At 42.4% G+C, this 65,755-nt stretch overlaps 2 protein-coding genes across 3 annotated transcripts in view; one reads left to right on the forward strand and one right to left on the reverse strand.

The window, feature by feature from the left end:
• Positions 1-21,550, reverse strand: part of LOC132881761 (DNA-binding protein RFX7) — a 52,572-nt gene extending 31,022 nt beyond the window's left edge. The window contains exons 1-2 of the mRNA XM_060914605.1: positions 21,102-21,550; positions 8,697-8,730 (exon numbers count right to left, since the gene is read on the reverse strand). Coding sequence (XP_060770588.1) covers positions 8,697-8,730; positions 21,102-21,334 — 267 coding nt within the window. The 5' untranslated portion in view covers positions 21,335-21,550. The remainder of the gene's footprint in view (positions 1-8,696; positions 8,731-21,101) is intronic.
• A 9,631-nt stretch (positions 21,551-31,181) lies between these two features.
• Positions 31,182-58,484, forward strand: LOC132873320 (transcription factor 12-like). Of its 2 annotated transcripts, none has more exons than XM_060908746.1 (12): positions 31,182-31,380; positions 35,155-35,254; positions 36,099-36,238; positions 36,554-36,692; positions 36,780-36,844; positions 38,150-38,243; positions 38,999-39,072; positions 39,303-39,488; positions 50,612-50,711; positions 50,976-51,204; positions 52,723-52,952; positions 57,768-58,484. In XM_060908746.1, exons 1-12 carry the CDS (start codon positions 31,309-31,311, stop codon positions 57,902-57,904), a joined length of 1,566 nt encoding a protein of 521 aa, XP_060764729.1. In that variant the 5' UTR covers positions 31,182-31,308; the 3' UTR covers positions 57,905-58,484. The 2 variants fall into 2 exon arrangements, with proteins under 2 accessions (XP_060764729.1, XP_060764738.1); XM_060908755.1 differs by having other exon boundaries at positions 50,612-50,630.
• The last annotated feature ends 7,271 nt before the right edge of the window (positions 58,485-65,755 follow it).

The raw sequence follows: 65,755 nt of genomic DNA on the forward strand, positions 1-65,755 counted from the left end.
TTCAGCTTAAGCTTGCACCCTTTATACACCAAAATTCCACCAAATTCCTTGAATCATTTCATGATATTATGCACCATAAAGGGTGAAATATGCAAATCCCTTCCTCTTTTTCTTTGAGAAACTATGTTTTTAAACATTTCAATAATTTTCCTCACATATCTGTTGACAAACTGGAGATCCTCAGCCCATTTTTGCTCCTCAAAAGACCACGCCTTTCCTGGATACTTAATTTTTAATTTTATTAGCTTTGCCACAGCAAGATATATATGTACATACATTATTGGCTTGCGCCAATTACAGTGGCCCCATTGTACTTAATCTGCATGCCTTCTAAACTGTGGGGGAAACCAGAGCACCCGGAGGAAACCCATACAAACACAGGGAGAACATGCAAACTCCACACAGAAAGGCCCCCGTCAGCTGCTGGGCTTGAACCCAGAACCTTCTTGCTGTGAGGCGACAGTGCTAACCACTACACCACCTAACTTGCCCCATCCCAACTTTTTTTTTTTTAATGTATTGTAGGCCTGAAATGCAGGAATGGATGTATATTAACAAATGAAATTAAGATGACCAGACAAAACATAAAATATCTTATGTTTATCCTGTCTGCAATGAAATACAAGTCAAAGTAAATTTGTCAAAAGGCCAATTCACAACAAACATGCTTCTTCTTCTTCAAGGATTTTTAAAAGTCCTCTCAAAATGCTCGAGAGCTGCATCACATGGCAGTAATGCTTCTATTTTAGGAAGTGTTTCAATCCATATTGTGTCAGAGGAACAACTTTTTTTTTTGCCATCCTTATTTATATAATCAATCTCCATTTTTCTCTCTGCACACGCAGAATTGAACTGTAAACTCCAGAGATATCCACTGAAATCACACTTTATACACTAAAATTTATTTAAAATTGCATTCTATGGATAATCTGAAAAAAAAACCCAGCTGTTTATGTACCGGCCCTGTCTCACGTTACGTCTAATGATAACACGATTACATGTTTGGGTGTTAGTTTTCTTAATAAAAATGAAATGCACTGCTGTGCAGGTTGTGCGAGCACCAAGCATGCACTGTGGATTGTACAGAACGCTTGCGTGGCAAGTCCAATGTGGCATAGCAGTACAAGATCATGGCAAGTTACAGTAAGTAACAGATAGTGAGGAGAGCATCGGTGTTTATTACAGCTTGAATTTGCCTGCTTAACCAAGTTTGAAGGTTGTACAGGATTACGATGGCGTCCTTTACAATCATAAGGAGGCTGTACAGTCAGCACCAGAATTATCGCCACCTTTCAATCGACTGTATAAAAGAAACACACAATGGCCCTCACTCACTGACACTGAGTAAGGTCAAATCTGATCATAATGCTCATACAAGTCTGAGCCTGACATTTTAGCAACCTGAAAAATGCTTGATTTGCTGTAAAGGAAGTGGGAGGATTCTTGACATAAAAATCAATAAATTATCAGTTTAAACAAAGAAATAATGTTTCAAGATGCTCGTCTTGCAATCCTTTGTTTTTATTAATGGTATCACGTAGGCGTATATAGGCATAGTAGAACTGTATGCTGTCAAAGTCCATGATCAGGTAGAGAACTGAACGGGTTTCCAACCTCACCTGCAGGCAGTTCTGTGAACTCTATTTATAGCTAGGTTTTTATTCATTTTAATACTCAAAGGTCAGATTTAACCAAAGTCAGATTTAATTAAAGGGTTTTTTTCTTTTATAAGTAGACACAATGTTCCATTCTGAACTCCCAGCTGGTGCAGCTCTGAGGTGCTGCATAAAGAATATAATGAGCTCTTACCCAACTATGGATGAGGACTAATGAGTTGATACAGATTTACATCCATGCTTCCTAATTCACATTTACAAATTACATGCCGACACTAAACTTCACTACCTATAGTACATTTTAATATGAGGTTTCAGCATGTGCAGGTCTGGTTATTAAATGTTTTCCATGTTGCATCCGTGTCTCAAACACTAACAGTGTAGTACAATAAAGTCAAACACAATTTTGATTTCTGGGGCACTTAAAGTGCATATCACGGGTAAATTCAGGAGCAAGATCAATCTAAGGCCCTGTCCACACGGCAACGGATTCAGGTGAATCCAATAAAATTTATCATTGTTTCGGCCTGGCGTCCACACGGCACCGGCGTTTTGGGTGCCCCAAAATGATATTTTTTGAGAACGGTTTCCCGAGTGGAAAAATCTGGCAACGGCGCCATTGCGAAGTCGTCTGGATGAGTAGAACAGATTTGTTTACGATGACGTCACAACCACAAGACTAGAAGAAGGGGTTTATGTGCATGCGTCCTACTTCTTCTATTGTTCTGGTGTCTCCGATGGGACCGTCTTACAGCGCACGTAGAGGTGTGGCATGTGTATTGCATCGTTTTCAGCAAGTGTTGTCATATGTACCTGATATTTTACTGATCCGTTGCCCATGTGGACGCGATTTTTTTTTTACCCGCTTAAAAAAAAAAAAAAAAAAAATCTCATTGCCGTTGTCGTGTGGATGTAGCCTAATTCTATTTTATATTAAACTTTGGTCAAATATCTGTAACATTCTGCATTCTCTGCGATTTTTTTAACTTGCGCAATAACAGAAAAATTCAGTTGAAATCAAGCCATTTGAGGCGAACTGGTCCGCCTCTGAAAAAACTTGGCATTTGAATTTCCCGGCAAACATTGATTTTTGTGACGTCATCTGTGGGACGCCTCCTTCGGAACCCTACGTCAGCGCTGGTTTGTTTATGAGAAAACGACCTGGTGATTTTCTGCAAATTTCTTCAACGTTATCACGTAATTATTAAAATGGTTAACAGATGTATCGTAGGACGGTGTAGCAACACCAATCTTGATGGGATTAGTACTCATCGTTTCCCAAAAGACCGGGCAATGAGAGAGAAATGGGAGCGCTTGGTCTACACAGGCTGTGCACTGAAACCGTGCAAAGCTCTCGCAGCCTGCTGGCGCTTCTGCAGGTAACATCACGAATCTGGCTCCAGACTCCCTTGGGATTTTTCCAGACGCGTTTTGTTTTATTTTTTTTTTGCTGTAGACAGATGGCCTTGTGCAAAATTACCCTTCTGGATGAGTGTGTAAAGGGACATACTTTCATATTTAAAAAAAAAAAAAAAAAAACGAAATTGGTCCAGAATATGCACTTTAAGTTAAAAATAGCCACAGCCACCAAGACAATGTGATGAGATTTAGAAAATGATACAACAGATAACTGAAAGTCATTTATTTTTCATGACAGTGACAATAATTATGGACCTGACTGTATTATACCATTACAATTGACATTTCACATTTGCCCGGAAGTTATAGATTTGAGACCTGTGCAGGTCTGAGCTCAGCCTTTGTCTGATTGGGAGATAGAAGCTATGGTACATAAATTTTATTTTATATATATATATATATATATATATATATATATATATATATATATAAAAAGGCCCGCTCAGAAATACGTCAACCCCAGGATTCGAACCCACATTGCAAAATCTGTTCCTTTCCTGGACAGCACTCGGCCACAGAGGATTACATTGTAAACTAAGGTTATATAACATGACATGGTCAATACGCAGTTTCGCCACACCATGACTGAAATTGCTACCTGAGGTTGGCACGCTAATTGCATTCTTAAACATGTTTGAACTCGGTTAAACATACACATACAGACAGGTGCCTCTGTAAGCTTCAGCCAAAGGCTGAGGCAAAAATTATTTAAAAAAAAAAAAAAAAAAAAAAAGTGTTCATCACACCATTTTAGATACAATAAAAATACACCTATTTTTTATGATGAATTCTTTTAACAATTTAAGCTTTAGAATCTCTCAAACATTAAAATTTCATACAAAATATATACACAACATTTATCACAAATGTATGGGTTTGTGATCAATTTCCCAGCAATTCAGTTGGGTTGCATAAAAAAAAAAAAAAAAAGAACCCATTCAGTAATATTTTATTAAAGGTAGACTGCCTTTCAGATTTTTCAAGTTTAGGTCATAAAAAGAATTTTCCCTGACACCCAATTATTTTTGTTTAGTGGACCGAAAGCTACCGAATTCAAAATCACAGACTTCCAATTTTATTACGTTGTTTTTTTAAAAAAAAATAAGAACCATTAATGAATTTAGAGCTACATGGCCTGAAATTCTCCGCTATTTTTAACTTGCTTCACTATGACCCAATTCAAGATACTACATCATGCATCAAGTGGTGGGCTTTCCCCATTCGCAAGGCATTGTGGGATACAAATTTGAAACAGGAGAGAAAAATGGAGGACGCGAATGAAAAGTGAAAGACCAACTACAGTAACGGAAAGCAAGAAGAAAAGACGTTATGTTGCAAAGGAAAGGAAACGCAGGACCAAACTAATAAATATCGGCGGTCAGCGAGCACCTCGGTGTGATCAGCTGTTCGTTTAGCGACAGAATGACGTAATGGTCAGTGCACAGTCAAAGTAAACCTATAGATGGCAGTAATGCAACACTGGATGCCAGCTGCCGTAAAACCCAAAAGAAGGTGGTGGTGAACCTGCGCATGTGCACACGGACTTCCTCTGCCTGCTCAACTGTGTGAAGTGAGCGATTTCATGCACATTATTTGCTCAGGAATCCCCTCAAATTAAATAACTTCCCAGCCACAGAATGGCCTGATATATTTTTTAGGTATTACAGAAATAAACATATCACAATGACCAAATTTCAAAGGGAACTAAATTTCACCGATTTTATGAAATCGAAAGGCCGTCTAGCTTTAAATGCATGCAAAAGTTAATTTATTGATATTTTAAAAATAATTTAACACCAAAAGGAGAAAATATCTAAAAACTATTTAAAATCTAAAAAAACCCCACCATATTTTACAAGTTTAAAGAGTACAAATTTAACAATATCAGCTGCTTCCAGTCACTTTGTAGTTTTTTTTTTAATTAAAATAAAATCATGATGTCCATGTCAGTAATGTGTATTGTGAAACAATTCATCACAATATCTATCATATCATCCAGACCTAGCTGTCATAGCAAACAAAAATGTAGGATTAATTTATTTAAGAAGGTTCATTGCTCTGTGGTGATTAGAATTGCTCTTCTGAACGATTTATTGGACACTCATGAAAATGTTCTTTTTCAAACTCTGGTAATACATTACAACTAAATATGGCTGCATGTATTTATAATTCTTGCTTTAAATTGAAACCAAGTCATGAAATCATTCAAAGCTATATGCATATGATACATGGTTCTAACTAGGCCTTTTCAGTGTATCGGGCCGAAACGCAATGTTTCTCTATCGCTACATCCACAATATTGCTGACATGCCTATAAAAGTTGTCGCTACACTAATAATAATAATAATAATAATAATAATAATAATAATCGCATATCAGACGCTCGCTGGCCGTGCTGTGAAAATTGTGCATGCAGATGATCATCTAAGTTTCCAAATCTGCCATTGCTTAACTCTTGAATATTTTCTATCATTAAAAAGCTTATAATCTCTGCTTTCCAAAGAAACGTATCTCGTTAAGATCTGTTGAGTACTTTGGGAGTAACGGCAGGTTGAAGTTGGTACAACAGAGAGTGCACTCTCTGCTCGCGGGACGTCGGGAAACTGCCGGTGCTGTTTGAGTCACGGGAAAGCGGTCAGGCTCTCTCTCTTCTGATCAGTTTCCAACTAGATTACTTGTGAATATCAATCAGATAACATTCATAGGGGTGCTCTGTAGCCCTCACTGTTTCTGATGAAGTATCAGCAAAAATTTCCATGTGCTAGTTTTGATGTTATGATTCACGGGAGACTTTGAAGTGAGTTTTCATAGCTTTACCGACTTATTTTTTCAAATCAAACTGATTCATGTAAATAAATAACTATTTTAGAAAATAACTGGAGTTGTTATAATGAAAAATATTGAGATCTTAGTGGTCAGAATGATATTTTAAAAACTGGAAGTCAGAAATGCAAGTGTCAATTTCAATTAAATTAAATGGAATTGTTTATTGGATGTGAATCACACAGTATTTTCAAGGTCTGCCTTGAAAGCTGTGAATATTAATTGAAATAAGAATAATTTATATTCTTTAATATAAACACTAGTCGGCCCTACTTAGAAATACAAAGGCCTACAGAGCACAAAGAGGGTATTAGAAATAAGCTTATTACTTTTTTATTGAGTTTACCAATTTAACTTTTTTTAATCCAATGAGCATAATTAATGCTTATTGAATACTACTTTGCAAAATTGTTTTTTTTTAATTAATTTTTCAACTTTTGTATTCAGTATACAACTATGTGCCTGCCAATTTCCATGCAAATATCTTGAAAAATAGAAAAATTAAGGAAAAAACATTCGACCTCATTCATTATCCATTCTTGACATGTCACAAATCAAAGACTGAAGAAACGGCTTAATTTTTAGAAACCTGCTGTAATATGAATAAGGATAACATGGCCCATTTTGGACCATGTTATCCTCATGCATAATATTACAGCAGGTTTCTAAAAATTAATCCGTTTCTTCAATCTTTGATTTGTGACATGTCAAGAATGGATAAACAGTTTAATTCTGCAAAAAGTATGTTGTTTAGCATTCAATTCTGAATTTCACAGAGACCAATTTCAAGCGATTTGAACTGAATTTTTCACCTGATATGCCTAATAAAAAGACTCGTCAATCTTGAAAACGTGGTCTTTTGTTCAATTTTCTCTTGTTACCGCTACACGGCGGTGACGACACACCGCCATGAGTATGTTCTACATTCGGACGTACTCCACTCCCTGTTCACGTAAGCACCCACTGCATAGGTGCCTGAGCAGTTCTTTGTGGAGATCATCACTGATCATGCTAGTCCGGTTTACCTCCTTCCTTATGCCATGTTCGCAGTAAAGTGCCATCCGTGTTAAAAGGCTCTCACGTGCCATGCATGTAATACGTGCCGGTCCCCAAGTTAGAGCTGGATAGTCATGTATTGTAATTGAATGGCTGAAGCTGAAAACAAATCAGACACTTGGTGAACAACTGGTTGTTTTATTCTTATTCCAGAAATATGCCACCTATATAGTTGAATTTTGGAAAAAAAAAAACCTCATTAATATTACCAAATAAATAAATAAATAAATAAATAAATAAGACTTCCAGGGAGCCCTGCAAGTGCCAGGAAATGCACAAGAATTCATCTTTTGGGGGCCTAAGGCAGCCCCCCCAACGCCCAGTTGTTATGACTGGGGCCACTACATAGTTTGGTCTAGTCCCAACCCTACCTCGGATGAATACACCTAAAACGCAGAGCCTTAGTCCACTGTAAAAACTTGAATATAGGACATTCAGACCGGGCACCTGTGATTCATAAAATATGGTCTTCAAAAGAACAAAGTGAGTTTACATTCATCTTCAGTCCACATAAAGCCAGAATTCAAATTAGGCCAGAGTCTACATTAGGTCTCAGTGTATGTCTTGAAAATACTATCCTGCTTCACACTCTGCAAGGAAGACATGCTGCCTCATTGCTGGTCCAAGTGAGGCTTTGGTTCATTCTCCGGCTAGCTGCTACCACTGCTACACAAGCTGCTACAGTTTGCATGCTCTGCTGCATCCCTGCAGTTGTTTTGGTCGGCACCAGCGCACGATTACTATGTTCACACCTGCCCAAACGAATCGAACCAAGAAAAGGGAAAACGAGCCAGCGTTCTTAAAAAGCGAAACATCCTGAGTCCACATTTAAAAATAAATAAATAAATAAAAAATAATAATATATATATTTTTTTCCAAATTTAGTACCAGTTTCAACTGCATGTAGTTGGGTTTAATTGTACTTAAATCAGTCTCTGTACTTATTTGCCACATTTCTACGTGGTCTAAAAGAATGTGTAAAGTTATCCAAAGCATCAGAATTACTCATTAAACAGCAGCCTACATCTAAATTCAAAATGGAAAAGAACGTCTATAGCCTTGGTCACAACCAGCCGTACATGCTCCTACGGCCGGTCTACGTGCAAAAAACGCAAGAAACGGCGGGTGCGCGTGAAACGCACGGAGGGCGCGCGTGTGATGTGCTGATTTTCGAGCCGTAGACTGGCCGCAGACGTTCTTTGTCATGTCAAACAAACTCTACGGGCGCTTACGTTTTTTTTCAGGTTGCAAGACAAACTTACAGCCAATGTGCGTCTTTCTCCATGAACAAAAAAAACGCAGCGATTTGGGAAATGCGAAAAATCGCACGGCCAAAAAAATCGTACGTCCAGTTGTGACCTAGGCTTATGAGACACCTTTTGTGACCATTTGAAACTGCAATAATAATATCCTGAAACACAGATGAGATTCTTTTGTGTATTCCAATGTAGTTTCTTAGAAAACCCACTGCCATGGAGTATTAAAAAGGTCCTGATGGCAAAACGCAATTATTCTTGAAGCGCCATCACTCATTAAAACGTCACGAAATCTCTCTGGAGGTAAATGACTCCAGATCAGAAGGTATCTGTCTATATGTGAAGTAACATTCGGACCACGCTTTCTGTACACAGCTTATACTAGTACATTATCAGCAAGATCAACTTTTTTTTTATATAGAATGTGTATTTCCTATGTAGTCATCTTGAACGATCTATCAATTGATAGGTGCATGGCAAGACATATCAGCTGGCTAATGTCAAAGAAATTATAGCAGTGACTTACCAAAATGCTGTCCACTTTTGATTGTACAGATTTGCTGAAAAACAAAATGACAAAAAAAAAATGGTAATTAAGAATGAATAAGAAAAAGTTGTTCAGTGGTTATGGAGTTAGGTTATTGATCAGAAATCCCTAAAACTGTGAAGTGTAATTTGCTTTAGATAAAAGTCTCAAATGAGCAAAATGTCAACGAATTTCTGCCCAGTTAAAGTGCAGAAGATCAGTGTGCTGTGCTATATACGAGATGAAATAATCTTATGTCCCCTGATTTATGACTATTAATTACATAGCAACAAACAGAGACAGGTGGATATACTGTAGGACTTGTATACAGTATCGTCTTAGGTGCATGTACAGAAATGCTGCAAAGCAAGGACGCCTTCAAAAATAACACACTTTACACGTACAGACATTTTACTATAAAGAGCAGTAAACGGCAATAAATTAAACAAAGTGTGGTTTTTTTTTCTCCCCCTGATAACCACTTGCCTTTAAAAACGCATTAGTAGTCTTGGGTACAGTTCTTACAGTTTTATAAGAATGATGGCTGATCTGTTATTTTAAGTATCATGGCGAACTTCTAGACACTGACTGTCACACTCACTTCTGATCTTGCAGGTAATCCCCGACAGCCTAAAGGCCTCTGCATGCTCTTGCGACAAGGCTTTCGCGGATAGCTTTTCGCAGACAGTTGTAATTTATCGTTGAGCGGGGAGTAATAGGCGTGCGCGATGTTATTTCACCGGCACAACACAAGGGGGCGCGAAGTCGCTAGGAGTAGTTGGTGGGTGTGGTTAGTGGAGTGTTTATCCTCCGGTTACTTATAATGACTAGAACTTTTTTTTTTTTTTATAATGACTAGAACTGGAGTCGTATAGATGTACGTACTTCCTCAATCAACCGCTCTTCATGCTGCTCCATCTTCGCTCGTGTTTTTAAAAATGCCGGTCATGAAAACAAAACAAACCGGGAAAGTAGGGAAGTGGAAGTGTGTGTACAGCGGATGTAGAGTGGACCAATCAGAGCCCTCTTATCTGCGACGCTGTCTGCGAGACTTCTGTGGTGGTCGCAATTTTTGGGAGGTGCGCGCAGAGCGTCTGCGAAGGTGGGGGGGCTACACAGACGCTATCTGCGACACCGTCTGCGAGGACTGGGTTGTCAGCATAAATTGGCCTTTAGGCCAGCCTTAAAAAAAAAAAAAAAATCCGTTTCCTGTCCACCGGGTGAGCAAAAAAAAATTCAGTCGGGAGGGAGGGATATTTTTTTTTTTTTTTAAATATATGGATGGATAAGAAATCGCAATGCTGTGTTTGCTTTTTCTTTCAGTACTTTATTACAAAAGCAGACACATTTAATAAAATATGACAGTTTAATCAACTGAAACTTGTACAAAAACTTTAAGTTAGCATTTTAAATGCTGACTGCAACATTTGCAAAACTTTTACAAAGGTACTTAAAATGTCCGACACACGGACTTTTTGTAGTTTTAAATCGGCCGTTAGGCCTAGTTCGGATGAAATTACACTATTAAAATGATCACTGAATGATTTGCTTTTCTGAATCTTTACTATTTTGTCGTTCGCTAGAATACCATTTTGCGATTTCACACTTAAGCAAATGTTTGAAAACTCCGGATCTCCTTTCTTCATGGTGGCTGCCATTTTTTTGTGCTGCACAGCGCATGCGCAGAGCTGATTCAGTTCAGAGTGCGCGCGCACTCGGCGGAGGCAGTAGTGTGTCGGGGCTGTCGGAGAGAACAGAAGCAGAGATGACGCTTATTTTGTCTCCGGTAAACCAGTCTTCTCTCGTTCAATTACGTGCTGGCATCAAAAGACACCGTTGGTTGTAAATGAAACCAAACTGAGTCGTTGGAGTGTATTTTCATACACAAATGGAGAAATGTTCGCTGAAGGCCAATTTATGCTGACAACCCAGTCCTCGCAGACAGCGCCGCGGATGGCGTCTGCGTAGCCCCCCCCCACCTTCGCAGACGCTCTGCGCGCACCTCCCAAAAATTGTGACCACCGCAGAAGCCTCGCAAACAGCGTCGCAGACAAGAGGGCTCTGATTGGTCCACTCTACATCCGCTGTACACGAACTTCCACTTTCCTGGTTTGTTTTGTTTTCACGACCGCCATTTTTAAAAACACGAGTGAAGATGGAGCAGCACGAAGAGCGGTTGATCGAGGAAGTGAGGAAGTACGTACATCTATATGACTCCAGTTCTAGTCATTATAAGTAACCGGAGGATAAACACTCCACTAACCACACCCACCAACTACTCCTAGCGATTTCGCGCCCCCTTGCGTTGTGGCGGTGAATAATATCGCGCACACCTATTACTCCCCGCTCAACGATAAATTACAACTGTCTGCGAAAAGCTATCTGTGAAAGCCTTGTCGCAAGAGCATGCAGAGGCCCTGAGTGTTTAACGGTGTAGCCGCCACTGCAGACCGTTGTCGTTGTTAATTCATAGCATGCTCAGCTGCGTGAATGTGTCATGCACCGAAAATAAGAGATTTACAAGCCAGGAACGCCTCATGATGCAATACGCAAGAAAAGAAAGATTTACTGCCATTTTACTTTGTATTTGAGTAAAGTGAATAAATAAATGGTCTGTGGAAAATACATTTAATCCTGGGAACTGCGTGCACAGGAGTTTTTGTGTTTACTCCGCCCCGGCTGGCTACTTATTTGTCATGGCTGGCTAGTATGAGCCTTAGTGGAAAGCCCTGGGAATGCGGAAATGTCAAGTTCGATTTTAGATTTACGAACCCCCCCCCCCCCAAAAAAAGTCGAAAAACCGGCGTTAAAAAAAAAAAAATTCAACCGCACAAACAGCACTCACCCGGCCAGTGGACCGGAAACAGAACATTTTTTAATAATGGCCTTAACTAGTTTTTTTTTTTGGTCTGAAAGCAGTCTGTATGGCCAAAATTTTGTAGATACCTGATCATCAAACTCATATGTGCTTGCTGAACATCTGATTTCACTCCCCCTTTGCTGTGATAATAACCTCCACTCTTCTGGGAAGGCTTTCCACTAGATTTTGGAGTGTGGCAGTGGGGATTTGTGATCATTCAGCCACAAGAGCAGTAGTGAAGTCAGGTGCTGATGTTGGGTGAGGAGGTCTGGGGTGAAGTCAGTGTTCCAGTTCATCCCAAAGGTGTTCAGTGGGATTGTCGTCAGGGATCTGTGCAGGATACTCGAGTTTTTCACTCCAACCTTGGCAAACCATGTCTTCATGGACCTTGCCATTGCGCACAGTGGCATTGTCATGCTGGAACAGGTTTGAGCTGCTTAATTCGAGTGAAGGGAAATTTGAATGCTACAGCATGCAGAGACTGAGACAATTCTGTGCTTCCAAATTTGTGACAATGCGTGGAATTGGTGAAATTACTGGAACTGTGTTAAGAACTGTCCAATGCATTATTAAAACCTGGAAGGATAGTGGTGAACCGTTAACTTCACAGAAGAAATGTGGTCGGAAAAAAATTGACTGACCATGATCAGAAATCACTTAAAACGCTTGAAGTCAAATGTGTTTTTTTTAAAAAAAACCACCAACAGTCGAACTCATGACTGTTTCATGGTGAAAGTGAAAGCATTTCCACACTTGCAACGTGATGAGAACTCACAGGATCGGTACTAAACAACCCTGTGGCCATAAAGACAGACTAATCAGAAGAAAAGGCTTCAATTTGTTAGGGAGCATAAAGACCAGACTCTGTAGCAATGGAAAAAGATTACGTGGTCTGAGAAGTCCAGATTTACTCTATTCCAGAAGAATGGGCGTGTCAGGGTAAGAAGAAAAATGTCAGGGATCCCAGCAGTAATTGAAAAAAAAAAAATAGAGGAATGTAAGAAACTATCACCGGGCGGCACGGTGGTGTAGGCTAGTGGTTAGCGCTGTCGCCTCACAGCAAGAAGGTCCTGGGTTCGAGCCCCGTGGCCGGCGAGGGCCTTTCTGTGCGGAGTTTGCATGTTCTCCCCGTGTCCGCGTGGGTTTCCTCCGGGTGCTCCGGTTTCCCCCACAGTCCAAAGACATGCAGGTTAGGCTAACTGGTGACTCTAAATTGAGCGTAGGTGTGAGTGTGAGTGGTTGTCTGTGTCTATGTGTCAGCCCTGTGATGACCTGGCGACTTGTCCAGGGTGTACCCCGCCTTTCGCCCGTAGTCAGCTGGGATAGGCTCCAGCTTGCCTGCGACCCTGTAGAACAGGATAAAGCGGCTACAGATAATGAGATGAGAAACTATCAGCAGGGGTCAAGGGGGCTGCCTGAAGCTGTTGAGACTTTAACATTTAAAGATGCTGTAGAACACATTTTTTACATAGATTTAACATAGAAAAGCAACAGAATTTAACCATAATGTGTATCTATTTGATGCCATATTTTGTAATCAATGACATAAGTGGCAAAAAATTATAAAAATTAGACGAAAATGTAGCTTTGAAGAAAATACTTGCCTAAATATTCCACTGATTTTGTTATAACAATAGTATCCATAGTTCATCTCATTTGTTTATTTTTTTTTTGTTTCAAGTTAATGTCAAAACTAGTCTAATATAAGCCACATTCCTTTTTCAAAAATCATGAATATGAGCAGAAATCAATGATCCAGTAATATTAGATATATACATATGTACAGCAAATACTGGAGATATTTGATTTAAACCTCTCTTTTTGAAAGGTTTCACTGGAAAGGAATTTAATGCTCTTTTCTGGGGTGCATTCTGTCTTTCCTCCAGTTTTCTCTGCTTTTGTTTCTCTGATCTTTCCTTCTGCTTTTCTGATGTTCCTGCAGTGCTCTGAATTAAGTTCAACGCATTAGAAACAAAAGCACGAACGGAGTTAAAACATGTTTTCTAGCAAATGGGCGCAGCCATATTGTTTTCTTGTTCTATCGCGTACAGTCTCGCGGTCAGTGTTGCCAGATACTCCTGACGTTTTCCAGCCCAAAATATGTTCAAAACCCGCCAAAATACACTTGAAACCCCCCAACTGGGCGGAGGACCGCGCAATCTGGCAACACTGCTCGCGGTATTTACATCAATTTAACTTCCGAGTGTTCCCGAATGTCAACGAGAACAAACAAAGCCGACGAAAACATCGCTAAACAAGCAAACCAAATCAGAACGTATTCTGCTGGTCATTTTACTTAAACATATTTTTAATGGGGGCGGCACGGTGGTGTAGTGGTTAGCGCTGTCGCCTCACAGCAAGAAGGTCCGAGTTCGAGCCCCGTGGCCGGCGAGGGCCTTTCTGTGTGGAGTTTGCATGTTCTCCCCGTGTCCGCGTGGGTTTCCTCCGGGTGCTCCGGTTTCCCCCACAGTCCAAAGACATGCAGGTTAGGTTAACTGGTGACTCTAAATTGAGCATAGGTGTGAATGTGAGTGTGAATGGTTGTCTGTGTCTATGTGTCGGCCCTGTGATGACCTGGCGACTTGTCCAGGGTGTACCCCGCCTTTCACCCGTAGTCAGCTGGGATAGGCTCCAGCTTGCCTGCGACCCTGTAGAAGGATAAAGCGGCTAGAGATAATGAGATGAGATATTTTTAATGGATATACAAGAGATTTAAAAAAAAAAAAAAACCCACTTTCGCTAGAAAATAGCGGAATTCCGCTAAATAGTGGACGTCTGGGATCCCTGAAATGTACCCATCATGCATAGTAGCCACTATACGAGCCTCTGTCTCACGTTATGATCTGTGGTTTCTTCAATTGGTCAGGTCGAGGCTCGACAACGTTATGGGGCAATAAAATGAAGTTAGCTGACGACCTGAATGAACTGAATAACCAGGTTATCACATCAATGGATTTTTTTTTTCTTCCCTGATGGCACAGGCATAAAATCAGGGCACAAATTGTCCAAGAGTGATTCAGGGAGCCTGAGGAATCATATTCACACATGAATTGACCACCACAGAGTCCTGACCCCATCGAAAGTCTTTGGGATGTGCTGGAGAAGATTTTACGGAGTGGTTTGACTCTCTCGTCATCAACACAAGCTCTCAGTGAAAAATTAATGCGACTCTGGACAGAAATAAACACGACATTGCATAGTGTTGTTCAAACAATACCATCACAAACGCACACCGTAATCAAAGCTAAGGGCGGTCCAACAAAGTATTAGTGTGTGCAACTTCTTTTGGCCAAGCAGGGTATAAGATACCACGTAAAAATCTTAGGCACATCCAAAGGAATGTTGTAGAGCAAAGATGCCTTCAAAAATAATGAAATTAAATGGTTTCTACATTAAAACAAAATACTTTCAAGAGCAGTGGACAGTCATGAATGAAAAAGTTGATATTTGGCGTGACAACCCTTTGCTTTGAAGAAAGAACAGTACGCTCGGGTAAATTTTGTGCAGTTTGATAAGGAAATGGAGCTGTACGTTTTACCGAGCATCTTTCAGAACCAGCTACAGTTCTTCTGGGCACTTTGTCACACTTCCTTCTTATTTCTGCAGCAAAACCCAGCAGCCTTCATATGTTTCTTTAACGGCAATAAAAAAAAAAGTCCTGTAACATTTAATTTTGTGCTGGAAAAAGAAATTATTAGAAATTACAAGTCATAAAATGAAAATAATGGTAAGGTGGCACCACCACCACTTTGTGCCTTTATAAAGCAGAAAGATTCTAACAGTAAAGCTACAAGGTCTGCCCAAAGAGGCGACTGTGTAATCCCTCACAGGTACAGTGCCTTTAGTCGACTGCGCTTTTCTGTAAGAGCGTCAAACTTATGGAATACTTTGACTTGGTAAACTGACATAAGAAACTGCATCTCTTATCGTACATTTAGTCACCACCTGAAGGAATGGTTTCTGAACAATCAAATATGTGAACATCATTAACTACATGATACTTCCACCATAGTCACTGGCGTTCCCTTATTTCCAATCAAATGTTTATTGCCAGAGTGTATGATCGTGAGTGACGTCTTTTGTTACGTCTAGAAGGCTTTGCTGTCTCTGGCATTGTTTGTGGTATGATGTCTCCCGCTCTGTCGACGTTGTTGTCTACTGTTTTAGTGGCTGTATTTGTAAGACTGATTCAATTTGTAGTGATGTGTGTCCTGATGGCTTGTCTGATGTGTAAACACTTTTGCTCTGTTACTGTTATGTTGGTTTATTTTTATTGTTTTTAACAACCTGACTTTTACAAAAGTTGGTCACATGGGTTTACAAACATCATGCCTAAGGACTGCAGTTGAAAATTAGCCTGCTGGATGGCACGGTTGTGTGGATTATTTATTTATTTAACCATGTTCAGTTCAACGTGGCATCTATCCATCTATAAAATGGTGGCCATAAAAGAGGTCTCTAATTTTTTTTTTTATATAGCTATATGTGTTTAAAAAAAAAAAAAAAAAAAAAACAACTGGCACAACTTTTGTTGATTAATCAACAAGTTTTGTTGATTAATGTGCAATGTCCTTTTAAAGGGGTACCAAATATAATATATACAGTTGCTGATGTGACAAAGTAACGTATTCTTAAGTATTCTATCAAATTTATATACTAGAAAACAACAAAATATCTTGGTAATTGTAAATATAATAGTCGGTACGCTAAACGCCACAAGAGTCGCCATTTTTAAAAGACCGTGACATCAGCCCTACCCACTGCACTAGGAGAGAAGCGTGTAATCATGGCGTCGGGCGCATCAAGTGAAAGCGACAGCTCTGTCGAATCATACGAAGAGATCCCGCAAGACACACTGCAAGCAGGCTATGGCTTAGAAGGGTACCAGTTTGAACCTAGGAGAGGTACTCTCGACTCCGGTGATGACGAAAGAAGAGAAGAAAGCTCGAACTCGCTTGGTGTTTTTCAGCGGAAACGAGTGAAAAGACACGTCTGGAGGATCGTTATGCTTTCCATCGGTCCTGTTATTACACCCGAAAGCAACACACTGTGGCATTCAGGGGCTTCAAAGTTTGGGAGAATAGCAGGGTACAAATAATTTACAGCAGGGTGCAAAATGGTAAAATGTCTGCCAGCGGCAGACATAATGCACGCAAAGCGTGCAGGGATAGATAGATAGATAGATAGATAGATAGATAGATAGATAGATAGATAGATAGATAGATAGATAGATAGAGATATGCAAGTATGAATTTTTCATGGGGCGGGATGGTTTGGAACAGGCCATCTAAAATTGGGATAACATTTACCCAGGACGGGTATTTGAGGCGGGTCGTCTAGCTTAAGCTTGATTAGCGTTGTTACTCACGCCAGTGTTTCCCACAGAAATTTTGGAGACTATGGGGGAGGCGCGGGGGTTGTTTAAAATTGAGTGATATGTTAAATATTAAGTTATTACTGAAAAACTATTGATTAAAAAAACAGACACTGAGAAATGGTCCTATAAACAACTTTACCAATATAAAAGATTACCAGGACTACAAAAATGCAGAAAAATAGGCTTTACTTATCCAAATGCTCCTGTTGGTTCAAAAGTTAAAGTGCAGAGAACCTCACAGCACAACATGAAGTTACCTTAAAATATAATATAAATGCCTCAGCTTTCATGTAAGAAAAAAAAAAACTATTAATACTAGTACTGTGTGCAGGCAGTCTCTCCTGAAGACTAAATTAAACAATAATTATAAACTAATAAAATAAATGGCTCAGGCTTCATAGAAGAAAAAATTTGAACAGAATCTCACAGTATGATGCTGAAGCTGCCTAAACAATGGAAAATAAAATACCATTTTGGCAAAAACATTAGCATCCATTAATTTCTTGTATTAAGTACAAAAATATGTTGCCAGATACTGCTGACGTTTTACAACCCAAAATATGTTCAAAACCCGCCAAAATGCACTTAAAACCGCTCAATCTGGCAACACAGGCGGCAGTAATGGCTGCACTCGTGTCGAGGATATAAACACAATCTGGCAACACAGGGGCAGTAATGGCTGCACTCATGTCGAGGATGTAAACACGGTTGACGCGGCAACGGACATACATGACATACTGTAGTGGATGTAATTTACGTTCACAACTTTTTTTGCTGTCAGAAATATTTAACCTCCTAAGGCCCAAGCTGTTTTTTTACATGCATTTTTTATTTCTCTTTGCCATTTGGGCTTATTAGAACCTGATTAGAATAAAAACTAAGCATCATCTTTGATAAGATGTACTTTTAGAGAAAATGTCCACATATGTGGATTCTTGTTCCGAATTTCTAAAAAGTGCTGTCCACGTATGTGACCGCTAAGCCCTAGGAGGTTAATATTAAATTTTGTGACTCGACTGACAATAGCCGGCGGCATAAGCCATAGCTGGCGATTTGCCGCCGGTGACCGGCTACTTTTGAGACCGCTGGGCATTGTGTAGCCGATCACTTACAATTCATCCTACTTTCCGATTCACACGTGCTATTCCCAACCTCAATGAGCCAACACAACTGGGCATATACATACGTCATGAGTGTTACGCAGAGAAAATGAACGTGCATTCTGATTGGATAAAATGAATATCATGGCGGGCTGTTCAAACTGCGGAAATAGTTTGCTCGAGCTACTTTCAAAACACTATAACTTTCCAACCTTAGAACAAAAAACTTTTGTAAGTCTTGAATAAGGTTCGTTAATGTGTGTTTTATTGTTATATTTACTCTATATATTGCCCTCTGTTCCCCTTTAAATAAACAAGTGAGGTGAGAAAGCGAGTGCAGGCAGGGTGGAGCAGTTGGAGAAGGATTTCGGGAGTCATTTGTGAGAGGAAAGTCCCAGCAAAAGTGAAAGGTAAGATGTATAAGACAGTAGTGAGACCAGCTGTGATGTATGGATTGGAGACCGTACCCTTAACGAAGAGGCAGGAGGCAAAGTTGGAGGTGGCGGAGTTGAGAATGTTAAGGTTTGCGATGGGAGGTTGGACAGGATAAGGAACGAGCACATCAGAGGGACAGCACATGTGGAGAGCTCGGGAATTAAGCTAAGAGAGATGAGACTGAGATGGTATGGGCACATCCTGAGAAGAGATGCAGAGCATGTTGGAAGGAGAATGTTGAGGATGGAGCTGCCAGGCAAACAAAAACGAGGAAGGCCAAAGAGGAGATACATGGATGTGGTGAGAGAGAACTCTGAGGACAGGGAGCAATGGAGACGAAAGATCTGCTGTGGAGACCCCTAATCGGGAGCAGCCAAAAGAAGATGATATAAAAACTCTTCAGGCAAAGTTGGAGGTGGCAGAGTTGAGGATGTTAAGGTTTGCGATGGAAGTGACAAGGTTGGACAGGATAAGGAACAAGCACATTAGAGGGACAGCACATGTGGAGAGCTTGGGAATTAAGCTAAGACTGATGAGACTGGGATAGGCTCCAGCTTGCCTGCAACCCTGTAGAACAGGATATAGCGGCCACAGACAATGGAGGGATGGATGGAGATGGAATGGGCACATCCTGAGAAGAGATGCAGAGCATGTTGGAAGGAGAATGTTGAGGATGGAGCTGCGAAAACGATGAAGGCCAAAGAGGAGATACATGGATGTGGTGAAAGAGGACATGAAAGTTGCAGGTGTGGTAGAGAAAGATGCGGAAGACAGGGAGCAATGGAGACGAAAGATCCGCTGCGGCGACCCCTAATCAGGAGCAGCCGAAAGAAGATATAAAAACTCTTCAGACAAAGTTGGAGGTGGCGGAGTTGAGGATGTTAAGGTTTGCGATGGGAGTGACAAGGTTGGACAGGATAAGGAACGAGCACATCAGAGGAATTAAGCTAAGAGAGATGAGACTGAGATGGTATGGGCACATCCTGAGAAGAGATGCAGAGCATGTTGGAAGGAGAACGTTGAGGATGGAGCTGCCAGGCACACGAAAACGATGAAGGCCAAAGAGGAGATACATGGATGTGGTGAGAGAGGACTCAGAGGACAGGGAGCAATGGAGACAAAAGATCCGCTGTGGCGACCCCTAATCAGGAGCAGCCGAAAGAAGAAGATATAAAAACTCTTCAGACAAAGTTGGAGGTGGCAGAGTTGAGGATGTTAAGGTTTGCGATGGGAGTGACAAGGTTGGACAGGATAAGGAACGAGCACATCAGAGGAATTAAGCTAAGAGAGATGAGACTGAGATGGTATGGGCACATCCTGAGAAGAGATGCAGAGCATGTTGGAAGGAGAACGTTGAGGATGGAGCTGCCAGGCACACGAAAACGAGGAAGGCCAAAGAGGAGATACATGGATGTGGTGAGAGAGGACATGAAAGTGGCAGGTGTGGTAGAGAAGGATGCGGAAGACAGGGAGCAACGGAGACGAAAGATCTGCTGCAGAGACCCCTAATCAGGAGCAGCCGAAAGAAGACATTTTAAATAAATAAATAAAAATCTGTACTAAAAAAAAAAAAGGGCCTAAGATCTTTGCACAATACTGTGTGTATATACACACAGCTATGTGCACTACCGTTTAAAAGTTTGGGGTCACCCAGACAATTTTGTGTTTTCCATGAAAAGTCACACTTTTATTTCCCACCATAAGTTGTAAAATGAATAGAAAATATAGTCAAGACATTTTTCTGGCCATTTTGAGCATTTAATCGACCCCACAAATGTGATGCTCCAGAAACTCAATCTGCTCAAAGGAAGGTCAGTTTTATAGCTTCTCTAAAGAGCTCAACTGTTTTCAGCTGTGCTAACATGATTGTACAAGGGTTTTCTAATCATCCATTAGCCTTCTGAGGCAATGAGCAAACACATTGTACCATTAGAACACTGGAGTGAGAGTTGCTGGAAATGGGCCTCTATACACCTATGGAGATATTGCACCAAAAACCAGCAGCTAGAATAGTCATTTACCACATTAGCAATGTATAGAGTGCATTTCTGATTAGTTTAAAGTGATCTTCATTGAAAAGAACAGTGCTTTTCTTTCAAAAATAAGGACATTTCACAGTGACCCCAAACTTTTGAACAGTAGTGTAATATATAAAAAAAGAGAGACCTCTTTTATGGCCACTATTTTATAGACAGATAGCGCACTGGACTGAATGTGGTTAAATGAATAAATAACCCACACACTGGTGCCATCCATAATCGATGCAGGCCAAACTACACCTCTGGCTAGATAGCCAAGTTGACTTGCTGACTAGTGAATCACCTAAACCTGCTGTAACCCCTAAATATCGGAGGATTTATTATTATTATTGTTATAGTATTGTATAGTATTTAAGCATGGCTCAGTGCTGATGGCTGGTGTTTTGCAGGTTGTATGCGTGTGCTCGCGCTGAGACACGGCTAAGCTAACAGGGCTAACAGCGCTGGATATTCTCTCTCTCTCCCCTCAGGATGCTAGCGCGCTAAATCTGTCAACATGTTTTGGCAGAGGCTAGCGCGCTAATCCAGCTAACCAACCGTAGCTAAGCTAAGCTAAACCCGAGGAAACAGGCACACCAGCAGCAGGTCTCTCACCAGATCGAGTTCTTGATTTTGTCGTAATGCAGCGCGGTGGTGGCCTCGGTGCCCTGCTGCAGCCCCGACAGCGCGCTGGGGAGAGACGCTGCTCCCGGTACCGCTCCAGAGAGAGCACCCTGCTGCAGCTGGCCAGCTTGCTGTTGTTGATCATCGGCCATCACGGTGAGATTGTTGCAGGGAAGAAGAAGAAGAGGAGGAGGAGGTGGTGGAGGGGGTGCGAGCTTTAACATGTAGGCCTCAGCGAGAGAGATGAGCAGCACTCCAGGGGCGCATAACGCCGGAGCTCGTCCGAAATCAGGCAGTTCCTGCACGGAGACAGCGTTTCATGACCCGATGCTCGGCTTGTTTTCGAAGCATGAAGGGGAGAGAAGCGACTATTCCACCACTGCAGCACAACAGCACGGCGGCTGCCGCCACGGACACTGAGCGCTGCTGCAGCCACCAGCGAGGACTCGTTCGCAAACGAGTCGGTTCTTTGAATCGGCTCTTTGGTGTGAATTAGGAACTCGCATTTTTAAAATGGATGTCGAATGAATCTTCACATTAACACAATATCAGAGATACACGGATTCTTACACATTCGCAGTACCTTGCAGATTTAAAAATTGTTTTTATTTTTTTCACGGTCCAAATCCTGCGCTCTGATTGGCTGGTGAGCGGGTTCGTCTCCTACCATCCGGACCCGGTTACGGACCTCTGGCGACTCGCTCGTTCACAACAACAAACATAGCAGCAATTCCTGTCAACATTTATTTTCGCATTTCTCAGGAGAATAGCATTAATTTTACAGCATGGATAGCGATAACGACAGTGTTCACAGCGAAAGCGAGTTTTACTACCCTGAGGAAGATGAAATAAAATAAAACATTTCAGGAGAAAGCTAAAAACCTCTAACCGTTGCTAACGCCGAGCAAAAACATGGCTGAATCCTGAATGACTCCTATTTGTATAAATAGGGGACTACATAGGTGGCAAAATGTAGTTTTTTTTTCCTGCCATGGAAGTGCACTTGTATACCGAGGAGGAAGCAATTTGCATTACAGCCGTGAATGAGGATTCAAAATGGCAGCTCGGCTCGATTTTCCCTTTCGGGCGCTCTCGTTTTCTGTTAGAATTTGGTGAAGAAAAAAAATAAATATTATTTACCAGCTTGAGGTTGGTCCGTATCGTGAAATACCGTGACCGAGGTTTTGAAGGCCAAGGTCACGGTATTTCACGATACGGACCTCCCAGCTGGTAAGTAATATATACTGTATAAATGGATTTTACGAAATGCAGTGCATAGTTATTCTGATATTTAGAATATACAGTAAGATTTTAGGAAATAACTACAACCATAGTTATGCAAAGATGTATTTACCAACCAACTGGGAGGTCCGTATCGTGAAATACCGTGACCGAGGTCTTGAAGGCCGATGTCACGGTATTTCACCATACGGACCTTAAGCTAGAAAATAATTTTTTTTTTTCTTTACCAAATTCTAACAGAAAACGAGAGCGCCCGAAAGGGAAAGCCGAGCCGAGATTTTGAATCCTCATTCACGGCTGTAATGCAAATTGCTTCCTCCTCGGTATACAAGTGCACTTCCATGGCAGGAAAACAACTACATTTTGCCGCCTATGTAGTCCCCTATTTATACAAATAGGAGCCATTCAGGATTCAGCCATGTTTTTGCTCGGCGTTAGCAACGGTTAGAGGTTTTTAGCTTTCTCCTGAAATGTTTTATTTTATTTCATCTTCCTCAGGGTAGTAAAACTCGCTTTCGCTGTGAACACTGTCGTTATCGCTATCCATGCTGTAAAATTAATGCTATTCTCCTGAGAAATGCGAAAATAAATGTTGACAGAAATTGCTGCTATGTTTGTTGTTGTGAACGAGCGAGTAACCGGGGTCCGGATGGTAGGAGACGAACCCGCTCACCAGCCAATCAGCGCAGGATTTGATGGAACCCGCACCGCGAAAAAAAAAAAAAACTATTACTGGTTAATATATCTCACACGCTGTCCGCTTTAGAGGAGAAAAGCGACAATGAACCGTTTGGGAGATGAGAGTCGGCTCATATGGGTGAACTGAGCCAAATGATCCGACTCGCTGAAAAGAGCCGGAATTTCCATCATCACGAGCGGCCAGGCAGAGGCGGCGCATGCGCACTGCGGGTGTGAGGGCATTTCTGGCGGAAAGCATGTTGACGGGGAGATTTTCCATATTGTTTGTTTTAAAGCAAATAATAAACAAACAGCTTTGTTTGCTGTTTTTTAACGGAAAATACATTTCCAGAAAATGTAAATAAACACAGACTGGCCCTGACTCAGTTATACTAAAACGAAATGTTATTGTCTCTCAAAACAAAACACTGCCTCCAAATGAGGTCACTTTAAAATCCTTTGTATTTCCTGTTTAGTCATCGAGATACATTATACCGCACCAGACTGTTATTGGCTACAAGAAAATTATTATTGTTATTTAATTCGACTGATTTTTTCCCCTCCATGTACCTTACAGCATCCTGGCACTTAGTAAAAGGCAGAATGAATGAATAACAGCTACTCAACAGACTGCATGCTCTCCAGGAAAAATTGTCTCTCTGTGCCACATCATTTTATATAAAGAGAGTGCAGATGTGAAGAAATACTCTGACTAAATTCACGACCACCAGACTGATTTGCTGCTACATGAATGAGTAATCGAGTGCCGATGTGGTTGTTGTTGTGATTCTCATTACGACCACTAGTGGGAGACATAACTCTCTCATGAATCACACCAGCACTGGTACACCCTCCAGTTCTGAAGAGTATGTGAATGGACCTGCACTTTTACAAACATAATCATGCTATTTAGTAGGTTGTTTTGTATGAAGGATTAGACCTATCTAAAAAAAAAATCACGAAATTAAAAATTACAAAGGGTAGCACTGTTGCCTCACAGCAAGCAGGTTCTGGGTTCGAGCTTGCCAGTTAGCTTGGGCCTTTCTGAGTGTGTGGAGTCTGCATGTTGTCCCTGTGCCTGCATGGGTTTCTTCCGGGTGCTCCAGTTTCCTCCCACAGTCCAAAGACATGCGACTCAAGTGACACACGAGGTCAACTGGCTCCTCTGTCTCTCTGTTAGCCCTGCGATAGATTGGTGACCTGTCCAGGGTGTACCCTGCCTCTCACCCATTGTCAACTGGGATTGGCTCCAGCTTCCCCACAACCCTTAGTAGGATAAATAGGATGAAAAAAAATCACAGAATTGTCATTGGGCACTTGACAAATCACACCCATGCATGCTTTTTTAATTCCAGAGGGATGTCTTGTAATACTGAAAGCAACATTATATATTTTAACAAAGAGGTTAAACGCATTCATCCTCCAGTGGGAGGAAAACCATGTAGAATAGGAGAAAACATGCAAAACACCACAGAGACAGTAACTCCAAAAAAATCTCAAAGACAGTAACTGGACAGAGCTCGGGGCTGAACCAGGGACCCTGGAACTGTAAGGCAGCAACACTCCATTTTTCACCAAGGTCCTAAAAAGGCCACACACACACACACACAAATAGAGAGAGAGAGTGTTGCAGTGTATCTGTATCTATCTCTGTATTTGTTTCGTGCTCCAAATATGTGTGTCTGTATTCTGATGTAAACCCCAAGTGGATGTGGTTGGGGGGGGGGACTGGAGGGTCCCCCCCTCTTTTTTTAAATAGACATGGGTATGGAAGTGTTTTTTAATCCTGCTCACACAGTTCCTAAGTATGCAATAAATGGGATGTGTAAGTGCAGCATTCACAGTGATGAATTTGGTCTTCATATCTCACTGCTTGCATGTCCACAAGCTTCAAGAAAGTTCAAACCTCCCACTTATATAACTTTTTTTTCTGTGACCCACATAATCCCAGTCCCTTTGCACACCTCTAGTCTCAACCAGATGTTCTGTGAAACTTACCTCTGTGTGTCTTTTTAGAAGAAGAAGAAGAACGACAACAACTTTATTCATCACACGTTTGTGAAATTCCTCTCTGCATTTAACCCATCTGAAGTAGTGAATACACATGTGCACACACACGTGAGCACTGAATACCCACACATACTCAGAGCAGTGGGCAGCCAGTTGGGAGTTAGGTGCCTCGCTCAAGGGCACCTCAGCCCAAGCCCGTCCCATATTAACCTCACCGCATGTCTTTGAACAAATTATCTGCACATTTGCAAGTTCTCAATAATGTATTTGGTTGCATATAGCCTTGTTTCTCAGTGTGGCGTCTGTGAAGCTTATTGTAGGTCAAGTAATTAGGCTTATACATAATATCATCTTGAACTAATGATAATTAGATAAAATGAACTACAAATGTTATTTTAATCTTTTCAGTTAATACAATTAAAACTGGCGGCACGGTGGCGTAGTGGTTAGCGCTGTCGCCTCACAGCAAGAAGGTCCGGGTTCGAGCCCCGTGGCCGGCGAGGGCCTTTCTGTGCGGAGTTTGCATGTTCTCCCCGTGTCCGCGTGGGTTTCCTCCGGGTGCTCCGGTTTCCCCCACAGTCCAAAGACATGCAGGTTAGGTTAACTGGTGACTCTAAATTGAGCGTAGGTGTGAATGTGAGTGTGAATGGTTGTCTGTGTCTATGTGTCAGCCCTGTGATGACCTGGCGACTTGTCCAGGATGTACCCCGCCTTTCGCCCGTAGTCAGCTGGGATAGGCTCCAGCTTGCCTGCTACCCTGTAGAACAGGATAAAGCGGCTACAGATAATGAGATGAGACAATTAAAACTATTATTGTATACATTTAAATAATGAGCCTAACATAAACAGTTGGATTATGTTTGGAAAAAATTTTGAGAGGTCTATAGATTATTTGTTTTTGTTTGTTTGTTTGTTTGTTTACGTTTAAAGGGGTGCCTCGCTGCAAAAAGTTGAGAAATCCTGATAAACTGTGGGTGGTAAAAGAGAGCAACTGGACTTGCTTGAAGATTCTTGAAGATGTTTCACCTCTCATCCGAAAGGCTTCTTCAGTTCTGTCTGACTAATATGGTAGGGAGTATCAGGTATTTATCCTCTCATGGATGAAAAGCAATCCTAAGGTGTCGTTGAGTCATCCTGTTGGTGCGGGTCACTGGGGGCTGGATGTGAACGGCCTAGAGAGTCATTGGGATGATCAATGGGTTGTTGGTTCTCTCTGTCCTCCTGTGAGTCACTGAAAACAGCTGGGTTTTGGTGTGCATTCAGTTGTCTGGGAAGTGTGCCAAGGACTGCATTGTAGGTGTCTGATAAATGGTGTCTTAGACCCCCACCTCTGTTCAGTGATGGCTGTTCCAGGTTGACAAAAATGGCTTCTTTAACTCCTCGCTCATACCAATGAGCTTCTCTGGCTAAAATGCGTACGTTGCAATCCTGAACTGAGTGTCCTTTGTTGTTAAGATGAAGATAGACAGCAGAGTCCTAGCAGTTTATTATGACCTGGATGACTGAGAATCTTTACAGACATGAAATCCTGATATATACTATAATATATGTACTATATACTATATTAGGGATGTATACCGGTATGTGTATATGTATGTAGATATGTATGTATATGTATGTGTATACATATGTGTTTATGCTTATGTGTATAAAGTATACTGTATGTATGTATGTATGCATGTATGTATGGGTATGGATATATATAAATTACATTTAGGTTCCTCTAAATACAAAGTCAGAAAGACATTTTATTTATCTATAAGTATCAGGCATGAGCATCTAGACAGGTAACAAGGAAGCTTGTTATTGTTATTGATTATTTAAGGAGAAGGGGTGGGAGTTTATAAGTTATACTTCTTCTCACTCCTTTTTGAATATGTATTTCTATGTATTATGTTTAAATGTTTATTTTATTTTATTATTTTGCTTTTTATATTCGAAATAAACACTTCAATCAATCAATACTATATGTTTGGGATTTTCAAAGGGTAAATTTGGTATGCTATTAAATATCTCATCTCATTATCTGTAGCCGCTTTATCCTGTTCTACAGGGTTGCAGGCAAGCTGGAGCCTATCCCAGCTGACTACGGGCGAAAGGCGGGGTACACCCTGGACAAGTCGCCAGGTCATCACAGGGCTGACACATAGACACAGACAACCATTCACACTCACATTCACACCTACGGTCAATTTAGAGTCACCAGTTAACCTAACCTGCATGTCTTTGGACTGTGGGGGAAACCGGAGCACCCGGAGGAAACCCACGCGGACACGGGGAGAACATGCAAACTCCGCACAGAAAGGCCCTCGCCGGCCACGGGGCTCGAACCCGGACCTTCTTGCTGTGAGGCGACAGCGCTAAACACTACACCACCGTGCCGCCGGGATTACAAATATACTTAATCTAATGAGCACAACACCCAATCCCTATCCTGCATGCAAAAAAAACACCTATCAGACCTACTGCCCTACTTACTGTATATGATATCAGAGTAACCCCCACAGAGAGCTGCATATGTTTTTCTAGGCTGTGTAATGTTAATAAAAATGAATTAATTAAAAAATGAATATTAAAACTACAGTATGTTCCTTGAAACATGGGAAAACTGGGAAGAAAACCCAAAGGTAGAAAAGCCAGCACTGGTGTGTGAATCAGTTCCTCAACTTGAGCTACAATTCATACTTGGATTCAACTTGAGAATAAACCAGGACTGTTATTAATCCTGAATGAATGAATTATGCAAATGCACAGTGCAGGTCTTTCTTTATCCCATGAGCTTCATTTGTGACAGCTTGCTGTCAGTATGAAGGAACCAACTTTTCTCTATCTCAACCACATAGCCTACCCTGTGAACTTTTCTGTTTTTCCTTATAAATAAAATGTTTGTGTATAATATGCATAACTAAAATTTAAATCTGTTATTTAGTATATCTCCTTATTTACTGGTTATTCTAATCATACATATTAAATAGCATTTTAATGAGACTGATGTAAAATGCCTGAAAACAGCAATATCCATTACATTAATATCATTTAGCAGACACTCTTATCCAGAGCAACGTACAACATACTCAGAGCAGTAGGGGCTTAGGTGCCTTGCTCAAGGGCACTTCAGCCATTCTTGCTGGTGCAGGGAATCAAACCTTTTGGTCCCAAAGCTGCTTCTCTCACCATTAGGCCACAGCTTCCCCCAACATAAAGCAATATAAAACAAAACAAGAAGAAGAAGCCTTTATTTGTCTCTCTCACACACACACACACACACACACACACACACACACACACACACACACACACAAGCACAATGAAATTCATCCTCTGCATTTAACCCATCTGAAACAGTGAACACGTGCATGCACACACACAAGTGAGCAATGAGCACACACGCATACCCAGAGCAGTGGGCAACTATACTATAGCACCCAGGCAGCAGCTGGGGGTTCGGTGCCTTGCTCAAGGGCACTTCAGCCTAAGGCTGCCCCACGTTATTCTAACCACATGTCTTTGAACTGTGGGGGAAACCGGAGCACCCGGAGGAAACCCATGCAAACACGGGGAGAACATGCAAACTCCACACAGAAAGGCCCCCATCATCCACTGGGCTCGAACCCAGAACCTTCTTGCTGTGAAGCGACAGTGCTAACCACTACACCACCATGCCACCCTGAAAAAAATAAATAAATAAAAATCTCATCTCATTATCTCTAGCCACTTTATCCTGTTCTACAGGGTCGCAGGCAAGCTGGAGCCTATCCCAGCTGACTACGGGCAAAAGGCGGGGTACACCCTGGACAAGTCGCCAGGTCATCACAGGGCTGACACATAGACACAGACAACCATTCACACTCACATTCACACCTACGGTCAATTTAGAGTCACCAGTTAACCTAACCTGCATGTCTTTGGACTGTGGGGGAAACCGGAGCACCCGGAGGAAACCCACGCGGACACGGGGAGAACATGCAAACTCCGCACAGAAAGGCCCTCGCCGGCCACGGGGCTCGAACCCGGACCTTCTTGCTGTGAGGCGACAGTGCTAACCACTACACCACCGTGCCGCCTAAATAAAAATCATAAAAATATTAATTAAAATCTGAGTCATCAACCCAACCTGTTGTCTTGAATAAAAAGCCCATCTTGCTGAGTTAGATCAGCTGAGCATATGTGCTGTTTAATAGATACCCAGTTGTCTGGTTGATGACAGTTCAAACTGGGCTATTTTAAACCCATTCATTTCCCTGTTATTCTCTATTTATTGCTTCTCATCTAAATTCAGAAAAGTCATATTTAAGCAGTTGATGTTATGTTGTTTGGTTTTCAATAGTCTTTCAGCATGAATGTTTCCAGGCTGTAGATTTTGCCATGAACTGATTTACAAACTGGTAAACTTTTGCCTGCTTGATAATCAAATTTTGTAAATATGGTCAAGCATTACGGACAATTATTCAAATGGAATTGTTATGTTATTTCTTATGGTATCTACTTTCTCAGATTCACATTAAAATTCACTACTGTGTGCACATTATAAACAAGATCAAAATTAAGTCTAAGTGATGTTTCTGAGCCATTTTTCTTACCACACTGTCCTCAGAACCTTGAGATTTTAAGACCTTTTATTCTAATCTTAAGAAGATTACCTTAACTTAAATCCTGGTGGGATATAAAAGGCTCAGAGGGTCCATACCGACTAAAATGTGACATAAATTACACAGATTGGCAGCTCGTATATGAGTAAAAATACATGTGTTTGACTTTATTTCTGGAAAGAGACCATCACTGACATACAGTATCTGTATGATTTTTAACCAAATTTATAAAGAAGTAATTACACTTTCAGCAAAGATTCAGCACAAAATGGTCGTGCAGGCTCATAAATGCTCACAAATGTTCTGTTTACAAAGATTATATTGATTCAGAAGATTACATGACCACCTTTGGTCATCCAAAATACTGTATATTGTCTTCAGTATACAGTATATTGTGTATATTATGTCCAATAATTCAGATGTATTGAATATATACTGGGAATTTCTTAAAATAAATGTAAGAATTGCATTGCTATGACAGTGAAAGATGGACGACGACGACAACAACAACAACAACAACTAGGAAGGTCATGACTTCCACTGAGAAGACATAATCACAAGCACTTTTCTCATGGATGTCACCTCCCATCATGCCATGTGTGCTTCACCCTGGTAACTGTAGGAGGTTTACTATTATTTCTGGGACGTCACAGGGGTTCAATACGGACCATTAGTTGAAAGAGTACTTTAATCCTGCTGAGGATTTTTGCACACAAAGTGGCAGGATACCAAGATTTAGGATGTTTTTAAGCATGGTAAGCTTATATTTGATCTATAATATTGTGATCATGTGGTGCTAATTTTATTTATATCATTTTTATGTTTGTTTCATGAAAGCTTTGGGTAAGGTGTTGTATTCTGTAGCCCCCTTCGCAGCAATCGCCATTGTCTCAAAGTATTTTTTCTACTGATACTTGCTTACTTGGGTCACTAATTCAACAAGAGACAGGTCAGCAGACAGTAAATCAGGGATTAAGTCTTGGTGTAATTCCACACTGAAGAAAAAGCACCATTGGGAAGACTCAGACAGTGTAAAGTGAAGAGCATATAAATAACTTCAGTCCTACTTCCCCCACACAGCACGTGATGGTTTACCTGAAGCTGTCTGAGGAAGTAGGTCAGAAGATGAAACAGGGAAGCACTTAATGTCTCTGTGAAAGCAGAGATACTCTTTGGGTATTCTATACTGCCGTGAGCAGAGTGTTGTGAAAAATAAAGGCAGCTATTCTCAACCTGTAAAGCAACCTGAGGACTCATACACTCATATGTTCTCGTATGGTTTGCAGAAAGACTCTATTAATTGCTCAAATAATTTTTCTAGGATACGACTGAATGCAGACGTCTTCTAATATCACCCAGATATCCCCTCAGCCAAATTAAATGCAAATAAAAGGTTATCAAAAGATCCTCAAATCACATCCCCCATCCTGCCTAACATGGTTTTTCCCAGCGTTGCACTAACCACCCCCATGCATGGTTCTAGGAGTGGTTCAGTCTTGGTTTGCATTAGTGGTGTGGGAGTAAATGTGAAGTCATTCTGGGACGTCTGTGAGGAGAGCACCACAGGGCTGAATGTGCACCTGTATGAATGTGTGAGAGAGGACAGTGTTGGGACACTTACTGATCTGAGGACAGTTGATAGAACGAACTGACCTGAAAGTGCAGCAGCAGCAGCAGTCATGTTTTGTGCATTTCCTGGTCCTGGGTCAGCCAGCAACTCACTTATGTATCACTGTAGCAATGGGAAAGAGGTGAGTTGTAAGATTTCTGTGAGCTGAAGGAGATTTAATCTTTGTGTGTTTATTAGCGTATTGATGTATTTCATTTGAGGATGTGTAACATGGGTATTCTTATATTCTAGTCAGCAAGTTTGAGCACATACATACATATGTGGGTCTGTGCTTATGTGCACATGTCCATGTATCTGTGTGTGTAAGATTGTATATCGTTATTTCACAAGTGTGAGATCTGTCTTAGCACTTGTCAAACCAGACCAGATAGTGTGCTTCCAGGTCAGTAATGCCTTTCACCTGCTTTGGATAAGAAGCATTACTCTGGAAGAACAGCACTCATCTAAACTTTTGCTCAAAATTTAAAGCCTGTGAAGTTCCATACTTGGTTCAATCAAGATTCTTCTTATTTGCTCACATGGAATAGCTTCAAAGGTTATAAACCAAGTGTGTCTTAAAAGTGTAAGTCCAGCTGTAGAAGAGAGTGAGCCATGAAGTGAAATGCCCTGGTGGGTATGTGGCTGAACTCTGGCAGATGTTTTCCCCCAGTGCTCTCCACCCCATTACAACAGCACACAGCCCCGTTCTTTGATCTGCACACATGGTAAGTGCCTCCAGACGGGCATGGATGACACAGAGCAAAGGGAAAAAATGAGTTGCATATGTGCGGGGCTGATTTGGGTTTGAACAAAAATTTTAGGCCAGCTAGTCAGTAAGCTTTGATGAAATATTTTATTGAATCCAGGCTTTTTATGCCACGAGACTGTTATTTTGTGTTTTAAAGTGCATTCCTGAGCAGTGCCATCTCGTTTTCCTTGAAATAAATTGTTGTAGTGATGTTTTCACTGGCACCCACATATGCTTGCTTAGCATCATGGCTCTTAGGAGACCGCTGCTCGACTGCTTTGATGTTTGTCTCATGAAGTACTTTTGATATCTGATCAGATTTTGAGTCCTGGATTCGAGCCTTGCCCTGAGACCTCACCTGTCCTTCTTGGCACCATCATTACCTCTAAGGGACAGAGAGGTCATGCCATGGGGTGTTAAAATTATTAACGGGTCACTTGGTCAGCCATTGCCGACTGGGGGCAATTAGGTTGATCCTGCACCATATGCTGTGCACTGTGGGTTAGACCCAGGCTTATCTGATCCAGCCAATCATCTCAGGCTTTTTCAGGAGAAGAGCCAATCAAGGACAGCTCTGTGCTTCCTTGGTCAGATGTCTATATGAATGGGACCAGAAGAATTCTCTGTGACCTGAGGGTGAGTCTGATTGTGGAAGGCTGTTGCTCAGGCAACACATGTGTCATTCAGGAGGTCCTGGTGTGGCGGGGAGGTGTTGGTGTTGGTTGTTGGTTTGGGGGGGGGGGCTTCCTGCTCAGCTCCTCCATTGGCTGAGAGAAGAAGAGAGAGGAGGGAAATGCAATCAAAGCTTAAGGCAGGTGCAAAGCTGGATCAGAGGAGGTTCTGTGAGTGTGTGGATGTTTGGGAAAAACAATTCACAAAATGTCCATGTATGAGCTACAAAAAATCTATAAATAAACATATATTTAAAATATATTTGAAATTTGTTACAACAACAACAACAACAGTAATTTTATATCGGACTTTTAATTGAGCCAAAATCTCAATGTGCTTAATGCTGGGATCAGACGACATGATTTTTTTGGCTTCCATGATAGTCCCCATGTCGGATTAGTGCCATAAATTCTTGCTGTGTCTTGGTTGGGAGACTGCCAACACTGCCAGCAAGTTTGATCCTGACCAATCATTGTTTATGTCCTTGCATGTCATCGGGGGGGTCAAGAGATTGACAATCATGGCTATCAAAGAACATGTTGAAGGAGTTGTCAAACTAGCTGTATGTAACTTTTTTTTTGTAAAGAAGCAGTTACATACGTGTTTATATATATATATATATATATATATATATATATATATATATATATATATATATATATATATATACAGTGGTGCTTGAAAGTTTGTGAACCCTTTAGAAGTTTCTATATTTATGCATAAATATGACCTAAAACATCATCAGATTTTCACACAAGTTCTAAAAGTAGATAAAGAGAACCCAGTTAAACAAATGAGACAAAAATATTATACTTGGTCATTTATTTATTGAGGAAAATGATCCAATATTACATATCTGTGAGTGGCAAAAGTATGTGAACCTTTGCTTTCAGTATCTGGTGTGACCCCCTTGTGCAGTAATAGCTGCAACTAAACGTTTGCGGTAACTGTTGATCAGTCCTGCACACCGGCTTGGAGGAATTTTAGCCCATTCCTCCATACAGAACAGCTTCAACTCTGGGATGTTGGTGGGTTTCCTCACATGAACTGCTTGCTTCAGGTCCTTCCACAACATTTCCATTGGATTAAGGTCAGGACTTTGACTTGGCCATTTCAGAGCATTAACTTTATTCTTCTTTAACCATTCTTTGGTAGAATGACTTGTGTGCTCAGGGTCGTTGTCTTGCTGCATGACCCACCTTCTCTTGAGATTCAGTTCATGGACAGATGTCCTGACATTTTCCTTTAGAATTTGCTTGTATAATTCAGAATTCATTGTTCCATCAATGATGGCAAGCCGTCCTGGCCCAGATGCAGCAAAACAGGCCCAAACTATGATACTACCACCACCATGTTTCACAGATGGGATAAGGTTCTTATGCTGGAATGCAGTGTTTTCCTTTCTCCAAACATAACACTTCTCATTTTAACCAAAAAGTTCTATTATGGTCTCATCCGTCCACAAAACATTTTTACAATAGCCTTCTGGCCCGTCCACGTGATCTTTAGCAAACTGCAGATGAGCAGCAATGTTCTTTTTGGAGAGCAGTGGCTTTCTCCTTGCAACCCTGCCATGCACACCATTGTTGTTCAGTGTTCTCCTGATGGTGGACTCATGAACATTAACATTAGTCAATGTGAGAGAGGCCTTCAGTTGCTTAGAAGTTACCCTGGGGTCCTTTGTGATCTTGCCGACTATTGCATGCCTTGGTCTTGGAGTGATCTTTGTTGGTTGACCACTCCTGGGGAGGGTAACAATGGTCTTGAATTTCCTCCATTTGTACACAATCTGTCTGACTGTGGATTGGTGGAGTCCAAACTCTTTAGAGATGGTTTTGTAACCTTTTCCAGCCTGATGAGCATCAACAACGCTTTTTCTGAGGTCCTCAGAAATCTCCTTTGTTTGTGCCATGATACACTTCCACAAACATGTGTTGTGAAGATCAGACTTTGATAGATCCCTGTTCTTTAAATAAAACAGGGTGCCCACTCACACCTGATTGTCATCCCATTGATTGAAAACACCTGACTCTCATTTCACCTTCAAATTAACTGCTAATCCTAGAGGTTCACATACTTTTGCCACGCACGGATATGTAATATTGGATCATTTTCCTCAATAAATAAATGACCAAGTATAATATTTTTGTCTCATTTGTTTAACTGGGTTCTCTTTATCTACTTTTAGGACTTGTGTGAAAATCTGATGATGTTTTAGGTCATATTTATGCAGAAATATAGAAAATTCTAAAGGGTTCACAAACTTTCAAGCACCACTGTGTATATATATATATATACACACACACACACACACACACACACAGTAGATTATATATGTCCTAAAGCAGAGAATGCATAGCATTTGCAGGCTGTGTGAATGTATTGCTCTGTCAAAGAACATTCCATTACTTTCCATTTCTTTTTCCATTCCATATTATTGTTCCATTGCCTTCCCATTGATGCTTTCCATTTCAGTATATCTTCTTTTGTTCTCAGGTGTGCTCTCCATCTCCAAATGCTGAGGAACTGAAAAGAGATTCTACTTCATACTCATCATTTAAGCTTCCCAGCACAAGCTTCACGAGCCCATTTTTTGGTAAACTTATCCTTGGTTGTCACATTACCCCTCAGCAATGACTAATAATTTTCAGACAGACTTGTTGTTTACATCTGTGTGGGTGAGCAGAGGCTGCTATTGCTTTATTTTAATTTGAAAATGTTGTGTGCGTGTGTGTAGGCAGTGGAACACGGAGCTCTGCTGTCGGAAAGTGTTTTACTCTCAAGGACGCCTTGGGAGGCAGAGCGAAATAAGATATCCTCTATGTTGTATGCACTAGTCCTGCTATAAGGATACACACACACACACACACACACACACACACACACACACACACACACACACACACACACACACAGGCTTTGTTTTCACAGCTGTTTTGGACTCATGGTTGGTCCGTATTTTGAAAAAAGAAAATCAGACTTTTACAGCCAAGCCAAAAAATTTTTTTGAAACTCTTGGGGAAAAACTCCTGCGAGTTGGATCTCTTCTTATTAACTATTAAGCTTTCAACTTCTTTGCCATACTGTGGATTATAGCCAAGCATAATGTAGCAGAGCTCACTACTTATAACCTGAGCCAAAGAAAACCTACACTTTTGATAAGATTGTCCTGTATTTTGATGTGTTTTGGATTAATAGCAATATTAATAATAACTTTTAATATTATTTCTCTGGCTTGTGCTTGTACACAGCAAAATCCCCAATGTTGAATTAACACCATACAGTGTTTATATATGCCCCCTTGGACACACGAACTCTGAAAGTGTTAAATTGACACTCTGGGTGTAAAGTCAACACTGGGGATTTTGCTGTGTATTTACCTGAGAACAAAAACCCTGTGCACTTGTTCGCCTCAATATATTTTGTCATTTTTCTGTCAGATGGGACAAACAGCTCTACACACCCATGGAGTTCAGCCAGTGGGATCAGTCCATCAGGTCATGGAGGCATGCTGGGATTCTCATCATCTAGCCAATCGCTGTCTGGGAACAATGGCAAAGTGCCAGCACATGACCGTCTGGTAAGACGTGACTTTAAAATGCAATTGTGTCAAGCCCTTGAGGAGGGTATAGATAGCTAGAAATGGTAGATTAACCTTAAACAAAAACCATTGCACAGATGTCATTCTGATGCAAAGAGGTCTTTGAAAACTTTAGGTTATGTAGGGTGGCATCTGATTTCATTTAGTCCTCAAAAATACATTGGCAGATGTCAACACAAATGGATATTTGTTAAGAGATAATTGGTGTTTTAATTAATTTCATTTTTTCTATACATTCTCTCTAACTAAAAAAAACCCCCTTAAAACACAAAACACCATTTTCCTTTTCTTTAGAACATACTACCTAATCCAGCACCTCAAGTCAGCAAGTGTCTTCCGCCAATGTCCTCTTTTCACAGAGGACGTGACAGTGCGTCACTTTTTGTTTCTTCACCCCATACCACACATGGCAGTTTCACAGATACGCCCATGGGTAAGCATCATGCTCATATGACTGAAATACAATTGATTTAATGATATGAATTTGTGTTGTATTATGTTGCATGTTTTGTAATTTCAGGTGGTCAGGGGAACACTACTGGAGGCTCACAAACTGGAGATGCTCTCGGGAAAGCCCTGGCTTCTGTAAGAACTCACATACTACAACAGCTAGTTTAGCTAAAATTACAGTGTACAGTATCATTGAGAGAAGGAACATGAAAATAAAGGGTGAATGTGTTGGAATATTATGGCTTTGCATATTCCCAGTTTTGGGCATTTCCTTCATGCATTACTGAGAGTAATGTACAGCTGAAAATTAGGTGCTTGTACATCATAGATTTAAAATTTTGTATAGAAATAATGCTTTTTATTCTGGCATACAAGTGTCATAATTAGCATTTATGAAGCAATGTAATATATGACTGTTTTGTTTTTCCACAAAAATGCTCTGAGACCTTGTGAGAAATGCTTTCTAAAGATAATAAGTTATGCTTATTAAGCTTAAGCATTTATATTTAGTGAATGTGTCTATCAATACATGAGATAATAGATACCGTATAAAGTACAGTATATATTTCAAATATTTCTAGCCTCAAGCAAGGTCATCACAAGAAAATAATATCAATCAACATCACATCTGAAATTAGATGAGTTTTTTAAAATAAACTTTGAGTTAAAAGTCCAAAATAATTTTTTAAACTTTAATTATTCATAAATTATTTATAGACATAAATTAGAAAAATTAATGTGTTAGAAAATTCATGCATTCATGCAAATACATAGGTGTAATTTGCAAACATCCATCCATTATCTGTAGCAGCTTATCCTTATCTACGGGGTCGCAGGCAAGCTGAAGCCTATCCCAGCTGACTATGGATGAGAGGCAGGGTACACCCTGGACAAGTTGCCAGGTCATTGTAGGGACAACAACCATTCACACTCACATCTACGGTCAATTTAGAGTCACCAGTTAACCTAACCTGCATATCTTTGGACTGTGGGGGAAACCGGAGCACCCGGAGGAAACCCACGCAGGCACGGGGAGAACATGCAAACTCCACACAGAAAGGCCCTCGCCGGCCGCTGGGCTTGAACCCGGACCTTCTTGCTGTGAGGCGACAGCGCTAACCACTACACCACCGTGCCGCCCTATTTGCAAACCTCTTCACTCTAAATACATGTATTTCAGAACAACAGTGAAAATTGATTATTATGTAATAAGCTTAAGGACTTAAAATGTAGGAAAGTAACATTTTTGATCTGCAAAGATGATGTCAAAGATATATAAGATAATGTCAATGATATAACTAATACATACAATGATATATAAGTATCTTTTTTGGTATACATTCAGATAAAAAAGAATGCATTTGAAGTCACTGAAGTCCTTGCTTTAATCAGTGCTTCCCTGCTTCTCCTTAAACTCTGTTTTTCATTTTGCTGTGTCAGATTTATTCTACTGATCACACCAATAGCAGTTTTCCATCCAGTTCATCCATTCCAGGGAGATCATCACCTCTGGCTGCTTCTACTCTTTCAGCAGGTTTTTGCCTTTCAATTTCTCAAAGCTCAAACAGGCCATTTTGATATAACATTTTGTAAAACGCATAAGCTGTGTATATATAAAAGAACATTTAGTCAGCCGAAGTGAGTGAAAGTTGTTTCGCATATATACTATATGGTCAAAAGGTGTTGTATGGTGACACCTGACCATCACACCCATATGTGGTTCATCCCCAAACTATTGCCACAAAGTTGGAAGCACACCATTGTCTAGAATGTTTCTGTATGCTGTAACCTTAGGAGTTCCCTTCTGGAACTAAGAGGTCCAAACCTGTTCCAGCATGACAATGCCCCTGTGCACAAAGCGAGCTCCATAAAGACATGGTTTGCCAAGGTTGGAGTGGAAGAACTCAAGTGTCCTGCACAGAGCCCTGACCTCATCCCACTGAACACCTTTGGGATGAACTGGAACACTGACTGCACCACAAACCTCCTCACCCAATAGCAGTGCCTGACTTCACTAATGCTCTTGTGGCTGAATGATCACAAATCCCCACAGCCATGCTCTAAAATCTAATGGAAAGCCTTCATAGAAGAATGGAGGTTATTATAACATCAAAAGGGAGACCAACTCCATGTTTTCCTCATGGTTTTGTAATGGGCACAGGCCATATGGGTGTGCTAGTCAGGCATCCACATACTTTTGGCCATGTAGTTTAATAAAGAACATGGGTTGCTACAATCAGAGGTATTAGTTCTCACGGATTTCATTTTCATTTGATTTCTTTCTTTCAGGAGCTAACCAATGGCCTCGATCAGGTGGACAGACAGTACCTTCATCCAGTTATGAAAATTCAATGCAGTCACTGGTAAAGTCTGTTAAAAACATTTCTAGTGAACCTAGGGACAGCTTTCCAAAACATTGCAGTGCAAAGATAATTTATAAATGGTGGAGCCAGCATCCTATTTAACCATCACTCTGTTTTTTGTTTAGTGCTTATGGGTATTTGAATTTTATCAATGCATTATGTAAAGAAAGCCTTGATATGTTTTAGATCTCTGTGTAAAGTCACTACTTCATGTATATTTTGGATTTCAGGTGGAGGATAGACTGGACAGGTTAGAAGATGTCATTCATGTCCTACGAAACCATGCAGTGAGTGGGACAAATATTAACCTGACCAATGACATGCGCAATCTAATCGGACTCACATGGCAAGGACCGATCACAATGAGATCAAACTGCCCCATCACTGGACTAGTGACAAATGGATTACCAACAGATGTAAGTCCTTGTTTTAATTAGTCAGCATTCATAACATCGCAGAATCATAATTTGTTACAATGAGAAGGAAAATTGAGATCAGAAATGCATCACAAAAGTTATTTTGTGATCATTTTAAAAATGACCTTCTTCTTAAGTAAACAGTAAATAACTAGTTACTTATTGGTCCAAACTGCTGTCATGACACCAGAAATATGATATAATTCATTTCTGAAATACTTTACAGGGTGTAGTCCTGAGAAGCATGAAAAAAGTTGTGTGTGATATATATTTTAGATAGATAGGCACGGTGGTGTAGTGGTTAGCACTGTCGCCTCACAGCAAGAAGGTCCTGGGTTCGAGCCCAGCAGCCGGCAAGGGCCTTTCTGTGTGGAGTTTGCATGTTCTCCCCGTGTCTGCGTGGGTTTCCTCTGGGTGCTCTGGTTTCCCCCACAGTCCAAAGACATGCAGGTTAGGTTAATTGGTAGCTCTAAATTGACCGTAGATGTGAATGTGAGTGTGAATGGTTGTTGTCCCTACAATGACCTGGTGACTTGTCCAGGGTGTACCCTGCCTCTCACCCATAGTCAGCTGGGATAGGCTCCAGCTTGCCTGCGACCCTGCACAGGATAAGCGGTTACAGATAATGGATGGATATATAAGCGCAATAACCAGGATGTTAGACTTCTGTAAACTGTAATAAAGTCCCTTGAAATATAACATTAATAGAGGATATTACATGGTTGCATGAAGATATGAAGTTTATCTTTGAGTGGTGAATGTATATTTCATGAATGAGCAAAGTGAACGAGCGAAATAGTTTTCAAAGTGAGAAGACAAACTTCATATCTTCATGCCACAGTATCTCATCTCATCTCATTATCTCTAGCCGCTTTATCCTTCTACAGGGTCGCAGGCAAGCTGGAGCCTATCCCAGCTGACTACGGGCGAAAGGCGGGGTACACCCTGGACAAGTCGCCAAGTCATCACAGGGCTGACACATAGACACAGACAACCATTCACACTCACATTCACACCTACAGTCAATTTAGAGTCACCAGTTAACCTAACGTGCATGTCTTTGGACTGTGGGGGAAACCGGAGCACCCGGAGGAAACCCACACGGACACGGGGAGAACATGGAAACTCCGCACAGAAAGGCCCTCGCCGGCCACGGGGCTCGAACTCGAACCTTCTTGCTGTGAGGCGACAGCGCTAACCACTGCACCACCGTGCCGCCTGCCACAGTATAATCTTCTTTATATTATATGGACACATCCACAAAATAAATAAATAAATAAATAATAATTTTGAACCGGTTCATCATTTTGACAACGCGCATCCAGTCAGCAGGAAAATGCTGGGAGTGACATCATTGGAATGAAATATCAGGAAATATGTCATTCAGATCTGCAATGTATTTCGTATGGATAATGCAAGTTTTTCAACACGAGAAGATAAACTTCATATCTTCAAGCCAACATGTGATTTTTCTTTTTGTTATTTAGACAAATTCACAAAGAAAAAGTACCCAAATTTTTCAAAACAATTCTTCAATTTCCTCACGAGTGACATGTAGAGATTTATGTCACGGTTTTGGATCTCTATGTCCCGGATGTAGTTCGTATGAAAAATATGAGTGACATATTTCCCAGTAAAACACTCATGTCTATGTAATATAATTAAATATCAGAGAGTTGCAGGTACTAATATTTACTATGATTTGTCATCATATTTTTCTGATATAAGGAGAATATAATGTAAAATTGTGCACATCCTGTATTAAATAAGACAGGATTGTTTTGCATGACTGCTAAAGGCATCCCCTACAATTACGAAGTTAAAAATACTGTCAGGATAAAAGTGGCTAAAAGACATTATAGTTACGTAATATCTATTACAAAATAATAAGATCTATTATTTATTTAAATTCAGTGGGAAAACTTCCCTGAGGAAGAAGCCTTCAGAGGAACCAGACTCAAAAGAGAACCTATCCATTGCTGGGAGATATAAATATAAGCCATCGCAGTATACAGGTGTAGAAGTGTGTATCAGTGTGTTGATTATGAGCATATTGTGTATAAGACTTCTGAGACGAGCACAGGACAGTATGATTACAGCAGTAGCTCTTAGGTACAGTGGTGCTTAAAAGTTTGTGAACCCTTTCGAATTTTCTATATTTCTGCATAAATATGACCTAAAACATCATCAGATTTTCACACAAGTCCTAAAAGTAGATAAAGAGAACCCAGTTAAACAAATGAGATAAAAATATGATTCTTGGTCATTTATTTATTGAGGAAAATGATCCAATATTACTGTGGCAGCGGGGGCGTGGTCAAGCGCCGGTCTGTGACAGGAGGGCGGAGCCAGGGAAGGTGAGTAGCAGAATCACTACACCTGACGGTAATTAACCTGTGTTTGTGTGTCTTCCCAGTAACCGCACCCTATTTAAGGAGGCAGAGGGAGAGCAGAGGGGAGCTCTTCCCGGGACAAGAACACAGCGTGTGTGTGTGTATTTACCCAATAGAACTATTGTTATACTGAAAAGTCTGGCAATAAAAGCCTGTTATTACCTGAAGCTTTGTCCTGCCGTCCTCTGTGCTCCACCCACACCTAAGAGAGCTCTACAGTGGTGCTGAAACCTGGGAGGTGGAGCACCAACCCAGCAGCCCCATGGAATCCTCCCCGTTCGCAGACCTGGTCCATGCCCTCGCCACGGCTCAGCAAAGCCAGCACCAGGCGCTCGTCATGCTCCGAAAGGAACAAGAGCGGTGCTTCGAAGCCCTGGTGCTGGCCCAGCAGGAAGATCGCGCGGCGTTCCGGCATCTCCTCGCGTCGGCGGGGTCCACCAGCGCCCCGGCCGTGGGCCCGTTTCCCCTCACCGTGACCAAGATGGGCCCGCAGGACGACCCCGAGGCATTCCTCGCATTGTTCGAACAGGTCGCCTAAGCCTCGGGGTGGCCGATGGAGCAGCGCGTGGCGCGCCTCCTCCCCCTCCTGACGGGAGAGGCACAGCTGGCCGCGCTACAGCTCCCCATCAACCGCCGGCTGGCCTACGCGGACCTTCGCCGGGCCGTCCTCCAGCGTGTGGGGCACACACCAGAACAACAGCGCCAGCGCTTCCGCGCGCTGCGGTTGGAGGAAGTCGGCCGGCCGTTCGCGTTCGGCCAGCAGCTCCGGGACGCCTGCTGGCGGTGGCTGAGGGCCGACGATCACGACGCTGAGGGAATCATCGATCAGGTGGTGCTGGAGCAGTTCATCGCCCGCTTACCAGCCGGAACCGCGGAGTGGGTCCAGTGCCACCGCCCGGCGTCGCTGGATCAGGCAGTAGGACTGGCGGAGGATCATTTGGCGGCTGTTCCAGCGGCAGGACAGCCGACGACGTCTTCTCTTCTCTCCTCGTCTCTCTCTCTTTCTCCCCTCCCTTCTGTGTCCCGTCCTCGCCCCATTCCCCCACCACAGAGACGGGGGCCGGCTCCACCCCAGCCAGCCCGCCGCACCCGTGATGCCCTCCCGTTTCTCCCTTCTGTGTCTGTCTCTCCCTGCCCTCAGGTGAGTGAGCCCCAGAGCACCGGTGCAGAGGGAAAGCCCGGGCCGGTTTGCTGGCGCTGCGGGGAGCCGGGCCACCTGCAACAACAGTGCGCAGCAATGGAGGTGGGCGCGGTGGTACGGATCCCCGACGCGCCAGAGGCCGCCCTCGATCGGGCCGGAGCGTATCGCATACCGGTGAGTGTCCAAGGGGCTATATATCAGGCGTTGGTGGATTCTGGTTGCAATCAGACCTTGATCCGCCAAAGCCTGGTGCAAGACGAGGCATTGGGGGGAGCACAGGGGGTGAAGGTGTTGTGTGTGCACGGGGATGTTCACAGCTACCCTTTGGTGTCGGTCCACATATTTTTCAGAGGAGAAAAATCTATAGTGAAGGCGGCGGTTAATCCTCGCCTTACCCACTCTTTAATTTTGGGGACTGATTGGCCGGGATTTTGGGGTTTAATGACACGCCTAGTAAAGAGTGGGTCCTGCCATTTGACAGGGGGAGGTCCCGGTGTCGCTTTGGCTGGAGCTGCTGTCGCAGAGCCGTCTACGTCATCTCCGCGACAGAGTGAGGAGCCGCCGGCTCCTCCTCTTTCTGTTGGGGAATCCCTCGCGGATTTCCCATTAGAACAATCGCGAGACGAGACTCTGCGACATGTGTTTGACCAAGTGAGAGTAATCGATGGTCAAACGCTCCAGCCGAACGCCACCCCGTCCTTCCCCTATTTTTCTATTATGAAGGATAGATTATACCGAGTGATGCAGGACACTCAGACAAAAGAGCGAGTCACACAGCTGTTAATTCCAAAGAGCCGCCGGGAATTGGTATTTCAGGCGGCTCACTTTAATCCCATGGCTGGACACCTAGGGCGGGATAAGACACTAGCCCGAATAATGGCCCGATTCTATTGGCCGGGGATTCGCGGCGATGTCCGTAGGTGGTGTACGGCGTGCCGCGAATGCCAGTTAGTAAATCCAGCGGCCATTCTAAAAGCGCCTTTGCGCCCCCTACCATTAATCGAGACCCCGTTCGAAAGAATTGGGATGGATCTCGTCGGGCCATTAGATCGGTCAACACGAGGGTACCGCTTTATATTAGTCCTGGTGGACTATGCAACGCGATACCCGGAAGCGGTGCCTCTTCGCAATATCTCAGCACGCAGTATTGCGGAGGCCCTCTTCCGCGTCATCTCCCGAGTTGGAATCCCGAAAGAGATTCTGACTGACCAAGGCACCTCGTTTATGTCACGAACACTGAGCGAACTGTATGGGCTATTAGGTATTAAGCCGATCCGCACCAGCGTTTATCACCCACAAACGGATGGTTTAGTTGAACGGTTCAATCGCACCCTCAAGAATATAATTAAAAAATTTGTAAGTGAGGACGCACGTAACTGGGATAAATGGCTCGAACCCTTGTTATTTGCAGTGCGAGAGGTCCCCCAAGCCTCCACGGGGTTCTCCCCATTTGAATTGTTATACGGGCGTAAGCCGTGCGGCATTTTAGATGTGCTGCGAGAAAATTGGGAGGAGGGACCTTCACAGAGTAAAAACGAAATTCAGTACGTTATGGACCTGCGCGCAAAACTCCACACGCTCACCCACCTAACTCAGGAGAATTTGTGGCAGGCCCAGGAACAGCAAGCCCGCCTGTACAACAAGGGCACGCGCCTTAGAGAGTTCACTCCGGGAGATAAGGTACTCGTACTGTTTGCCCACGTTGAGCTCCAAATTAATCGCCAAGTGGCAAGGACCCTTTGAGGTCACACGGCGAGTCGGGGACGTCGACTATGAGGTGAGGCGAACGGACGGGGGGGCGCTACAGATCTACCACCTCAATCTGCTTAAACTCTGGAACGAGGAGGTCCCCTTGGTGTCGGTAGTTCTGGAGAAGGCGGAGCTGGGGCCGGAGGTTCAAAAAGGGACATTGGCATCACGTACCTCTCCGGTCCCCTGTGGAGACCACCTCTCCCCGACCCAACTCACGGAGGTCGCCCAGTTGCAGGCCGAGTTTTCAGATGTGTTCTCGCCCCTGCCCGGTCGCACTAACCTCATAGAACACCACATAGAGACGCCCCCGGGGGTGGTAGTGTGTAGCCGCCCTTACAGGCTATCCGAACACAAAAAAAAGGTGGTTTGGGAAGAACTTCAGACCATGCTCAAAATGGGCATCGTCGAGGATTCCCACAGTGACTGGAGCAGCCCGGTGGTCTTGGTACCCAAGGCCGACGGGTCAGTCCGGTTCTGTGTGGACTATAGAAAAGTCAATGCGGTGTCTAAATTCGACGCGTACCCAATGCCTCGTATTGACGAGCTGTTCGATCGACTAGGCACGGCTCACTTTTACTCGACACTGGATTTGACGAAGGGATATTGGCAGATCCCCTTGACTCCATTATCCTGGGAGAAAACGGCCTTTTCCACACCGTTCGGCTTACACCAATTTGTCACACTTCCTTTTGGGCTGTTTGGGGCGCCCGCTACGTTTCAGCGGCTGATGGACAGGGTCCTCCGGCCCCACGCCACCTATGCGGCCGCATATCTTGATGATATAATCATTTATAGTAACGACTGGCAGCGGCACTTGCAACACCTGAGGGCCGTCCTTAGGTCGCTGAGGCAGGCGGGTCTCACTGCCAACCTGAAGAAGTGTGCGATTGGGCGGGTGGAAGTACGGTATCTGGGCTTCCACTTGGGCAACGGGCAGGTGCGTCCCCAAATTAACAAGACAGCAGCGATTGCGGCCTGCCCGAGGCCCAAGACCAAAAAGGGGGTGAGACAGTTCCTGGGGCTGGCTGGCTACTATCGTAGGTTTATACCTAATTATTCGGACGTCACCAGCCCGCTGACTGACCTCACTAAAAAGGGGGCGCCAGATCTGGTCCAGTGGACGGAGCAGTGCCAGCGGGCTTTCTCTGAGGTAAAGGCTGCACTGTGTGGGGGGCCACTATTACACTCCCCTGACTTTTCTCTTCCTTTTGTGTTGCAGACCGACGCGTCCGACAGAGGGCTGGGGGCGGTGTTGTCCCAGGAGGTGGAGGGGGAGGACCGCCCCATCCTGTACATTAGCAGGAAGCTGTCGGTGCGTGAGGGGCGCTACAGCACTATTGAGAAAGAATGCCTGGCGATCAAGTGGGCGGTCCTCGCCCTCCGTTACTACCTGCTGGGGCGCCCTTTCACCCTCTGTTCGGACCACGTGCCCCTCCAGTGGCTCCACCGCATGAAAGATGCCAACGCGCGGATCACCCGTTGGTATCTGGCATTCCAACCCTTCAATTTCAAGGTGGTCCACAGGCCGGGGGCGCAGATGGTTGTGGCGGACTTTCTCTCCCGTCAAGGAGGGGGGGAGTCGGCTGCGGGCCGGACGGCTGCCCGGCCTGAGTCGGGCGGTGGGGGTATGTGGCAGCGGGGGCGTGGTCAAGCGCCGGTCTGTGACAGGAGGGCGGAGCCAGGGAAGGTGAGTGGCAGAATCACTACACCTGACGGTAATTAACCTGTGTTTGTGTGTCTTCCCAGTAACCGCGCCTTATTTAAGGAGGCAGAGGGAGAGCAGAGGGGAGCTCTTCCCGGGACAAGAACACAGCGTGTGTGTGTGTATTTACCCAATAGAACTATTGTTATACTGAAAAGTCTGGCAATAAAAGCCTGTTATTACCTGAAGCTTTGTCCTGCCGTCCTCTGTGCTCCACCCACACCTAAGAGAGCTCTACAGTTACATATCTGTGAATGGCAAAAGTACAGTGGCATGCAAAAGTTTGGGCACCCTGACTGAAAATGTCTGTTACTGTGAATAGTTAAGTGAGCAGAAGATCAACTGATCACCAAAAGGCATAAAGGTAAATTTCTTTTCAGCGTTTTCTGCAAGATTTGTGTATTATTTTTGTTTTGTACAATTGGAGACTGAATAAAGAAAAGGAACACCATGCGAAAGTTTGGGTACCCCAATACATTTAAGTTCTCAGGTAAATTTTACCAAGGTTCCAGACCTTAATTAGCTTATTGAGCTGTGGCTTTTTCAAATTCTTCGTTAGGAAAGGTCAGATGATGCAGATTTCAAAGCTGTATAAATTCTCTGACTCCTCAGACTCGTCCCTAAAATCAACAGTCATGGGCTCCTCTAAGCAACTCCCTCGCATTCTGAATAATAAAATAATTGATGCTCACAAAGCAGGAGAAGGCTACAAGAACATAGCAAAGTGTTTTCAGGTAGCCGTTTCCTCAGATTGTAATGTTATTAAGAAATGGCAGTTAACAGAAAACAGTGGAGATCAAGGTGAGGTCTGGAAGATGAAGAAAACTTTCTGAAAGAACTGCTCGTTGGATTGCTAGAAAGGCAAATAAAAAACCCTGTTTGACTGCAAAAGACCTTCAGAAAGATTTAGCAGACCCTGGAGTGGTGGTACACTGTTCTACTATGCAGCGACACCTGAACAAATATGACCTTCATGGAAGAGTCATCAGAAGAAAACCTTTCCTGCATCCTAGCCACAAAATTCAGTGTCTGAAGTTTGCAAATGAACATCTAAATAAGCCTGAATCATTTTGGAAACAAGTCCTGTGGACTGATGAAATCAAAATAGAACTTTTTGGCCACAATGTGCAAAGGTATGTTTGGAGAAAAAAGGGTGGCAAATTCCAGGAAAAGAACACCTCTCCAACTCTGAAGCATAGCTGTGGATCGATCATGCTTTGGGGTTGTGTTGCAGCCAGTGGCACAGGGCACATTTCATTGGTCGAGGGAAGCATGGATTCGAATAAATACCAGCAAATTCTGGAAGCAAACATCACACCATCTGTAAAAAAGTTGAAGTTAAGAGGATGGGTCCTACAATAAGACGATGATCCAAAACACACCTCAAAATCTACAATGGAATACCTCAAGAGGCACAAGCTGAAGGTTTTGCCCTGGCCCTCACAGTCCCCTGACCTAAACATCATTGAAAATCTGTGGATAGATCTCAAAACAGCAGTGCATGCAAGACAGCCCAAGAAACTTGTAGAACTGGAAGCCTTTTGCAAGGACGAATGTGTGAAAATCCCCCAGGTAAGAACTGAAAGATTATTAGCTGGCTACAAAAAGTGTTTACAAGCTGTGATACTTGCCAAAGGGGGTATTACTAGGTACTAACCATGCAGGGTGTCCAAACTTTTGCTTCGGGCCCTTTTCCTTTTTTGTCATTTTGAAAATGTAAAAGATGAAAATAAATTGTTTTTGCTTAAAATATAAAGGGAATGAGTCATCTTTAACTTTATGCCTTTTGGAGATCATATCATCTTCAACTTGCTTAACTGTTCACAGTAACAGCAACTTTGACCAGGGGTGCCCAAACTTTTGCATACCACTGTATGTGAACCTTTGCTTTCAGTATCTGGTGTGACCCCCTTGCGCAACAATAACTGCAACTAAACGTTTCCGGTAACTGTTGATCAGTCCTGCACACCAGCTTGGAGGAATTTTAGCCCATTCCTCCATACAGAACAGCTTCAACTCTGGGATGTTGGTGGGTTTCTTCACATGAACTGCTCACTTCAGGTCCTTCTACAACATTTCAATTGGATTAAGGTCAGGAATTTGACTTGGCCATTCCAAAACATTAACTTTATTCTTCTTTAACCATTCTTTGGTAGAATGACTTGTGTGCTTAGGGTCGTTGTCTTGCTGCATGACCCACCTTCTCTTGAGATTCAGTTCATGGACAGATGTCCTGACATTTTCCTTTAGAATTTGCTGGTATAATTCAGAATTCATTGTTCCATCAATAATGGCAAACCGTCCTGGTCCAGATGCAGCAAAACAGGCCCAAACCATGATACTACCACCACCATGTTTCACAGATGGGATAAGGTTCTTATGCTGGAATGCAGTGTTTTCCTTTCTCCAAACATAATGCTTCTCATTTAAAGGAACAGTCCACCGTACTTCCATAATGAAATATGTTCTTCTCTGAATTGAGACGAGCTGATCCGTACCTTTCCGAGCTTTGTGCGACCTCCCAGTCAGTCAGACGCGCTGTTACTCCTGTTAGCAATGTAGCTAGGCTCAGCATGGCCAATGGTATTTTTTGGGGCTGTAGTTAGGTGCGACCAAACTCTTCCACGTTTTTCCTGTTTACATAGGTTTATATGACCAGTGACATGAAACAAAGTTCAGTTACACAAATTGAAACGTGGCGATTTTCTATGCTATGGAAAGTCCGCACTATAATGACAGGCGTACTAACACCTTCTGCGCACTTTGACAGTGCAAAGGTATCAATGCGCTGTCGAAGCGCGCAGAAGGTGTTAGTACGCCTGTCATTATAGTGCGGACTTTCCATAGCATAGAAAATTGCCACGTTTCAATTTGTGTAACTGAACTTTGTTTCATGTCACTGGTCATATAAACCTATGTAAACAGGAAAAACGTGGAAGAGTTTGGTCGCACCTAACTACAGCCCCCAAAAATACCATTGGCCATGCTGAGCCTAGCTACATTGCTAACAGGAGTAACAGCGCGTCTGACTGACTGGGAGGTCTCACAAAGCTCGGAGAGGTACGGATCAGCTTGTCTCAATTCAGAGAAGAACATATTTCATTATGGAAGTACGGTGGACTGTTCCTTTAAACCAAAAATGTTCTATTTTGGTCTCATCTGTCCACAAAACATTTTTCCAATAGCCTTCTGGCTTGTCCATGTTATCTTTAGCAAACTGCAGATGAGCAGCAATGTTCTTTTTAGAGAGCAGTGGCTTTCTCCTTGCAACCCTGCCATGCACACCACTGTTGTTCAGTGTTCTCCTGATGGTGGACTCATGAACATTAGCCAATGTGAGAGAGGCCTTCAGTTGCTTAGAAGTTATCCTGGGGTCCTTTGTGACCTTGCCAACTATTGCATGCCTTGCTCTTGGAGTGATCTTTGTTGGTCGACCACTCCTGGGGAGGGTAACAATGGTCTTGAATTTCCTCCATTTGTACACAATCTGTCTGTCTGTGGATTGGTGGAGTCCAAACTCTTTAGAGATGGTTTTGTAACCTTTTCCAGCCTGATGAGTATCAACAACATTTTTCTGAGGTCCTCAGAAATCTCCTTTGTTCGTGCCATGATACACTTCCACAAACATGTGTTGTGAAGATCAAACTTTGATAGATCCCTGTTCTTTAAATAAAACAGGGTGCCCACTCACACCTGATTGTCATCCCATTGATTGAAAACAACTGACTAATTTCACCTTCAAATTAACTTCTAATCCTAGAGGTTCACATACTTTTGCCACTCACAGATATGTAATATTGGATCATTTTCCTCAGTAAATAAATGACCAAGTATAATACTTTTGTCTCATTTGTTTAACTGGGTTCTCTTTATCTACTTTTAGGACTTGTGTGAAAATCTGATGTTTTAGGTCATATTTATGCAGAAATATAGAAAATTCTAAAGGGTTCACAAACTTTCAAGCACCACTGTACAAGTCTACAATGTCAGTTTTGATTATCCTCTAAAGCAATGGTAAGAATAAAGTCAAATACTGTATGATATTTTGTGGGATCATCTACAAGAGCAGAAGTTGAGTCGCAAGTGCAGAAAAGTCCATCTCAGTGAATTTTTTTCCCTGCTGTTTTTCTGACAGGTGTCTGCAGCAGACCCAGGTGAGGCAGCTCATTTGGGCACACACTCTTCTGATTCTCCCTCCTCTTCTGATCTGACTAATCAGGAAGACAGCTTCAGAGGTTCCTACTAAACAATTATTGCTTTCTTTACTTCCTTCTCATCCTTATTTCTTCATTTAAGAGCTGAATATACTGTATATTAACAAAAACCATTTTAACATCGCACCCCTGGCTTTGCAATACTAGTAACATACAGTCTATCTGATTTGAATGTTTCTGAGAGCCAGGGCTACAGGATATTCACTATTCAAAGTTTTATTTTATTCCTTTCTCATTTCTCTGTATAAGATGCAATAGTCCTCACAATATGGTTGTTTCTCTTAGCTCTGGCAGCAGGGCTGCTCTCCAGTGTGTCATCAGGTACTCTGGAGGTGAAAACAGAGCCATGTGATGTGGAAGATTTTAGACTGCACCAGACCCACCCCAGGAACTTGTCTCACCCTCCACATTCCAGCTCTCTGTCTCACTCTTCCTCCAGTGGTCTGCATTCTGATGAGGAGAGTGACATTAGAGAGCCTGAAACACCCAGCAATGATCCTGCTAACAGAACCAGGTAACCTGCTCCCATAGACTTCTCAATAACTTGGTTATAACAGGATGGTAATACAGTTTGATAAAGCATACAGTATAATGGTCTGTTAGAGAAATCTCTCAAAATACCAATATTGGTCACTAGAGGGCAACTGGGAACCACGGTCAAAATATATCTAAAGATGCAGCATGTAGTATTGTCCTCTCACAGCTCCAGGGTTCCTGGTTTGATCCTGGAGCAGATTACTGTCTGTGGGAAGTTGTCTGTATCTGCGTGGGGTTTTTCTAGGTTGTCTGGTTTCCTTCCAGCTCCCAAGAGCATGTCAGTAGATGGACTGATTACAGTAATTTGCTTCACACCCAGTGTTCACACCCAGCATTCCTGGGATAGAATCCTGATCCACCGTGACCCTGACCAGAAGAAAGTGGTTACTGGAGATGAATGATTGAATGAATGAGTGTATAATGAACACGACTCGGAGGAGGTGTGAAGATCTGGGTGCTTGAGATTCACTAACAAAATCAACAATACAAAGACAATGTTAAACAGACCAAGATCAAATGCAGACACTGAGAAGATTTCCAAAGATAAATCCATAGCGTAATCAGAGAACATGGCAAGGGTCGAACATTGAGAAATCAACAAAGGCTCAATCACAGAGGCTCAGAGATCACGTGAGAGAAAGAATACATCAGCAAGGCTGAACAATGAACAGAATGAACCCTGAGTTTTATATATATAGTTAATGAACAGGAAGTGCGTGATAACTGAGGAAGCATCTCTAGAACTCGGGGAGGGGCTTCCTCTGGTGGCGTGGCAGTGAAATGTCCCTGATGGAGGTGACAGGATGTAGCTACTGCACAATAAGCGTTTTTTAGTTCAGGGTTGGGGTGGCATGGTGGTGTAGTGGTTAGCACTGTCGCCTCACAGCAAGAAGGTCCTGGGTTCGAGCCCAGTGGCCGACAGGGGCCCTTCTGTGTGGAATTTGCATGTTCTCCCCGTGTCTGCGTGGGTTTTCTCCGGTTTCCCCCCACAGTCCAAAGACATGCAGGTTAGGTTAATTGGTGGCTCTAAATTGACCGTAGGTGTGAGTGTGAATGGTTGTGTGTCTCTATGTGTCAGCCCTGTGATGATCTGGCGACTTGTCCAGGGTGTACCCTGCCTCACGCCCATAGTCAGCTGGGATAGGCTCCAGCTTGCCTGCGACCCTGCACAGGATAAGCGGCTCCGGATAATGGATGGATGGTTCAGGGTTAGTTAGTTTTTTTGCTGAAAGGCTCTTTGTAATAGAATTCTTCTCTGATAGAGAACAACCATTTTCGCACCTCTGTTGTCCAACTGTGATCTGGGTGTTGTGTGTTATCGTCTTATCAGGAATAATGGGTGCTATTATAATGGAAATGATTCAGAACAGAACTATAGGGAAGGGGGTAAAACAGGACAATTTGACAGATGAGCAAAATAATTTGACAAATTGTTTGGTCTTTTCTGATACAAATAACAGCAGAATTCTGGTGTGCATTTGTGTGTTTACTGTAGCATCCTTGAGGATGACGAGCTGTCTCCAGAGCAGAAGGCTGAGAGGGAGAGGGAGAGAAGGTTGGCAAATAATGCTCGTGAGCGTCTGCGTGTGAGGGACATCAACGAGGCATTTAAAGAGCTAGGCTGCATGTGCCAGCTGCATCTGAAAAGCGATAAGCCCCAGACCAAGCTACTCATCCTGCACCAGGCCGTCGCAGTCATCCTTAGCCTAGAGCAACAGGTCCGGGGTAAGGACCCTTAGTATTGTATGAACACCAATGGTAGTACATTAAAGAAAAAAAAAATTATGAAAATAAATAAATTAAAAAACAAAAACCATTACATTCTAAACAATAATGATCGTCAATAATAGTTTTAATGTTTAGGATCCATTTAAGATGACTGTTGTCTTAGACACTGTTCAGCCTAGCCCAAGTCACCAGATACTGATTAATATTATACATGCAGGACATTTTTTCAATGGAGTAAAAACATGTTCTATTCCCTTCTAGCGGGTTTCATTTATTTGGTTCGATAGCATGCAATATTGTTAGCATATCGCTTATTCTACGTGTATTACATCACTCTACCCAATGAAGAATGAGCGTTGAATATGGTTTGATATTGCATGGTTGTCAAGACAAGATGTCACACGTCAGAGCTGAGATGAATATTCAATAAGAGAGTTTTCTGCTGCGCATGTGCAGAAGCATTTCTTTGTTTGCTGGTGGCGCCCACAGTAAACTGTCACAGTGAATTGAAAATGCCATAAAATACGTATTACACGTAAAACTTCTGCGCTAGCAAGCTACTGTGATAATTTGTAAATAAACATGACCACCAGGTTTACTTCATTAACTCCCCTGTTCTTAACTTTTTGTAAACTCTATAATTGTTCCATCAAATGTGTATGTATAATAATAATAATAATAATAATAATAATAATAATAATAATATTGGCTGGCTTTTTTGTGGTCTATCAGATATATTCCATTAAGCTACAGTGCTGAGCGTAAATGAGTACACCCCCTTTGAAAAGTAACATTTTAAACAAAATCTCAATGAACACAAACAATTTCCAAAATGTTGACAAGACAAAGTTTAATATAACATCTGTTTAACTTATAATGTGAAAGTAAGGTTAATAATGTAACTTAGATTACACATTTTTTTCAGTTTTACTCAAATTAGGGTGGTGCAAAAATGAGTACACCCCACAACAAAAAACTACTACATCTAGTACTTTGTATGGCCTCCATGATTTTTAATGACAGCACCAAGTCTTCTAGGCATGGAATGAACAAGCTGGAGACATTTTGCAACATCAATCTTTTTCCATTCTTCAACAATGACCTCTTTCCGTGACTGGATGCTGGATGGAGAGTGATGCTCAACTTGTCTCTTCAGAATTCCCCATAGGTGTTCGATTGGGTTCAGATCAGGAGATATATTGGCCACTGAATCACTTTCACCCTGTTCTTCTTCAGAAATCCAACAGTGGCCTTAGGTGTGTGTTTAGTCATGTTGGAAAAGTAAACGACGACCAAGGGCATGGAGTGATGGTAGCACCTTTTCTTTCAGTATAGAGCAATACATCTGTGAATTCATGATGCCATCAATGAAATGCAGCTCCCCGACACCAGCAGCACTCATGCAGCCCCACATAAGGACACTGCCACCACCATGTTTCACTGTAGGCACCATGCATTTTTCTTTGTATTCCTCACCTTTGTGATGCCGTACAGTTTTGAAGCCATCAGTTCCAAAAAACATTTATCTTGGTCTCATCACTCCAGAGTATAGAGTTCCAGTCGTCTTCATCTTTGTCAGCATGGGCCCTGGCAAACTCTAGGCGGGTTTTTTTGTGCCTGGGCTTTAGGAGAGGCTTCTTTCATGGATGGCATCCATGCATGCCATTCCTCTGCAGTGTACACCGTATTGTGTCACGGGAAATAGTCACCCCAGTTTGGCTTTCTACTTCTTTAGATAACTGCAGTGAACCTGCATGCCGATTTTCTCCAACCCTTCTCATCAGAAGTCTGTGGTTGGTAGAAGAGAGCAACTGGACTTGCTTGAAAAGTCTTGAAGACGTTTCGCCTCTCGTCCGAAAGGCATCATCAGTTCTGTCTGTCTAATAGGGAGTATCAAGTATTTATCCTCTCATGGATCATAATAGAATCCAAATCAGAATGCTGATGGCTGCATTGAAGGTGGCTGATAGATGTCATAGACACCCACCTCTGTTCAGTGATGGTCGTTCCAGGCTGACAAAATTGAACGATCCTCTCTGGCTAAGATGTCTGCCAGTTTTCTGGAAGTCCTCTCATACTCCCGCACTAGTCGAAGGGAACTCATCCCAAAGTGTGTAGAAACATATCTGTGAAGATACTCAGTCGTCCAGGTACATAGTAATCTGTGGTTGGTAGAAGAGAGCAACTGGACTTGCTTGAAAAGTCTTGAAGACGTTTCGCCTCTCGTCCGAAAGGCATCATCAGTTCTGTCTGTCTAATAGGGAGTATCAAGTATTCTGATTTGGATTCTATTATGATCCATGAGAGGATAAATACTTGATACTCCCTATTAGACAGACAGAACTGATGATGCCTTTCGGACGAGAGGCGAAACGTCTTCAAGACTTTTCAAGCAAGTTCAGTTGCTCTCTTCTACCAACCACAGATTACTATGTACCTGGACGACTGAGTATCTTCACAGATATGTTTCTACACACTTTGGGATGAGTTCCCTTCGACTAGTGCGGGAGTATGAGAGGACTTCCAGAAAACTGGCAGACATCTTAGCCAGAGAGGATCGTTCAATTTTGTCAGCCTGGAACGACCATCACTGAACAGAGGTGGGTGTCTATGACATCTATCAGCCACCTTCAATGCAGCCATCAGCATTCTGATTTGGATTCTATTATGATCCATGAGAGGATAAATACTTGATACTCCCTATTAGACAGACAGAACTGATGATGCCTTTCGGACGAGAGGCGAAACGTCTTCAAGACTTTTCAAGCAAGTCCAGTTGCTCTCTTCTACCAACCACAGATTACTATGTACCTGGACGACTGAGTATCTTCACAGATATGTTTCTACACACTTTGGGATGAGTTCCCTTCGACTAGTGCGGGAGTATGAGAGGACTTCCAGAAAACTGGCAGACATCTTAGCCAGAGAGGATCGTTCAATTTTGTCAGCCTGGAACGACCATCACTGAACAGAGGTGGGTGTCTATGACATCTATCAGCCACCTTCAATGCAGCCATCAGCATTCTGATTTGGATTCTATTATGATCCATGAGAGGATAAATACTTGATACTCCCTATTAGACAGACAGAACTGATGATGCCTTTCGGACGAGAGGCGAAACGTCTTCAAGACTTTTCAAGCAAGTCCAGTTGCTCTCTTCTACCAACCACAGATTACTATGTACCTGGACGACTGAGTATCTTCACAGATATGTTTCTACACACTTTGGGATGAGTTCCCTTCGACTAGTGCGGGAGTATGAGAGGACTTCCAGAAAACTGGCAGACATCTTAGCCAGAGAGGATCGTTCAATTTTGTCAGCCTGGAACGACCATCACTGAACAGAGGTGGGTGTCTATGACATCTATCAGCCACCTTCAATGCAGCCATCAGCATTCTGATTTGGATTCTATTATGATCCATGAGAGGATAAATACTTGATACTCCCTATTAGACAGACAGAACTGATGATGCCTTTCGGACGAGAGGCGAAACGTCTTCAAGACTTTTCAAGCAAGTCCAGTTGCTCTCTTCTACCAACCACAGATTACTATGTACCTGGACGACTGAGTATCTTCACAGATATGTTTCTACACACTTTGGGATGAGTTCCCTTCGACTAGTGCGGGAGTATGAGAGGACTTCCAGAAAACTGGCAGACATCTTAGCCAGAGAGGATCGTTCAATTTTGTCAGCCTGGAACGACCATCACTGAACAGAGGTGGGTGTCTATGACATCTATCAGCCACCTTCAATGCAGCCATCAGCATTCTGATTTGGATTCTATTATGATCCATGAGAGGATAAATACTTGATACTCCCTATTAGACAGACAGAACTGATGATGCCTTTCGGACGAGAGGCGAAACGTCTTCAAGACTTTTCAAGCAAGTCCAGTTGCTCTCTTCTACCAACCACAGATTACTATGTACCTGGACGACTGAGTATCTTCACAGATATATTTCTCATCAGAAGACGCTCCTGTCGAGGATCCACTTCCGTGGACGACCTGGACGTCTCTGTGAGATGGTTGCAGTTCCATCTTTCTTAAATTTTTGTACCACTTTTGCTACAGTATTCTGACTGATAAGTAAAGCTTTGCTGATCTTCTTGTAGCCTTCACCTTTGTGGTGTAAAGAAATTATTTTCTTTGGGGAATTCTGAAGAGACAAGTTGAGCATCACTCTCCATCCAGCATCCAGTCACTAAAAGAGGTCATTGTTGAAGAATGGAAAAAGATTGATGTTGCAAAATGTCTCCAGCTTGTTCATTCCATGCCTAGAAGACTTGGTGCTGTCATTAAAAATCATGGAGGCCATACAAAGTACTAGATGCAGTAGTTTTTGTTGTGGGGTGTACTCATTTTTGCACCACCCTAATTTGAGTAAAACTGAAAAAATGTGTAGTCTAAGTTATATTATTAACCTTACTTTCCCATTATAAGTTAAACATTATGTTATATTAAGCTTTGTCTTATCAACATTTTGGAAATTGTTCGTGTTCATTGAGATATTATTTAAAATGTTACTTTTCAAAGGGGGTGCACTCATTTATGCTAAGCACTGTAGCATGATACTGAACTCGTCAAATCATGCTAGCTGAATGGAATATATACCATTCAATGCCAGCCAATAATTATTTAAATATTGTACAACTAATCATCGATCATTATTTAGAATCAGGTAACTATGTAAAGCAACCTTGGGTTTGTGAAAGGTAATATACAGTAAAAATTGATTTTGGAATTTGTTTATTCTGATATTTGTATGAGCCAATGCAAGAGAATAATCTGTGCAATGCATTCTTCTCAGAGCGAAATATGAACCCTAAGACTGCATGCTTGAGGAGGAGAGAGGAAGAGAAGGTATCAGCCATGACACTGGATCCCCAGTCCATGCGTACAGTCATTCATGCAACACAGCCTGATCAAGTCACCGGCCATCTTTGACAGCCTGTGTGTGTGTGTGTGTGTGTGTGTGTGTGTGTGTGTGTGTGTGTGTGTGTGTGTGTGTAGAATGAGAGAGTCTGGTGTATTTCCTTAAATAATATTTTCTAATAGCCAGGAATACTATGTATGTTTTGCAACTTTTCGCTCTCCTCTATAGCACTTTTATAACCGTTAGCTTTAGCATTGACCTTACACAATCCTGCTCCCAAAAAATAAAAGAAAAAACTCTGTTTCACTGTTTATATGTACACAGATACCTGAGTAACCTGTTTTCTCATTTGCATTAAACTTCCTGAAGAGTCATTTCCATCGGTTATGTTAGCATTCTCCTGCAACGATATATATTAAATTTTATATTGTTCCTGTCACATTATCCTACTTAATGCCATTATCATGGACCTCAATACCGTAGCTGAGTTTCCTGTTGTTTCACTCTACTGTACGTCTTTGATTAGGCTCCAGTTCTGAGGAAACAATTTCATCTTAATCACATGATTAGTTTTTACTTTTACATGCTTTGTGATAAACATAATGGAGTATGGAAGCAAACACTAATATTTTGTCATACTTTTTTTTTTACAAATACCTTTTTACATGTAAATGGAAAGACCGTTGTCTTTGTGTATACGTCCTACATAGTATTTTAAAATAAAGTTTATGGTTTAAAAAACATTTTTGGATTTTCTTAATTTTTTTCTTTGATTATTTTCTATATAATACTAGAACAGTGCCAGCCTTCCAGTTCACTGCTGAGCTCAGGTTGCTATTTATAGAGATTTTTGCCTGTTCTTCCCATATCAGTTTGATATATACATATCCAAAATTTGTTCGTATTGTGTTTTGAATGCCTTCTTACCTTGCTGATTTGTTTCTAACAGGATCTGTATAAACACTGGAGGTGTTGGTTCAACACAGAAGGTGTTTGCTGAGAAAACTGTAGCTATTTAGCATAAAATATCACTTCATAAATGTGACAAATGAATGAGAAGTCTTTCAGGATAATTCTTTCAAGGTTGTTTTAATAAGGGTGTGGTTCTAAAAGTGTGGTCCATGCCATACAGCCAGGGAGTCTGCAATTTTACTTTTATATTTTCAAATATAAAATATGATGACAGCAGCAATCATTATCAACTATTATTGTTATATGTCACCAGTATAATTTGTTTTAAGTCTATTATAGTTCTAATTCCAGTTAACTGGGTACTTAAATTAAATGGGTTTCAAATGATCCCAGTCACACTAATGTGCTTCTTAATTCCATGGACCTTTTCTGTATGAAATTTCATAAACATGATTTAAACATGTACAATTTTATACATTAGTCTATTATCATCATAGGGCTTTCTTTCCCTGAACTTTCCACAGACAGAACACATTCAGTCCAAGTTAACATTATTTATAGGCTAACTTGTTTTTGAGTTAGTGAAGTTTTAGTTGAAAAATATTATAAAAGTTGATAATTCTTGGTTGTGATTTCCACCACTGTAAAATTTGGAAACCACATATAAAAATTCATACCCTTGATAACTTGCTACATTCACACCATTCTGTGTAAACTCTAGAGACTGGTGTGTGTGTGTGAAAATCCCAGTAGATCAGCAGTTTCTGAAATACTCAGACTAGCCCTTTTGGTAACAACTTCCATGTCATGGTTAAAATGACAGACATCACACTTTTTCTTCCTTCTCATGTTTACTGTGAACATAAACTGAAGCTCTTGATCTGTATCTGCATGATTTTTTGCATCGCGGTGCTGCCACGTGAATGCCTGATTAGATAACTATGAAAATCCAAGTATACAGGTGATACTAAATGTTTTGAATCAACATATAACACATTGTACTGAGATCTGTGGAAGGAAAGTTCTGGACTAAAATGTCATGTCAAAGCTGTCATATCTGTGTGCATACACACACACACACACACACACACACACACACACACACACACACATATATACACACACATATATACACACACATTTTATATATATATATATATATATATATATATATATATATATATATATATATATATATATATATATATATACACACACACATGGGTTTTTTTGGTCTTTTTTTAAAATCTCCGTTTTGACTTGAAAGTATGTATGTAATGAGTTTCATATGCTGGATGTACAGTGGTGCTTGAACCCTTTAGAATTTTCAATATTTCTGCATATATATGACCTAAAACATCATCAGATTTTCACACAAGTCCTAAAAGTAGAGAAAGAGAACCCAGTTAAACAAATGAGACAAAAAATATTATACTTGGACTTTTATTTATTGAGGAAAATGATCCAATATTACATATCTGTGAATGGCAAAAGTATGTGAACCTTTGCTTTCAGTATCTGGTGTGACCCCCTTGTGCAGCAATAACTGCAACTAAACAGTCCTGCACACCAGCTTGGAGGAATTTGAGCCCATTCCTCCATACAGAACAGCTTCAACTCTGGGATGTTGGTGGGTTTCCTCACATGAACTGCTCGCTTCAGGTCCTTCCACAACATTTCGATTAGATTAAGGTCAGGACTTTCACTTGGCCATTCCAAAACATGAACTTTATTCTTCTTTGACCATTCTTTGGTAGAACGATTTGTGTGCTTAGGGTTGTTGTCTTGCTGCATGACCCACCTTCTCTTGAGATTCAGTTCATGGACAGATGTCCTGACATTTTCCTTTAGAATTCGCTGGTATAATTCAGAATTCATTGTTCCATCAATGATGGAAGCCGTCCTTCGCCCAGATGCAGCAAAACAGGCCCAAACCATGATACTACCACCACCATATTTCACAGATGGGATAAGGTTCTTATGCTGGAATGCAGTGTTTTCCTTTCTCCAAACATAACTTCTCATTTAAACCAAAAAGTTCTATTTTGGTCTCATCCATCCACAAAACATTTTTCCAATAGCCTTCTGGCTTGTCCACAAGATCTTTAGCAAATTGCAGACGAACAGCAATGTTCTTTTTAGAGAGCAGTGGCTTCCTCCTTACAACCCTGCCATGCACACCATTGTTGTTCAGTGTTCTCCTGATGGTGGACTCATGAACATTAACATTAGCCAATGTGAGAGAGGTCTTCAGTTGCTTAGAAGTTATCCTGGGGTCCTTTGTGACCTCGCCGACTATTACACATCTTGCTCTTGGAGTGATCTTTATTGGTCGACCACTCCTGGGGAGGGTAACAATGGTCTTGAATTTTCTCCATTTGTACACAATCTGTCTGACTGTGGATTGGTGGAGTCCAAACTGTTTACAGATGGTTTTGTAACCTTTTCCAGCCTGATGAGCATCAACAACATTTTTCTGAGGTCCTCAGAAATCTCCTTTGTTCGTACCATGATACACTTCCACAAACATGTGTTGTGAAGATCAGACTTTGATAGATCCCTGTTCTTTAAATAAAACAGGGTGCCCACTCACACCTGATTGTCATCCCACTGATTGAAAACACCTGACTCTCATTTCACCTTCAAATTAACTGCTAATCCTAGAGGTTCACATACTTTTGCCACTCACAGATATGTAATATTGGATCATTTTCCTCAATAAATAAATGACCAAGTATAATATTTGTCTCATTTGTTTAACTGGGTTCTCTTTATCTACTTTTAGGATTTGTGTGAAAATCTGATGTTTTAGGTCATATTTATGTGATTTATCTGATGATGTTTTAGGTCATATTTATGCAGAAATATAGAAAATTCTAAAGGGTTCACAAACTTTCAAGCACCACTGCGTGTATATATATATAAAAAATCTCCTTCTCACCCCCGGCGGGGGGGTGGTATCCATGTCATCCTCAAGCTCGGGTCCTCTACCAGAGGCCTGGGAGTTTGAGGGTTCTGCGCAGTATCTTCGATGTTCCTAGGACTGCGCTCTTCTGGACTGAGGCTTCAGATGTTGTTCCTGGGATTTGCTGGAGCCACTCTCCCAGTTTGGGGGTTACTGCCCCAAGTGCCCCCACTACCACGGGGACCACGCAACCCTTGACCTTCCACATCCGTTCCAGCTGCTCTTTCAACCCTTGATACTTCTCAAGTTTCTCATGTTCCTTCTTCCTGATGTTGGCGTCAGCTGGGATCGCCACATCTATCACCACCACCCTCTTCTGCTCTTTGTCCACCACCACTATGTCCGGTTGGTTAGCCAGGATCTGTTTATCAGTCTGGAAGCTGAAGTCCCACAGAATCTTGGCCCTGTTGTTCTCAGCCACCTTCTGTGGTATGGCCCATTGGGACTTGGGTATTTCTATTCCATACTGGTTGCAGATGTTCCTGTATACTATCCCAGCCACTTGGTTGTGCCTCTCCATGTACGCTGATCCAGCTAGCATCTTACACCCTGCTACTATGTGCTGGACTGTTTCAGGGGCTTCTTTGCACAGTCTGCATCTTGGGTCCGATCTACTCTGGTAGATCCTGGCCTCTATGGCTCTTGTGCTTATGGCCTGTTCTTGTGCTGCCATGATTAGTGCCTCTGTGCTGTCTGTCAGTCCTGCATTATCCAGCCACTGGTAGGATTTCTTGATATCAGCCACTTCCTCTATCTGACGGTGGTACATGCCATGTAGGGGTTTGTCTCTCCAGGTTGTCTGTTCCTCCTCCTCCTCTGCACTCTCATCAGGGTTCTGCTGCCTGAGACATTCACTTAGCAGTTCATCCTTTGGGGCCATCTTTCTGATGTATTCTCGGATTTTCGATGTTTCATCCTGGACCGTGGTCTTGACGCTCACTAGCCCTCGGCCTCCCTCTTTCCGCTTAGTGTATAGTCTCAGGGTGCTGGACTTGGGGTGGAACCCTCCATGCATGGTGAGGAGCTTTCTAGTCTTGATATCTGTGGCTTCTATCTCCTCCTTTGGCCAGTTTATGATACCAGCGGGGTATCTGATGACTGGTAGTGCGTACATGTTGATGGCTCGGACCTTGTTTTTACCATTCAGCTGACTTTTCAGGACCTGCCTTACTCTCTGGAGGTATTTGGCTGTGGTTGACTTCCTTGTGGCCTCTTCATGGTTTCCATTAGCCTGTGGGATGCCAAGGTACTTGTAGCTGTCTTGGATATCACCTATGTTGCCCTCTGGTAGGTCAATCCCCTCAGTCCGGATCATCTTGCCTCTCTTTGAGACCATCCGGCCACACTTGTCCAATCCGAATGACATCCCTATGTCATCGCTGTAGATCCGGGTGGTGTGGATCAGCGAGTCTATTTCTCGCTCATTCCTGGCATACAGCTTGATGTCATCCATGTAGAGCAGGTGGCTGATTGTTGCCCCACTACGGAATCGGTACCCGTAGCCGCTCTTCGTGATGATCTGACTGAGGGGGTTCAGGCCTATGCAGAACAGCAGTGGTGATAGCGCATCTCCTTGGTATATGCCGCACTTGATGTTGACTTGGGCAATGGGTTTTGAGTTGGCCTCTAGGGTTGTCTTCCACATTTCCATTGAGTTCTGTATGAAGGTCCTTAGGTTCCTGTTGATCTTATACAGTTCCAGACATTCCAGTATCCATGTGTGTGGCATTGAGTCGTAGGCTTTCTTGTAGTCAATCCAGGCAGTGCACAGGTTGGTCTGTCTCTTCTTACAGTCTCGGGCGACTGTTCTATCGGCCAGTAGCTGGTGCTTGGCTCCTCTGGTGTTACTGCCAATTCCTTTCTGTGCCTCGCTCATGTATTGAGCCACATGCTTACTCATTTTTGCCGCAATGATGCCTGACAGGGCCTTCCATGTTGTGCAGAGACAGGTAATTGGCCGGTAGTTGGATGGGATGGGTCCCTTCTGGGGGTCCTTCATGATTAGGACTGTCCTGCCTTGGGTTAGCCATTCTGGGTGGGTTCCATCCCTCAGCAGCTGGTTCATCTGTGCTGCTAGGCGTTCATGGAGTGCAGTTAGCTTCTTCAGCCAGTACGTATGGATCATATCGGTGCCTGGTGCTGTCCAGCTCTTCATCTTTGACACTCTTTCTTGGACGTCTGCCATTGAGATGGTTACTGGTTCTTGTTCTGGGAGGTTGCTGTGGTCAGCTCTTAGGTCCACTAACCATTGGGCATCGGTGTTGTGTGATGCCTTTCTTTCCCATATGTCTTTCCAGTATTTTTCCACCTCAGCTCTTGGTGGGTCTGACCGGTTGTTGTTCCCCTGCCATTGAGAGTACACCTTGGCTGGTTCAGTGGAGAACAGCTTGTTTATTCTCCTGGCCTCTCCTTCCTTGGTGTATCTCCTCAACCGGGTGGCCAGAGCTGTTAGTCGCTGTTTGGCAGTTTCGAGTGCCTCTGGTATGGAGAGTGAGTTGTACTTCCTGGGCGCCCCTTTATTCACCATGTTCCCTTTCTGTAGTTCAGCTAGCTGGCTAACTTCTCTCCTTGCTGCCTTTATCTTGGCCTCTAATCATCTCTTCCATGGTGGATACTGTTTGTTATGTCCCGAGCCCACCTTGTGTCCAAGCATCTCCATGATTACTGTTGCTGTACTGTGTATCAGCTTGTTGGTCTCAGTGATGGTTCTTGTGGAGATTGTCTTCAGAGCAGCATTCACATCTACTAGTAGATCTTCTGAAGGTACTTGGCAACTCAGCTTCGGTATTCGTCGGGGGCTCCAGGTTTCCAGTTGGGTCACGATCTTCCTTCTCAGGTCAGCAGCTCTTGTGTTGAGGCTGTTAGCTGTTGGGGCTTGGTACCCAATCTCTGGTTGTGGGGATGATGACATCTCCCCGCTGACCTGTCTTCCTGGCTCCCCCTTGCCGTAGCATCGTTGTTGTATTTCATTAATCTCTAGTTGTGATAGCAGATTTCGATTATGGATGTTGGAACACTGGGCTAATAGCTGTTTCTTTGTTAGCCTTGATTGTGGGTTTCGAAGTATCCAATGGTCCCACATTCTCTGCATGTATCCCCTCTCTCTGGGATTGCTTGTATAGTAGCATTCCAGCAAATCCGTATTTTCTGTCCTCGTCCATCGATGTCTTGTTCCAGTAGCCCATTTCTCATCAGTTTGCCCTGGTCCCTAGCAACTGACGCAGACCTTGTTGACCCGGGCGACGTCTGAGCCGGTATGACTCTATCAGTTATGTTTTCACTCATTCCTGAGGTAGGCTGATATATCATGAGGGGTTTTGCCTAAGGGCCCTTACTGGATGATGTTTTGCCCCGACCGGGATTCGAACCCCGATCTCCTGCGTCGTAGTCAGTGAGCATTACCACTGTACTATCCAGCTGATATATATATATATATATATACACACAGACACACAGTGGTGCTTGAAAGTTTGTGAACCTCTAGGATTAGCAGTTAATTTGAAGGTGAAATGAGAGTCAGGTGTTTTCAATCAATGGGATGACAATCAGGTGTGAGTGGGCACCCTGTTTTATTTAAAGAACAGGGATCTATCAAAGTTTGATCTTCACAACACATGTTTGTGGAAGTGTATCATGGTACGAACAAAGGAGATTTCTGAGGACCTCAGAAAAAGCGTTGTTGATGCTCATCAGGCTGGAAAACATTACAAAACCATCTCTAAAGAGTTTGGATTCCACCAATCCACAGTCAGACAGATTGGGCACAAATGGAGGAAATTCAAGACCATTGTTACCCTCCCCAGGAGTGGTCAACCAACAAAGATCACTCCAAGACCAAGGCATGCAATAGTCGGCAAGATCACAAAGGACCCCAGGGTAACTTCTAAGCAACTGAAGGCCTCTCTCACATTGACTAATGTTAATGTTCATGAGTCCACCATCAGGAGAACACTGAACAACAGTGGTGTGCATGGCAGGGTTGCAAGGAGAAAGCCACTGCTCTCCAAAAAGAACATTGCTGCTCATCTGCAGTTTGCTAAAGATC

Source organism: Neoarius graeffei, chromosome 2, assembly GCF_027579695.1.
Source record: "Neoarius graeffei isolate fNeoGra1 chromosome 2, fNeoGra1.pri, whole genome shotgun sequence".
Lineage (NCBI taxonomy): Eukaryota > Metazoa > Chordata > Actinopteri > Siluriformes > Ariidae > Neoarius > Neoarius graeffei.

What these genes read in the sequence shown, in the direction of transcription:
- LOC132873320 (XM_060908746.1), top strand. Translation starts at nt 31,309, where the DNA reads ATGTTTTGTGCATTTCCTGGTCCTGGGTCAGCCAGCAACTCACTTATG. An exon ending in TGCTTCTACTCTTTCAGCAG is followed by an intron (nt 38,244 to 38,998) that starts GTTTTTGCCTTT and finishes TCTTTCTTTCAG; the next exon opens with GAGCTAACCAATGGCCTCGA. An exon ending in CAAATGGATTACCAACAGAT is followed by an intron (nt 39,489 to 50,611) that starts GTAAGTCCTTGT and finishes TTTTTCTGACAG; the next exon opens with GTGTCTGCAGCAGACCCAGG.